The sequence below is a fragment of the Pygocentrus nattereri genome, chromosome 22 (assembly GCF_015220715.1).
Source record: "Pygocentrus nattereri isolate fPygNat1 chromosome 22, fPygNat1.pri, whole genome shotgun sequence".
NCBI lineage: Eukaryota > Metazoa > Chordata > Actinopteri > Characiformes > Serrasalmidae > Pygocentrus > Pygocentrus nattereri.
This window is the reverse complement of record NC_051232.1, coordinates 21,477,618-21,549,706: the sequence shown is the minus strand read 5'-3', so window position 1 is coordinate 21,549,706 and position 72,089 is coordinate 21,477,618.

Here is a 72,089-nt window from a genome sequence, read left to right as displayed (position 1 = left end):
TCTTAGGACTGAGTTGGAAACATCTGCTGTATCAAATCATATAATTGCATGGGAATGATTCAAAATTGGATGGACAAAATATTTTGCAGTGGAGATGAACCAAAGGTGGGATTAGGCAGTAGTGATGCGCTGAAATTAAAATTCTTGACGACAACCAAAAGAAAGGTTTAGAAGTGTTGTTTTTTATATGATTTGCAGTTTTATTTATGCTTTTGAATTAACACAAAACACAAAAAAAGCTAAAAGATGATTAAGATTGTTGATGGATTGTTTTCAATTGGTCAAAACTGAGCTAACCAATTAAAACAGTTTAAATAAAATATTTAAAATAAATATATCATCATCATCATCTTCATTAACCGCTTAGTCCAGATAGGGTCGCGGTAGCAGTTGGGATAGCAGAGAATCCCAGACGACACTGTCCCCCGCAACTTCCTCCAGCTCATTCCCAGAGACCCCAAGCCGCTCCCAGGCCAACTTGAAGATATAATCCTCCAGCGGGTCCTAGGATGACCCTGGGGTACACCCCCACCGGGAGCCGTCCAGGGGGCATCTCGATCAGCTGACCGTACCATCTCAGCTGGCTCCTCTCGATGCGGTGGAGTACTCTACTCCGAGCTCCTCACCCTATCGAATAGAGTGTAGCCCACCCTGCAAAGAAAGCTAATTTCTGCCGCTTGTATTCGCGATCTCATTCTTTCGGTCATTGCCCACAGCTCATGACCATAGGTGAGGGTCAGAATGTAGACCAGCTGGTAAACAGAGAGCTTCGCCTTATGACTCAGCTCCCTCTTCACCACTACAGTCCGGTACAGTGATCGCATTACTGCTGTCGTCTGTCCCAGCCTGCGGCTGATCTCACGATCCCTCCTCCCATCACTTGTCAACAAGACCCCGAGATACTTAAATTCTTCCACCTGGGGCAGGTCCTATCCCCTTGCCTGGAGTGGGCATGCCATCCTTTTCCGGGCTAAGACCATGGACTCAGATTTGGAGGTGCTGATCCGCATACCGACCACTTCACACTCAGCTGCAAACCGCTCCAGTGAGCTCTGGAGGCAACCATGTGATTCAGCCAAAAGAACAACATCGTCTGCAAACAGCAGAGACGCCACCCTCCAGCCCCCACACATAATGCCCTCCTGACTTTGGCTACGCCTTGACACCCTGTCCATGAATATCATGGAGACAGAGCACAAGCCTGCCAGAGTCCAACGCTAACAGTGAAAGGGTCTGACTTAATGCAGAGTATACGAACACAGCTGTCACTCCGGGAGTACAGAGATCGAATGGTCAGGAGTAGTAGCCCCAGTACCCCATAGTCCCGGAGGACCTCCCACAAGATATCTCGGGGAACACGGTTGTAAGCCTTCTCCAAATCCTAAAATCCTAGTTGAGGAACAAAGCGGATTCCGTCCCGACCGTGGAACAATGGACCAGCTTTTCACCCTCTCCGGGATTGTTGAGGGGGCATGGGAGTTTGCCGACCCAGTCTAAAATAAATACAATAATAATAATAACAATAATAATAATATCTGCAGTAGTGTGTGTCACAATATTCACCGTCCCCAACAGTAGAGAACGGTTAGTCATCCAAGGCAATGAATTTTATTATTTATTTTTAGTTATTTTGCATCATATTTATGTTTGGCATCTCACTGGGACTTTTCTTTCTGCTTCTGATGTCACTGTATTGTGTGCATTAAGTGGGTTGTCATGTTTTCAACAGTGGAGAAGTTCTTGGTTGATGTATCTCCTCCGGATACTCAATTAAAAATCTTGTCTTTAAGTCTTTCATAAAAAAAAAAAAATAGTTCCACACAGCTGATATTTTCACTGTTTATCTACTGTCGCTAAATGTTTGAACTTGTCTGCGCTGACCTAACCACAGTTTTTATCAATTTGGTTTCTTTTTATATTGGCATGAAATTTTGGCCTATTTATTCTCCAGCTTTTTGGACAGAATTTTTTGGTGGCTAAAATTTGGTGCTTCCCTATTTGGCAGTATAACAAAGCATTGGTTAAGGGGGTAGGATTAGGGTATATGGGAAATCAAATCAACTGGTTTAATTCTGCCCATGTGGCACACTTTGGGCAGCTATGAGCTGTGTAGCATAGCATTTCAAGCTGGAAACTCAAAGCTATGAAGCAACTCTAAACACTGACACAAACTAGAAAGGGAAAGTGTAAGCAAAGTAATTTGGCTTGATAAATGCATGAAATTCCAGGTAGCTGCTAGGTGTTGCTAGGCCAAGTGGTTTCTAATGTTTTGCTTTGTTATCTCAGGTGGTTGCTAAGGTGTTGCCAGGCTGTTGCTGCGGTATCCAGGGGGTTCTTAAGGTGTTGCTAGGCCATGGCTATGTTATCTCAGGTAGTTGTTACCGTGGTGCTAGGGCGTAGCTGTGGTATCCAGGGGGTTGTTAAGGTGTTGCTAGGCCATGGCTATTGTATCCCACATGGTGGCTAAGGTGTTGGTTGTTCATTGCTCTATTACCCCAGGTGGTTGCTAAGGCATTGTTGCTGTGGTATCCCAGGTAGTTAAAAGCACTAATACGTGCTTTTATATATATGGTGGTTCTAGATTAAAAAGTACAACCCTTGAAACGATGCAATTAAAAGTGCAGAATAACAAAACTCTAATTTATTAGGTTAAGTGAGATTTTCACCAGCATTCTGTAAAGCCATAGTAACATAGTAACAGCTGCTGTGAAAGACCACATTTATATGAGGAACATGGAAAGGTCAGACCTGCCCCAGTTTTAGAGTGTTTAGTCTCTGGCGTGGCTGGTCTCTGGTTTGTGCACTGGCCAGGTTTTACAGAACAGGTTTGAATTTCTCTGAATTTGGGGCTTACTGGACCGCTTGGCCCGCTAAATCATGGTTTAAATCATTGCTTTTCCCTTTGTTGAGGAGATTGGCTCTCTGCCTGTGGGAAGCCTCCAATGGAGGAGAAATGGTCAGCAACAACAGCAAACAAGTAAACCACTCTCAGCAGCCACAGCAAGGCCAGCATGGTTCAGTGCATTGCTTTCATTTCAGGAAGAATGAAATACTCTCAGTCTTTCTTCTTTCTCTTTCAGTCTCTTTCTCAAATATGCCACAATTTGGGTTATGAAGATTCGAATACAAATACAAACAGTGCAGACTGTAAGTGATTAGATGATGACAGAATTTGTGTTGTTTTGGATTTGAAATTAAACAAAGGCAATGAATGCATAAATGTTTCCTTTTGTACTTTACTATACATGGCAAAGCACCGTGTTATTTTATCATGTTTGCTTCAAAATAAAAGTTCTATAAAATTCATACTGTCATACTGATTGAAATACCCCATGAAAGTGAAGGGGTGATATGGCTTCTATTGATCTGCTGCACAATAAAAGATTTCATTTGACAGATGGAGTTTTGAGTGATGGAGGCAGCAAAGAAGGAAAATAATAGTATAGAGGCAAAAGTTTATTAGCTGTAGAAATAATTGCTATTTGCATCCCTACATTATATACGTTTTTATTGGAGCCATAAAAAAAGACCAGCCGTGATGCACAGTGATGCCCTATATCCCCCGTCATGTGACACTAGCATCCACACTTCCTGTTGACATTGTATGCGGGCTCTGATTGAGTCTTTTTAAGTTGGGGAAATGATAAATGGTGAATGGTAAAACCAAAGGGACTCCCTATGGATAAAAAACCTCCACACGTGCTTCTGGACAATGTGTAGCTTGTCACATTTGCATCATGTCGTGCAGTATTGCAGTCAGATGAACCAATCTTAGCTAGCTAGCTGTCAATCATATAGGCAGCTAAATGAAGGAAGCTAACGTTAGCCTAAAAGAAGTTTGCTATCTAAAATAATTTGTAGTTTGTAACATAAGTGAGCAACGTGTGCTCTTGAACATGCTTCATTCAGGCTGTGATGAATTTTCAATCAACAAGTAGATGTGGCTGATATAAATCGCCTTATTTTTCATTACGAGATGATTTTATGAACCTGTAATGTTCAAACTGGTTAAAATGTAGTGCATTTTAAAAAATGTAATTATTATTGGGTGCTCAGTGTAGGCAGTGCCTGAAAAGGGAGGAATTAAGCAAAGAGCTGGGGGAGGCAGCTATGGGGAGTGCAACTTTGCATTCAAGTGACCAGCAGCCCAGCAGGTGAAGCATTATGATAGAAATGCCAAGCAACCATTAGCTGCATAATTGCTTTCATGTGAAGGAGCCCTATTTTCTCAGAAGCATTTTTTAGTTTGAAGTTCACTAATGATTTCCTAAAATGAGAATTTCAGTCAATGATAAGTACACAGTATATCTGTGCGCAGTAGTATTATGAATGAGTTTCATTTTTAACACAATGTTAGGGTGCTAACCCCAAAAGCTCCAGTTCCTGGGCTTCACCAGTCAGCATCATGTCCATTAAATTCAGCTGAATTGTTGCAGTCAGAATTGTTAAACCAGCAAAGTTCATACTAGGCACATGTAATTTTGAATAGCAGTTCTACTGTGACCAATTAAATGAAGTACCATTGAGCCAGTCCTTCAAAATATCTGTGCTTGTCCCCTAAACCTAATGAGAAACTGTAGAACAGACTCAGTTTATATCACAGTATCTACATTTAGAGTGAGATATTCATTCAACCTAATGAGAAACTGTAGAACAGACTCAGTTTATATCACAGTATCTACATTTAGAGTGAGATATTCATTCAACCTAATGAGAAACTGTAGAACAGACTCAGTTTATATCACAGTACCTACATTTAGAGTGAGTTATTCATTCAACCTAATGAGAAACTGTAGAACAGACTCAGTTTATATCTCAGTATCTACATTTAGAGTGAGTTATTCATTCAACCTAATGAGAAACTGTAGAACAGACTCAGTTTATATCACAGTATCTACATTTAGAGTGAGTTATTCATTCAACCTAATGAGAAACTGTAGAACAGACTCAGTTTATATCACAGTACCTACATTTAGAGTGAGTTATTCATTCAACCTAATGAGAAACTGTAGAACAGACTCAGTTTATATCACAGTATCTACATTTAGAGTGAGTTATTCATTCAACCTAATGAGAAACTGTAGAACAGACTCAGTTTATATCACAGTATCTACATTTAGAGTGAGATATTCATTCAACCTAATGAGAAACTGTAGAATAGACTCAGTTTATATCACAGTATCTACATTTAGAGTGAGTTATTCATTCAACCTAATGAGAAACTGTAGAACACACCCTCTCTCCCTAGCTCTTTCCCACTCTCTTTCGCTCGCTATCTTTCTCTAGCTATCTTTCCTATTCTCTCTCTCTCTCTCTCTCTCTCTCTCTCTCTCTCTCTCCCTCTTTTTCTGTCTTTCTATCTCTCAGCAGCCCGACTGTGTCACCCAGGACCATCTCCTCTGTCTCCCTCCATCTCTGTCTTTCTATTCACCCATCCATCCCTTCATCTGTCCCCCTCCATCCCTACGTCTCCCCCCATATTCAGATCCCTAGAGTGACACAACAAGTTAGCAGGGCAATAAATCAAAACTGGGCTGCTCCAGTTTGGGCTGCTAATGTAATTAACAGGTGCTAAGTGCATTTAACAGCCTGTAATTTCCTCATGCCATTTTAAGAAGCCTGTCAAAAAGAAAAAAAAAAGAAGAAGTTGGAGCTACATCAAAGACGGACTGTCACTGAATAATGAGAGGGTGAAAACGCAGTGAAAGCTGCAGGAGGAAGCAGCTTGCAGGAAGTTTTTGAGAATGTTTGCCTGCTGTAATTGTGGGAGAATGTGGAGAGCTGCGCTAATGCGATTAAGACTGTGAAGGTAAATAGAGTGGTGCTACTGCAGCATACTGGAGCACCACTTTATCAGAAACGCAAGCAAACCCCCCTCTCCCTCACTCCCTCCCTCCCTCCATCTCTCCATCCCTCTCTCCATCCCTCCCTTTCTCACGGCGCTCTTCACAGCTATCAAAAGATTGACTCTCGAGGGACGATCAATCAATTAAATCTATATTGCTCAGCAGCCAAACTGCACAAGGTCTAATCCTTCGCACTCTCTCTCTGTCTCTCTGTCTCTCTCTCTGTATGTCTCTCTTCATTCTCTCTTTGTCTCTCTCTCTCTCTTCTCACTCTGTCTCTTTCAATCTCTCTCATGTCTTTTTTTTCTCTTTCTCTTTCTCTCTATTTTCATTCACCCTTTTCTTTTTTCTCCCACTTTCCTTGACTTTCTGTCTCTTGTTTTGCTTTCTCTCTTGTTCTTTCCATTGCTCCTTTCCTCTCTCTTTCACTCCCCTCCCCTCTCTCTCCATTTCTTTGTTTCTCATTCTCTTGCCATCTCTCCCTTTCTTTCATGGACTCTATCTCTTTCACCCTTTTTCCTCTCTCTCCCCCTTTTTGCCTTCCTCCCATTATCTCTTTCTCTTTCTTACCACTTGCCTTCTCTTTCCCTTTATCTCTCGCACTCCCTCATTCATACTCTCTCTGCCTTCTCACACATCTCACACTTTCTTTGTCTCAAGAAGTGACAGAAGAAAGAAGAAATGGAGGTGAGAGAGAGAAAGACGGAGAGAGAGAGAGAGAAAGATCCTCTCTTGTCACTGGAGGATTTATAGGGCTGAAGGCTAAATAATGAGTGACAGGAAATTACCCACACAAACACAGATCACTCCTACTGACCCATAGCGCACAGGATTTACTGAAATAACCTCTCTCTCCCTCCACGTCTGCTCTTCTTTTATGTCTTTCTCCCCTGTCATTTTCCTCTCATGATCACCTTATTATCATTTAATAAATCACTGTGATCAGTTATTAATCTCAGTGTTGCTAAGCTCTGCTAAAGCCTGAGTAGACTGATAAACCAATGTGATGATCAGTTAATAATCTGTATTACAGGTTATCACTCTCTACCAAAACACCACCGTTCTCTTTCAAATACCATCATTCTCCACCAAACACCAACATTCTCCAGCAGACGTTATTCTTCTTCACCAATCATAATTGTTCTTTACCAAACTCCAACATTTACAACACTAACACATTCTTATGATGACATTTGGCTTATCAGTTGTCCAGACAATTAAATAATTTTTAAGGCCCTCAAAAATGATGCAAATTCACTCCACACGGCCTGCCTTGTCTCCACCTTTTATTTCATTGTTCTGTTTTAGAACATTAGGTTAGGCAAAGGTAGAAATACACACCTTTCCTCTCAGGAAAAACCTGTTTCAGTTGCACAGTTGGACCATAAAACTGCTGTTGTACCTCGGAGGGTAAACTTACACTGTTTATATCCTCATGAATGAAGCATGTACCTGCACAGAACATTTTTGGGCTGTATTTTTTTTTTCTTTTTGAAAGACCTTGTAAGTTCCACATACTGGGTCGGAAGCGACCACAAGAAACTTGTTTCCTGAATTGGTAAACATGTGAAAGAAATCGTCAATTGGCTCATGCATAGATGCCTACTTGTGTATAATCACTGAGCAAACTGTGTGCACAGGTCAGCAAATTCTTTGAGTGGTAAATTATGGGAAATTAGCAGTGCAGCTTTAAAGTGGGACATCAGCAGAAACCGAGATTTTGAATGTGTAAAGGAGGTTATTGTGCTCAGCGGGTTGAGATCAGAGTTTCCGCGTGGAGTTTATGGAGCTGGTCAGAGTGTGGAAATGATTCAGTTTGCCGGACAAATTAGTCAAATCCAAACATTACCTACTGCATATTCTCCAACAACCTTCAATAAAGCTTTGTGCTAAAGAAAATATGTATGTTGTAATGGCTGCTAACTGCTTTTTTGTGTCTTCATGGTTGTTGCTGACATAAAGTCAACTTACTGCTCTTTCTCTTGCTCTCTCTCTCTTTCTCCAGCACCTGAAAGTAGCTTTAAACTGGAGCTCCACAGCTTGAACAGCAAACTTGAGAGCATTGATTAATCCACATGTTTACACATCTGTAAATGTGTTATTGATCGCCTGATGAATATGAGCATACACTGACATTGATCAATGAGCTTAGGTAAAAAACCTTTGAGCATAGCTATAGTTTGACAGAGGGAATATGAGGTAACTTACCATGACTCTTAGTAGCCTAACTGACCTGTTGGTAACACTTGAAGCACGTATTCCTACCTTCCCGAAAAAAATACATATATTTTCAATAGAAAAAAATCCTTGTGGACGTTTTTGTGTTAAATAATGAGGAGACGAAGTTAAGCCAAAGAGGAGGGTGATTTGAGCTAAATGGTTTAGTGTGCAGTTGGCTATTGAAGATGAACTACTGATCTTGAAAAATCTTCAGTAAAATAGACTGCTAAGTGCTTAAACTGCAGCCCTTCATACATTATTCCTATGCCGAATAAAAGATGGTGAGGATCAATATTCACTTTGTGTACTTGTTTGTTTAAAACTTAGTATAAACCGTGGGTGAACATTTTTATCTGGGAGCTTTTTCTGGTCAAATATTGTTATTAACAAGCTAACAGAAACCGCAAACTAGATATATTTCATCTGAGATCACTGCTGGAATGGACAACAAGTTTCAGGAGTATTAATCAATTAGTCATTATTGAGTCTGTTTTACATTTTAAAAAGAATTTGGGATATAATTACATTACTTTTTTCATTTTAAAACAATAATCTTGGAATACCTATTCATTAATTAAAATAATTATACAAACTTTGACACTTTTTGCTAAAGCCTGATTAGACTGATAAATCGATGTGATCAGTTATTAATCTCAGTGTTACTGAGCTGTACTAAAGCCTGAGTAGACTGATGAATCAATGTGATGATCGATTATTAATCTCAGTATTACTGAGCTCTACTAAAGCATGAGTAGACTGATAAATCAATGCAATGATCAATTATTGATCTTAGTGTTACTTAGCTCTGCTAAAGCCTGAGTAGACTGATAATGTGATCAGTTATTAATCTCAGTGTTATTGAGCTCTGCTAAAGCCTGATTAGACTGATAAATCAATGTGATGATCAGTTATTACTCTCAGTATTACTGAGCTGTACTAAAGCCTGAGTAGACTGATAAATCAATGTGATGATCAGCTATTAATCTCAGGTTTACTGAGCTCTGCTAAAGCCTGAGTAGACTGATAAATCAATGAGATGATCAGTTATTAATCTCAGTGTTACTGAGCTCTACTAAAGACCGAGTAGACTCATAAATCAATGTAATGGTCAGTTATTAATCTCAGTCTTACTAAGCTCTACTAAAGCCTGAGTAGACTGATAAACCAATGTGATGATCAGTTATTAATCTCAGGTTTACTGAGCTCTGCTAAAGCCTGAGTAGACTGATAAGCCAATGTGATGATCAGTTATTAATCTCAGTGCTTAAAGTAATGCTGAGATTGTTTTTAAGCACATATCGCTGTTGTCGGAAGAAAATCTTGTTTTCCAGTTTTTGAGATAATTTCAAAATGCATGTTGCCCTTTACATTGTGGGTAAATTCATGATGAATGGACCAAAAGAAGTGGCCCAAAATGACTTGGAAAAAAGTCTGGTTACATTGGCTTAGATTCAAAGTAAAAGTAAGTTTTTTTTCTTTTTCCCATAAAGTTACCATTTTGCAGTGGTGGACAGTAACTAAGTAAATGTAATTTGTGTACTTAAGTAGTTTTTTCTGTTTCTGTACTTAAGTTTTTTCATTTTGGGGCGACTTTTAACTTTTAACCTTTAACCACTACATTTCAAAGTCTAATATCTGACTTTTTACTCCACTACATTTTGAGAAATCTGTCGTTCCTTTTGGTTTTTGTGTGTATAAAAACATAACATGTCAAAACAAAAGAAGCACAAAGCAAGAACACCAATCAGGGCACAGCGGTCACTTTGTTCTGAGCTTATTTTGACCTGTTGGTCATACCAACCCAGTGCAGCACACGGTTCAACGTCAGTGCAGCAGCATAAATATTTGGGAGCACATGCGTGATGAACTAACCTAACTTTGTGTAAATAGACCACAATATTGAAATATGTACACACATGCAGTCGTGACTGGCGTTTCTTTTTTTCTGAATTCATACAAACACTTTTATTTTATAGTAAATTAGTTTAGGTTAGTTTATGTTTATGAACAGAGGCCTACAGATCAATACAGTAAAGGAAAACTTATTTGTGATCCTGAGTTTAAAGCCAGTTTTTATTCAACTTGTAACTAAGTTGTAAATAAATCTTAAACTGAAACTTTGCTTGTGTGTAAACGTGATTTCAGAGCCACTCGGTTCTCCCTGATGGAAACTGTTTACCTTCAGTGTTTTGTGCTTATGATCATTTTAATAGACATCAGCGTCACTAATTAATGACGTTCTATTAAAAGACTGGTTTACCAAGAGAGACGCTGGAGGACTTTCACCTAAAATGAGTTCATGAAGCGAGTCTTGTTATAAAAATGATAACAGGACATCAGAGCCATAATTAATCTTTTAGTACTTTTACTTTATACTTAAGTACATTTGAAGGTAAATACTTTAGTACTTTTACTCAAGTTGAGGTCTAGAGTAAGGACCTCTACTTTTACTGGAGTAATATTTTACCTTGGGTATCTCTATTTTAACTCCAGTACATCATTTGTGTACTTCGTCCACCTCTGCCATTTTGGAGGTATGAGGTTTCCTTCCAACAACAATGATGTGTTAATTAATAATTACATATTTTAGTATAGCCAGTTTAGCAAATGTTCAAAATAATGTAAAAGAACAAAAATGACAAAAATATGAAATTGAAACAAAGTAACTAACCGTTCTAGGGTCTATAATATCCAAATACAAACTATATTTAAATACAGTTTTAACACATTTACAATTAGGGGGCTTGTGACAATTTTCCTACTTAAGATTTTATTATTGAATTTTTTTTTTAACAAAAAAAAAAAAAGACAAAAATACCAAACTGAAAGACAGAGAAGCAATGCAAATTATGTGAAAATTACAACAAGAGTACAACAAGGTTGCAACAGAGATTTGCTCCAAGATGTATTCTAAATACTTCCTAAATGTATTCTGAATGTTATTTATTATTTATGTGTTTTTACATGTTGTAATAGAATACATTAGGACAAAACAGCATTCTGCCCAACTCTGTCTGTGATACTATTGGCTTACATGGCTCGATTAAATGAAGAGGCAGCTGGCCAGTGAGAATTCAGTTTCTTGAAGGATGGAAATAGCAAAGCACTGCTGGAGTTGTGGGAGGATTACAGTAGGCATCAGCGTGAGCTAGGCTGTTTTCTTTCATCCTGAGCTTGAATCGCTCTCTCTGCAGACATCTATAAACTATTCCTAAACCTCTTCGATTTTTTTTTCCGATCGTCTTATAAATAGCAAACTTTTTTCACACGGAGACTCTTGCATGCAGAGCTTTAAATGGGTACGAGGTTGTGAGAGACTCAACCGCTCATAAATAAAGGATTTCCCATGATACCTCGGCACTCCGTGCCTTCATATGTCGCTTTAATATTTTAAGCGTTGGAGCACAGGCCGGCCCTCGGCTCCTGAATAAGACACATGGTGGAGAGAACATACCGTTTAGAAAATATTAATGAGATTCATTACAAATAAGGTTGTGGAGTGATATAGGTGTGCGTGTGCCAGAGAGCATGTATGTACGTATGAAATGTAGCTTTGGTCTCTATCATGCCTGTTTTACACTACTTCAATATTGATGAAACTGGAAATGCTCCCTTGAGTCACACTTATGTGCAGAAGATGTTTTTACAGTGTTAGAGAGTTGAGGCCTTTTCATGTTGCAAATATACAACACAGAAATATTCATTAATAGGCTATTATTTGGAATTATTAATGGCTACTTTCCCAGATTGAAGAACCATGATCTCTACACTCCACTAGAGGGCAGTGAAGAGCATGTGTTTTATGTTTTGGTCAAGGTTTCTATTCTGTTTAGTTCAAAGAAGGGAGACTACTGCAACCATCTAAAGGCCAACACACACTGGACAAGAAGCCCCAAATGCAGGCAGTACAAAGTGCAGTTGTAGCATACAAGCTTCAGCTCATTTTACACTCCTCTCATATTGATTTGAAAGATTAAAGTGAAAGTCTGTGTTTGGTGAATACCAGGAGAACATTTCATGCCTGACTCCATTGTTGGAGGAGGGATAATGCTATGGGGTTGTTTTTCAAGGACTGGCCTAGACCCGTTAGTTCCAGTGAAGAGAAATCTTAATGCTGTAGCAGACCAAGACATTTTGGACAATTGTATTCTTCCAACTTTGTGGGAACAGTTTGGGGAAGAACATTTGCTGTTAGTAAAGGCCCCAGTGCACAAAGCAAGGTCCATAAAGGCCTGGCTGGGTGAGTTTGGTGTGGAAGAACTTGACTGGCCCTCACAGAGTCCTGACCTCAACCCTATCAAACACCTTTGGGATGAACTAGAACAGAGATTGCAAGTCAGACCCTCTCGTTCAACATCAGTGTCTGACCACACAAATGTTCTTCAGGTTAAAGGAGCGAATTTCCCAAAGACACACTCTTGTAGAGCGTAAATCTTGTAGAAAGCTTCCCAGAAGAGTGGAAGCTGTTAAAGGTGCAAAAGGGGGACCAACTCCATATTAATGTCTATGGATTTAGAATGGGATGTCATAAAAACTCCTTTAGGTGTAATGTGTATGTGTCCCAGTACTTTTGTCCATATGACGTATGTGTTTGAATAAGTTAAGTGATGTATATGAGGTATAAAGCTCTACACACATATCAGAATAAGTTTATTGGGGCCTGAAGAAGTGGCGTGAATAATGTGCGCTTGGCTGAAGGCATGTAGAGTGTACATGTGTTTGGTTTTCTGACAGTAGCTGAAAGTGGAGGGTAGACAGCTGCGCCGGAGCAGAAGCAGAGTAGCTTGCTTTTGCATGTCAGCGGCGCTCATGTCAGTGGAACACGAGCTGATATTAATGTCCTCTTTTCACGACAACTTACAAATCCCCCTCCAGAAACCCCACCGAGACGCCTCGCTCTGCACAACTTCCTCCAACAGAAACCAAATGTTTGCAGAAAGCCAGAAACATGAGAGGCTGTTTCCAGCTAGTCAGACTTATAAACACTACCAAATGTCTCTCTCTCTCTCTCTCTCTCCCCCACCCCCACCGATCTCTCTCTCTCTCTCAGATACTTTATGGTCACCCATTGCTGGCACAGATGTTTAATTGCACACATAGAGCTTTTATAATCTCGAATAATCTCAGTCTAAGGTCACCATGTCCAGTGCCAAGTGTGGGCTGCAGAGGTTTAAAGCCCTCAGGGAAACTGTGTTTAACTGTGTTAAACTGTGATAGATCTATCTATCTATCTATCTATCTATCTATCTATCTATCTATCTATCTATCTATCTATCTATCTATCTATCTATCTATCTGTTTATCTGGTTATTAGTCAGTAGTGCTATAGTAGAGATATACTGACAGAAAATGCCATCTAGGAAATATTGCACAAATGATGTAAGAATTCAGAAGGAAATATTACAAAAGTGCATTTATTTTTCAGGGAGTGCCAAAAAAAAAAGTCTCAAACTCCAAAATCAGTACAAACACATCTATATGACGGCCTATCAATAAAATGCAGCTGACTCCAGCCTTTTCTTAGCTTGGCTAAATAAATAAACAAACTATAAGGCAGGCCATATTGAGTTTGTTGTGGCTTGCCCCTGAACAAAGAGAACCCATTTATAGGATATAAAATTTATGCATTATTCTGAGCTGCTTGCAGACAGCATGCTCAGTTCTTAGAGCTCAGAAAAAGACAGCCGCCGCATTACGGCTACAACGCAGCAATTAAAATAACCAATATTGATACACTTCGTCCCCTCGTCCTCGTAAAAACGCATTTTCCACACGCCAGCTTTGATAAATGGCTGGAGCCTGGAGGTAGGCAACGCGGTTCTCCAGCAGCGCAAATAGACTCGACCAAATGGACCAGAGGGAAATCTATAGGAAAAGGAAGACGAGAGAGAGAGAGAGAGAGAGAGAGAGAGAGAGAGAGAGAGAGAGAGAGAGAGAGGAGAGAGAGAGAGAGAGAAAGAAAGAAGAGCAAGAATTAAATATAAAAATGGAGAGGGATAGAGAGACGTGAGCGGTTACAGGGAAGGAAGGTGAGGCAGAAGAGCAAGAGAGACACAAAGAAAAAAGACAAAGCGGAAAATAATAGAAATTGAAAGTGAGAAGGGGAGAGGGAAGAGAAAGTGAGAGAAAGAAAGAATTGAGAAAAAGGGAAAGAGGAGAGAGAGAGAAGTGAGGGGAAAGGAGGTTGGGAGAAAGATGAAATGAGATAAAAGGATGAGAGAATGAAGAACAAGGAAAGAGACAAGAGAGTGATAGAGAGAGAAAGTAAAAAAGAAAGGGAAAGAACAAGGATAGAGGAAGGATAGAGAAAAAAGAGAGAAGTGAGCGGAAACAATGAGAGAGGTAGAAGGGAAGAGAAGGAGTGGAAAAAGGAGTGAGAGAGAGAGAGAGAGAAAGAGAGAGAGAGAGAGAGGGAGAGACTCATCATCCACTCCCTGAAGCCCTGAGCCGCTTGCTGGAGTGAGAGTGGAGTGACACCCTGGAGTGTGTGTGATGGTGATCATGTACTAGATATTAATGTGCTGAGGGACAAAGTGCTGAGGGCCATCGCAGTGAAAGATGAAGCTGTGAAGCTGCAGCGATCGTTTGAGTTTTGCTTTGAGCTGGTGGATGAGATGATGGAGAATGGGTAAAAGAGACGTAGTGCATGAGAGAGAGAGAGAGAGAGAGAGAGAGAGAGAGAGAGAGAGAGAGAGAGAGAGAGAGAGAGTACATTTCTTACACATGTAATAAAGACGTTGAGTGTAATGTGACAGGACTAGACTCTGATCCCTACTGAGTCCATATCAACAGCTCTTGATCTGAACCTACTGAACACATGCTGCCACAGAAGTACTGAGAGAAAGAGCAGGCACTGGTCACCAACCCTCCTACTGGATATAGTTTAAACCTGCATCTACCATGTTCACCTGACACAGATGCATCTCATCCAGCCAAAGAAGGACATCTGAAGAAGTCATTTAGCTAAATCAGGCATGACAAATTGTGGTTGGAACTGGACTCTGAAAGAAAGTAGATCTCCAGGATTGATGACCACTGTCATTTGGACTTTGGGACTATCAGTAATGCAGGGTTTCCCAATCCAGGCCTCAGAGCCCCCCCAGATGCAGACCTTCTATGCCAAAGTGCTGCAGAGATTAACAAAACTATTTCATTCATTAGCACATCCTTTAGCCGCACCACTACCCCATTAATATATCCTATAGTCTGTTCCTCAGTTCAATCACTCACTCATCTTCTAGCCTATCCAGTATCCATCAACTAGACCTTTTGTTAGCCCTACCACTATCCCATCCACTATGACATCTCCTAGTCCCAGTATTATTCCATCCATTCAAATAGTTGTTCTGCTAGAATGAGCATGTCAGACTGGGGTCCTTCCAGGCCACAGCTCTGACAACATTAACGTTTCATCCCTTTTAACGCTCTGAGTTTAGCTCACAATAGCCTAATTTGCTAATGAGCTGAATATCAGGCATATATAATGGACTGATGCTAAAGGAACCCAGTATGACTCTTCATTAGACCATCTGCTAATCCACCTAAAGTCCATCCTCTAGTCTAACCCCGTGTCTACCTCCTTGCCCATTTAGAAGGTTATCCACTAATCCATTCCCAAATCCATCTCCTTACCCACTCAGTAGTCTGTCCCATAGTCCATCCCCAAATCCAATCCTATTTGAATCTCCAGGTCCATCGACAAGTTCATCCTTAAATCCATCCTCTAGTCCATTACAAAGGCCATTTTCCTTGTCCATCCTCAAGCCCATCCCCAAATCCATCCCCAACTCAATACCCTAATCCATCCCCAAATCCATCTCTTTACTCATTCAGTAGTCTGTCCCCTAGTTCATTACCTAGTCCATCCTCAAGCCCTTCCCAAAGTCTGCCCTTATTCATCCCCAAATTGCCCATTAATTAGTCTGTCCCCTAATCCGTCCTAAACTTCATACCCTAGTCAATCCCCAAATCCGACCCCAATCCAGTCTTCAGTTCCATCCCCTAGTCTACTCTCAAGTCCATCCTTAAGTCTGTCCTCAAGTACTCCCTATTGTTGCTGTTTTTGTTTACTAGCTTATTTCTCTCTGTTTAAATCTAGCAGTCATCAAAAAGGAGATTGAGAGTGAGAGACAGAATAGTTGAGTGATAGAGAAAGAATATAGAGGGTAGACAGAGGGAAAGAAATAAAAACAAAATTAATTCACTGCATCAAAAAAGAAGCTGACAGCATCTACACTAATAACTGCATTGTGCATGTGTCCAAATTGGCGGCAGGCACAGTTTGGAGGCGAACGGAGAGAATGGAGAGAGAGCCTGCAGCAGATTGATACAATCATTTCTCCATGGCCAATCCACCACTATTGTTTTCATTCTGCTGTGTGTTGATTCACACAAGCCAAGAGCAGTGAATAAGAGCATATAAGCTATGTAAATCCCTGTCAGTCTGAGAAAGAGAGAGAGAGAATGGCAGTGAGAGAAAGAAGGGATGTGGAGAGGGAAGAGAATGGAAGACAGTAACAAGGGGAGAGGATAAAGAGAAATACAGTGAGTAAGAGAGATAGACAAGGATAGTGAGAGAGGGAGACAGAAAGAGAGACAGGAAAAGACAGTTATATACTATCTAAAGAGAGAAAAGAAAAAATAGAGAGAAAGAAAAGAAGTAAAAAGAGAGACGCAGACAGAGAGAGACAAAAAAATGGAGAGAGGCAAGCAAGTCTCAGGTAAAGTCATCGACTGCAGTTTGCATCTTGAACTAGAAGACAAACAAAAGCGCCAGCAATGCAACTTGACACAGTAAGACTCATTATACTCAAAATATTTCATTTACATATAAATTGAGTTAAATCGCGTTTCTCCAGTGGTGCGCTGCTACGATTACCACATCTTATCTGTAAACAAGTTAGCTTGCTTTGTTACCCAGGAGTTGCTTCTGCTGTCAGCAATGAATTTTGGCAAAAGGCAGTAAGAGTTGTTTAATGCCCCACAATTGTGCTGTTGAGGACGCAAGAGCGCTGCTGCTGGCAGCGTGTCTGAGTGTGAGTGCTGTTGACCTGCGGGGGAACCCGAGGCACAGACAGAAACGCGCTCGTTACCCCCGCAGGCCGTTCTGTCTACTCCCATCCTGTGTGATGTCATTCAATGTATGATTGGCCATTTACATAAAACCTGAAAAGCCCTCAAAGGTCCCTCTCATCTCCGGCCTCTCTCTGACCGAGCCGAACGCGACTCAAATCAATAAAAGGGCCGCGGATCAGAAGCGCCAAAAACCATTACAGAGAGCCACTGATAACCCATTAGAGCCGCACACCTCTACGACCTCAAAGAAGTAGCTTCTGACTGCTAAAAAGATGAAAGCCGTCATTAGAGGAACGGTTCGACGAAAAATCTAATTCACACAAATTTCCCCTTAGTCCAAATGTAACACGTTAGCTAAGGCACGTCTGAAGTCTTTAGTTTTGCACTGAAACTATTAGACTAACAATATTAGTCTTGGATGTTAATGCTCTGAAAATCAGTATTGCACTAGACGGCATGTGTTGAAAGTGAAATCGCACTACCACTGAACTAAGCCTGCTTCGTGCAGCGGACCAATCACAGTCAGGGAGTGGTTTCAGGAAAAATTAAACACTGATTAAGACACGGGGAGGTCTCAGAAGAACTGACACAGTGATTTGGACCAATCACAGTCAGGGGGAGATCTCAGAACAAATGACATTGTAATTAGGACCAATCACAGCCAGGGAGAGAGATTAGAATGAACAATGCAGCAATGTGAACCAATCACAGTCAGGGGGAGGGGTCAGGTGAAATGGCACAGTGATTTGGACCAATCACAGTCAGGGAGAGGGGTCAGATGAAGTGACACAGTGATGAGGGCCAATCACAGTCAGGGGGAGGGGTCAGGTGAAATGGCACAGTGATTTGGACCAATCACAGTCAGGGAGAGGGGTCAGACGAAGTGACACAGTGATGAGGGCCAATCACAGACAGGGGGAGGAGTCAGACGAAATTAAGACCAATCACAGTCAGGGGTAGGGCTCAGTACAAGTAACACTGTGAATAGCAATTCTGTTCAGCCAAAAGTCCACTCTCCATGTACAAACTCAAACCACTCTGTTGTTTTGGTCAAAAAGAGATTCTGATTCTGTACAGCCCTATTCAAACAGAATTATGCCACATCTACTGGTGTTTCTCAGTAATTTTAGTCCTGTCAAAATGCACCGTCAGATGAATGAGATTTTTTACTGGTTTAAAAACTAGGAAAATCCCCTTCTGATGATGTATCTTGAGGGTGGGAAGAACTCCTACAAGCATTTTTGAATGAATATATTTTTTTCACACTAGCTGGCTATACTGCCCTACTGTAGACTACACTATATTCCTGTAGAACAGGAGGCAGTTTCCAGACCACAGTTTCAGGACCACAATACCAGGACCATGATTAGCTAACTACTTAAAGTTTTAAAGACACCAACTTTATCTAATTTAGAGTTTTAAAGGCTCATTCCACCCGAATACTACAAATTTATCCAACTTACAGAATTAAACTTTAGTAAGAGTTGCATTTTGTGTAGTTGTGTAAAAATAAAGATATAATCGATTGCACATATTGCTTTTACAGTCACTAAATCTCAACCAGATATTTGAGACACAAGAAAGGCTTTGGTGCTATAATATTTATTTAATATATCAACAATAACAACCAACAAGATTCAATAAGTAACATATTCTATTTACATTTAAAACTGGGATGGTTTCTCAACAACTCCTGCAAGAGAGAGAGAGAGAGATGCACAACCTAATGCTATTTACATTTGATGTTTCAATACTCAAACTCCACTTTGTGAATTAGGTTACAGTACTATCTACCAATGGAATGGTCTCCCTTCTTTCTTCAGTTGTTCATCATCTCTGTTAAATTCCTCCACTTCACTGAAATAGTAAAAAGACAACATAATCACTGCTTGCTTAACAGAAATAACTTTAAAAAATGGTACATTAATTGACGTTACTATTTTTTTATTTAAAGCACTGAGCCATATTTTATGTTATTATGTAAAAACAATTACATTCTCTACTCTTACCTATGGTGATAAACTGGAGCACAGAACTGCTCAGCCTGCAGCAAGGATAAATTCTTCAGCAGAGCTAGGCTGTATATGATGGCCTACCAAAGGAAAAAGGATCATTTTGAAACAGTGTTTTTAAAGCATACTGTTATACCAATACAGAACAGTCTTTGTACATACAGTGGGTTGCAAAAGTATTCATACCCCTTGAACTTTTCCATATTTTGTCACATTACAACCACAAACATAAATATATTTCACTGGAATTTAATGTGAAAGACCAACACAAAGTGGTATACAATTGTGAAGTGGAAAGAAAATTATACATGAATCAAAACATTTTTTACAAATAAAAAACTAATAAGTGCGACGTGCAAAAGTATTCAGCCCCCTTTTCCCTGAGTGCAACCAATTGCATTCAGAAGTTGCCTGATGACTGCTAATGACTCAAAAGGGTCCACCTGTGTGTAATCTAATCTCAGTACAAATACAGCTGCTCCGTGACGGCCTCAGATGTTGGTTAAGAGAATATTGGGGAGCAAACAGCATAATGAAGTCCAAAGAACACACCAGACAGGTTAGGAATGTGGTTTTGGAGAAGTTTAAAGCAGGCTTAGGTTATAAAAAGATTTCCCAAGCTTTGAACATCTCACGGAGCACTGTTCAATCCATCATCCGGAAATGGAAAGAGTATGGCACCACAGTAAACCTGCCAAGACAAGGCCGTCCACCTAAACTTACAGGCCGAACAAGGAGATCACTGATTAGAGAGGCAGCCAAGAGGCCCATGGTGACTCTGGATGAAATGCAGAGAGCCACAGCTCAGGTGGGGGAAACTGTCCACAGGACAACAATTAGTCGTGCACTACACAAATGTGGTCTTTATGGAAGAGTGGCAAGGAGAAAGCCATTGTTAAAAGAAAACCATAAGAAGTCCCGTTTGCAGTTTGCCAGAAGCCATGTTGAGGACACAGCAAACATGTGGAAGAAGGTGCTTTGGTCAGACGAGACCAAAATAGAACTTTTTGGCCACAATGCAAAACGCTATGCGTGGCGGAGAAATAACACTGCACATCACTCTGAAAACACCATCCCCACTGTCAAATATGGTGGTGGCAGCATCATGCTCTGGGGGTGCTTCTCTTCAGCAGGGACCGGGAAGTTGGTCAAAGTTGATGGGAAGATGGATGGAGCCAAATACAGGGCAATCTTGGAAGAAAACCTGTTGGAGTCAGCAAAAGATTTGAGACTGGGGCGGAGGTTCACCTTCCAGCAGGACAACGACCCTAAACATAAAGCCAGAGCTACAATGGAGTGGTTTAAAAAAAAGAATATTCATGTGTTAGAATGGCCCAGTCAGAGTCCAGACCTAAACCCAATTGAGAATTTGTGGCAAGATCTCAAAACTGCTGTTCACAAATGCTCTCCATCCAATCTGACTGAGCTTGAGCTGTTTTGCAAGGAGGAATGGGCAAGAATTTCAGTCACTACATGTGCAACGCTGGTGGAGACATACCCTAAAAGACTTGCAGCTGTAATTGCAGCAAAAGGTGGCTCCACAAAGTATTGACTCAGGGGGGCTGAATACTTTTGCACGTCGCACTTATTAGTTTTTTATTTGTAAAAAATGTTTTGATTCATGTATAATTTTCTTTCCACTTCACAATTGTATACCACTTTGTGTTGGTCTTTCACATTAAATTCCAGTGAAATATATTTATGTTTGTGGTTGTAATGTGACAAAATATGGAAAAGTTCAAGGGGTATGAATACTTTTGCAACCCACTGTACACTATATGGCCAAAAGTATTCACTCACCCATCCAAATAATTTAATTTGGGTGTTCCAATCACTTCCATGGCCACAGGTGTATAAAACAAAGCACCTAGGCCTTCAGACTGCTTCTACAAACATTAGTGAAAGAATGGGTCACGCTCAGGAGCTCAGTGAATTACAGCATGATACTGTGATCAGATGCCACTTGTCCAGTTGTGAAATTTCCTCACTACTAAATATTCCACAGTCAACTGTCAGTGGTGTTATAACAAAGTGGAAGTGATTGGGAATGACAGCAACTCAGCCACGAAGTGGTTGGCCATGTAAAATGACAGAGCTAGGTCAGCGGCTGCTGAGGTAAATAGTGCGCAGAGGTCACCAACTTGCTGCAGACCTCCAAACTTTGTGACCTTCAGATAATCTCAAGAACAGTGTAGAGAGCTTCATGGAATGGGTTTCTATGGCCGAGCAGCTGCATCCAAGCCTTACATCACCAAGTGCAATGCAAAGCATCAAATGCAGTGGTATAAAGCGCCGCCACTGGACTCTAGAGCAGTGGAGACGTGTTCTCTGGAGTGATGAATCACGCTTCTTCGCCTGGCAATCCGATGGATGAGTCTGGGTTTGGCAGTTGCCAGGAGAACGGCACTTGTATGACTGCATTGTGCCAAGTATAAAGTTTGGTGGAGGGGGGATTATGGTGTGGGGTTGTTTTTAGGAGTTGGGCTCGGTCCCTTAGTTCCAGTGAAAGGAACTCTTAGTGTTTCAGCAGACCAAGAGATTTTGGACAATTTCATGCTCCCAATTTTGTGGGAACAGTTTGGGGACAGCCCCTTCCTGTTCCAACATGACTGTGCACCAGTGCGCAAAGCAAAGCAAGGTCCATAAAGACATGGATGAGTGAGTTTGGTGTGGAAGAACTTGACTGGCCTGCACATAATCCTGACCTCAACCCAATAGAAGACCTTTGGGATGATTTAGAGACTGCAAGCCAGGCCTTCTTGTCCAACATCTAACCTCACAAATGCGCTTCTGGAAGAATGGTCAAATATTCCCATAAACACATTCCTAACCCTTGTGGAAAGCCTTCCCAGAAGACTTGAAGCTGTTATAGCTGCAAAGAGTGGGCTGACATCATATTAAACCCTATGGATTAAGAATGGGACATCTTCTCAAGTTCATATATGTGTGTCCTGGGTAGAATTTCTTATCATAACCATTATGCTAATAATTAGTATGTGCTACCTAGCTAGCTAGTTAGGCTTACCAAAACAGCTCTCCGGTAAAAAAAAAAAACATGTATAGTGCCTTGACTATGTAGTTTGCTAATTAACATTAACTTTGCTGTATAATTAAAAACACCAGAATGTTTTAAATATAAAACTTGATTCACATTTTCACACTCTGACTGTCATCATCCATCTTTTCCACGTATTAAATGCAGTCCTTATATCCACTTCGCTAGGGAGCAGTGTCGCAAAAATGTAGGGTCCTGGAATTGTGGTCCTGAAACTGCTGTCCTGGAACTGCTGCAAACATGAAACTTGGGCAAGAACTAATGCAGAAAGAAGCTTGCTAATTTTAGTGCTAAAAAGATTTCTTTATCACAGTTGGGGTGGACAGCATTCCCAGTGTTTATATTACATTTTTGTGTGTTGCATTCTCATCATCATCATTATCATAGTTAACCGCTTAGTCCAGATAGGGTCATGGTAGCAGTTGAGAGAGCAGAGAATCCCAGATGACCCTGTCCCCCACAACTTCCTTTAGCTCATTCCCGGGGGCCCCAAGCCACTCCCAGGCCAACTTAGATAGATATAATCTATCTAATATAATCTTAGATAGATATAATCTCTCCAGCGGGTCCTAGGACGACCCCAGGGTTTTGTCCCGGTAGACCCCCACCGGGAGGTGTCCAGGGGGCATCAGAATTATATGCCCAAACCACCTCAGCTGGCTTCTTCGCCTTATGGCTCAGCTCCCTCTTCACCACTACAGTCCGGTACAGTGACCGCATTATTGCTGCTGCCTGTCCCAACCTGCGGGTGATCTCACGATTCCTCTTTCCATCAATCGTGACCCCAAGATACTTAAACTCCTTCACCTCGGGCAAGTCCTTTCCCCTTACCTGGAGTGAGCATGCCATCCTTTTCCTGGACTTGGAGGTGCTGATCCACATACCAAGTGCTTTATACTCAGCTGCAAACCGCTCCAGTGAGAGCTGGAAGCATCCTTGTGATCCAGCCAAAAGGACATCATCTGCAAATAGCAGTGACACCACCCTCCGGCCTCCACACATAATGCCCTCCTGACCCTGGCTATGCCCTGACACCCTGTCCATGAATATCACAAACAGGACTGGAGACAGGGCACTACCCTGCCGGAGTCCAACGTGAGCAGTGTAATACACCCATAGTTGGCACACACCCTCCGGTTCCCCTTTTTAAAAATAGGGATCACCATCACTGCCAGTCCATGGGTACTGTTCCTGAGGTCCATGCAATATTGCAGAGACATGTTAGCCATGACAGCCCCACAATATCCAGAGCTTTAAGAATCTTCAGATGAATCTCATCCACCCACAGTGCCTTGCCACTGAAGAGCTTGCCAACTACCTCAGTGACCTCCACCAGGGAAATGGAGCTTGACATGCCAGAAGCCTCTGGCCCTGACTCCTGTGAGGGAGGCATGTCTCCCAGATTAAGAAGTTGCCTCAAAGTGCTCCTTCCACCAACTGACAATATCCTCATTTGAAGTCAAAGTTTCTCCACCCTTGCCGAATACAGCTTGGGTGCAGCCACCCTGACTGCTCCTGAGTTGCCGGACAGTTGTCCAGAACCTCCTTGAAGCCAAACGAAAGTCTTTTTCCACTGTAAAGTCACTTTTTCCTCCCATGCCCTGGATTTTGCTTCTGCCACCATTGCAGCTGCCACCTTTTTTGCCTGTCTGTACCTATCTGCTGAGTTGGGAGTCCATCAGGCCACCCAGTCCCTAAAGGCCTCTTTTTTCAGCTTGACAGCCTCCCCTCCCACTAGTGTCCAGCAGGGGGTTCTTGGATTACCGGCGCGACAGGCACCCACAAGCTTTTGGCCACAGCTACGCCTGGCAGCTTACTCAATGGAGGTTTTGAACAAGGTCCATTCAGACTCCATGTCCCCTTCCTTCTCCGGGACATGAGAAAACCTTGCCCACTCGCTCCAAAAAGGCTGAATACTCTGACCTGTTGTTTGGCGCATAAGCACAGAGAGCAGTCAGAGTCTTCCTCTCTGCAATTCTAATTCACATTGTGGCAACCTTCTCATCCACCGGGACAAACTCCAACTGCACGGCTGCCAGCTAGGGTCTTGTCAGTATCCCCACACCCCCCAACCCCTGAGTAGGAGAGGGACCAACCCCTTTCCAGGAGTTTGGTTCCAGAGCCAACACTGTGGGTGGAGGTAAGCCCACCTATATCTAGATGGTACCTCTCAACTTCCTGCACAAGCTCCAGCTCCTTCCTCCCCAGTGAGGTTACATTCCACATACCAAGAGCCAGTATCTGCCGCAGGGGTCTCGGCCACCAGGGGCCTCCCCACAATCTCTGCACTGCACTGCACCACTCCCCCATGCTGGACCTTGTGGGTGGTGGGCCCACATGGTCTCCACATGTTGCCTCTTCGGGCTGAGCCCGGCCGGGTTATGTGGGCTGCCCGGCCACTAGGTGCTTGCTGAGATATGCTAGTCCCAGGCCTGGTTCCAGGGGTAGGTCCCGGTGACCCTCTCCCGGGCAGGATACACTATTGTCTGTGTCCATTTTTCATGGAGCTTTTGGATCAATTTTGTCTGTTCGCCCTGGAGCATATTGCTCAAGATGACTTAGCTCTGAAGATCCCTAGACCACACAAGCCCTTCTGCCATGACAAGGCACCAATCCAGGAAGGATGTTGCATTCTGGCATATATTATTTCACTAATTACTCTAGTTCATTAGTTTACTTCAGCTTCAGTGGCGTAGTAGGCTGGGAGCCGTGCACTGTCAATCCTAGAATATTAGGCCACACCCAGACAGTTCTCAGATGTTTACTCAGAGTATTATACTCTGTCTTGTTTCATTTTTTGTTAAAACTTTTCTGGATGTTTAATTTTATTATCGTGCAACCATTTTTATTGTCTCTGGGACTTTAAGGCCTGCAGTTCTATCCAGTTCTGTTGCTTTTCAAGCCGACCCCCACCACCTCCACCCCTTTTATCCGAGAGAGAGATGATAATGACACTAATGGCCGTGTTTTGCACTCTCAGTGTCCCTCTTGGGTCGATACTGCTGAAGGATCCAATTGCGATTAGCTATAGAAACACACAGTGGGCAAAACTTCATGGCATTAAGAACCCCCCTTAATGGTGGAGAAAAAGCAACAATTGCAAAAAAAAATGGTGCAGACATGATAGGGGGGTAATTATATGGTTATCTCTCTCTTATGCCCTCTCTGTTCCTCTGCATTTCTCCAGGTCTCTCCCTCTCTTCCATTCTTCTGTCTGTCTGTCTCCCTCTCTCCCTCCTCAGCCATGGCCCGGGGACATGCCAGCAACACCCAGGATGACAAATGGCTGCTTAAAGAGCATTTTAAGAGGATTACTGCCCCTCCCAGCAGACAGAGAGAGAGAGAGAGGAGTAGAGGATAAGAGAGAGAGAGGAAGAGAGTCAGTGAGAATGTTTCTGGTGAAAGCAGAAGCGCATTAGCCTGCTGCTGTTGATTTATTGGGTGTAGGAACATGCAGAGGAAACATCTACCTACATGAGCTGCAGCAACAGCAGCAGCAGCTTGAGGGAAAAGGAAAATGTACAGATAAGTTTACCCCATTTACCGAAATCCCACTTGGAAAGTGGAAATGCTACTTGGACATTTGATTATAAAAAAACACTTCCAAACAAAAAGGGCTGTATAATGCTGTTTTTTGTTCATGTGATCCACACAGTCACTCTGACAGATTGTAATACACTACAGTATGTAACTAAATAGCAAACACATTTTGTTCTTTAAGAGATACTGCACTTTAAGATCATCATCGTAATGTGCTGGTTCAGTATTCCTGGCATCATTCTCATTGCACTACAGTTCATGACTCTTTTCTGAACCTGAAAGTCAGTTTTATACCCAGTTCATCCAAAACCACTCTGAGATGATGACACTGCCAATGATGGTGATGAAATCAAGGAACGACTCTTTATATCGATGCCTATGATGAGTTAGTTTTGGGAAATCGGGCGCTGAACGATCTGAACCCACTACTATAATGCCATTTGTGATGGTGCTCCATTACTGTGCGATGTTTTTCAGCCAGTGTAATATGATATTGATTACTGTTGAAGATGTATATACTGTCAGACAAAAGGTCCTTACACAGTGCGCCACATGTCAAACGTGTGAAGGAATGGCTAAAGATGGTTCTGTTGATTCGGCTGCTCATAACAAATCACACTGGGATTTCATTAAGCCTCTGATTCCTGCCACTGTCTCTGTTATGGTGTGAAGAGGAAATCGATCTGCCTATCAGTCTTCCCAACAGACCACAGACTCTAAAGGTGCTTAGAAATATGCCTTATAGATCGATCATCGTGCTAAGCAACATAGGGATAAATAAAGGTCAGTCATGCCTTCTAGGTTTAGGTGGTTCCCAGTCCTGCTCCTTACATACCCCTTTCCTGAACATCAGTTCCCTTTCCTGCTCTTGGCATACGCCTACTGTGGATGTCAGTTCCAGGTCCTGCTCTTCCATGAATATTGGCTCCCAGTCCCACTCCTAGCATACCCTTCCCTGAATGTCAGTTCTCAGTTCTGCTTCTGGAGTACCCCTTCCATGAATGTTGGTTCCCAGTCCTGGTCCTGGCATACCCCTTCCCTTAATGTTGGCTCCCAGTCCTATTCCTTGTATACCCCTTTTGTGAATGTCAGTTCCCAGTTCTACTTCTGGAGTACCCCTTCCACGAATGTTGGTTCCCAGTCCTGGTCCTGGCATACCTCTTCTATGAACGTTGGTTCCCAGTCCTGCTCCTGGAGTACCCTTTCCCTGAATGTCAGTTTCCAGTTCTGCTCCTGGCGGACCCCTGGTTTAAATTTTGGCACCCAGTCTTGCTTCTGGCATACCCCTTTCCTGAATGCTGGTTCTCTGTCCTGCTCCTGGCATACCCCTTACCTGGATGTGTTAGTCTTGGCCTGCTTATAGACATTTCCACTCAGGAGAGACTCGGTAACAAGCTGACTTGTTGGGTTAGGTATGTTATAGCTGGGAAATTATTTAAAATGCAGGACAAGAGTACTCCATAACCAGAACTGGGAGCCACTGAACTACTTGGGCATTAGCCCAAACAGTTCTAGAACACATTTGCCTATCAAGGTCTAGAAAACAAAGACTAAGACATTCTGGAACATATAGCTGAAAAGATCCAGGTCACATTAGCCCAGAATGGTGTAGAACACATTAGTCCAGACACTCAAGAAAATGTTTATTAAAACAGTTCTAGAACATAGTAGCTTAAGACATCCAGAATACATAGCCCAAATAACAGTAATAGTACTAATAGTATAATAACAGATTAGTCCAGTTCTAGAAGACATTAGCCAACACAGTTCAGAACTATTCAAGTCAAGTCAAGTCAACGTTAATTTATATAGCATTTTGGTGTTGTCACAAAGCAGCTTTACAGCTTTTTTTGCAGTTTTTGAACCAAGACTCAAAAGGGGAACCCATCCTCCTTTGGTCGACACCAGATGGCAAAAAGCATTAGTATAAAATATAAGAATAACTACTAGCTGAGAAGATCCAGGATACATTAGCTGAGAAAGTTCTAGAACACATTAGACCAGATGGTTCTTGAACACATTAGCCCAGAAACTTCTAGAACACCTTTAAAGAACCATTTTTGTGAATGAGATGCACAACCAAGCCAATAACTACTGAGGAGCGTTTATTTTAAGCGTCTTTGTTCGTATGTCATCAGAAAGTAACAGTGGAAATGTAACTCTGAAAATGTCAAAGGAATGGTGTTCTCAAACTTTTGATGATCAGTGGAAATTGGGGGGTGTGCGTCTGTTTTCAATCAGTTTGTAGCCGTGCTTAGTCCTTCCTCTACCATTCGATCCTCTGTGCGCACCGACTCCCTCGTTAATCTTGCTCTCCTTTCTGATGGGCAGCCCGGAGGCCCACACTCATGGCCAGTGTGAGTTTAACGTAAACACAGCGGTGCTCGGAAGACGTGGGAAAAAACCGGGATGGATCACAGGAGTGCCGAGTCATCGTGGCAGAGGCGTCTTGCTGTTAGCGTGGTAAGCTAGCTAGCGGTCAGCTAGCGGTTGTTGGAGAGTGTTCTGAGGCCCGTGCCGTCCACGGGTCAGACGGATCCCATGGCCCAGCACACAGCCACAGACTTCTGCACGCTTCTCTCAATAAAAACAATGCCTTTATGGAGGGATTGTGTGTTGAGGTTCAAAAACAAGGGTTTCGAGTTCAACACGGTCAATCTGGGAAATTTCTTCAGGCTGTGTTTACGTTCTGGACGACGTGACCTTTCAGTGGGCTGGTTGTTAGGTTAATTACACATGTTTAAATATTTTGATGTATTTTGGTGATGTTTTGGTCGACACGGTGGAGGAACAGGATCATATTCGTAGGAGACGATGGGAAAATCATGAATGGAAAACATTTACTGTAAATGTCAAAAGATGATGGTGGCATTCAAGACTGAGCCTCAGAGTTAACCTTTAGAACTCCAGATTTATTCCCATCACTATTCAAACAGAACTATTATGGCTGTCAGAAGACTAAAATAATTAATTGCAATTAATCACATTTCTGTCTTATTTGCCCAAATTTGACCCTAAAGAAAGATTTTAAAATATTTTATTGTAGCTTTAAGAGTGGACAAAATAAGCTTAATCTGAATGTATTCATTCCTTTCAATAATTTAGTAACGTTACCTTCATCTCGTGAACATAGAATATAAACATCACAATAATCACAGTGAGCTGAGTTTCCTGTTTTCGTCATTAATGTCCAGTGAGAGCAACAGGGGCTGCACATTCCAACCAACAGGTGTGCTAAAGGTATCGCTTGAAAAGCCATTTAATTGAATGAGTGATTTACTATCATGGATTGTAATGGAGCAACATACAGTGAGCTGTAGCTGGGCTTCAGCCTTAGCTACTACTGATAGGTTGAAGGGTCATTTTAGCATGTTATTAATGTGTTAACTTTGACACCAAATGAATTACATTCACATTTGATTTACATTCTATGTAAACGTGATTGATCCTGCATCAATCAATGCTAGGATTTTTCTTTCTTTCTGCAAAACAAGACTGTATAGTCTTATACAAACTTTGACCCTTCCGACCCCTGGTGAAAATAGGTACTCCCCCAGTCACAAAATACAACCAGTGCTAGGAGGGTGAAGGCTAGCACTGGCTTCCTCTTAGACCCATGAAGTGCCACCACATCTTTTCAAACTGCCACTCATGCAACGTCACTGGACAGCCAAACACACTCGGAGGAAAGCGCTAACTACTACTAACATCAGCTAACAGACGTTATAGAAGTAATGGGGGGGGGTTCCTCTATAGGGAACACATATGAAAACGACATTTTTTAGAGAACATTTTTGTTTGTTTGCGGAGTTTAATTTGTTGGAAATATATATAAAAATGACAAATGTCCCTCGATGTATTAAATTCAGAAGATAAACAGTAATTGTCCATTTAAATGCACAGAAGTAGGTTCTCTATAGAAGATGCGTTCACTTGTTTTCACTTCAACTTATGTTTCAAACCAACATGTCTTTTGATCAGGGGCACCCAAACATTTGCATGCTGTTGTACACACAACAATAACCTTTCAAACTCAAACTCAATCTTCTTTTCTTCTAGACTGAAAATTTAGGGCCTACATAGAAATTTCTCTGCTTGTTTGAGCCAAGCACTAAAAATGATTCATATAAAATTACAGCATGCTTTTCATCACAGGTGATAAGAGCAACTTCTAAGCATTATTTGCGGGTATTCTTGCTCAGTCGTGATGTTCTGTCCAAGCAGAAAAATTGTCTGTCTGTGTGAGTTTGTGGAGATGGGTAATAATTCTGGTTATAAAAATGACTTCTGCAAGAGACAAAAGCTCCAGCATGGCCACCGCAGAATGAATTTAAACAGACTGGAGAGATGTCCATTTTTACCTGACAAATGACTGGAATGGTGAGAAACAGAGAGAGAGAGCACTAAAAACGTTCAAAACAAATGATGGGAAAAGTGGCAGAAAGCATCCGGCCTGATCGGCACACATACACACATACGCTGAGCTTGTTAAATGGAACCTGAAATTCACTGACAGTGTCTGAGCTGTAAGCTGCAGTGAAACATATGAGGTGAAGTATTTGACCTGAGAGCTATAATGGGGTTTGGGGAAGAAATGAAAAAAAAAGAAAAGGAAAGAAAAAGTGGAACGTATTTCACACTAACACTGCAAGTTCGTGTCTGGTGAGAGTTTTGGAGCTGGATTAGTTTAAAATGACCTGTTTCTATAATTCAAGTGAAATTCAAGTGTTTAGTCCACTAGGAATCTATATTACATACAGCTTTTACAGTCTGACAGTAATAATTTAGGAGGGATTTTAATCCAGTATGAATCTGCAAAATGTGTGAATTTCACAATCTGGTAGTAGTAATTGTGCAGATTTGAATCCAGTGTGAATCTATATATTTCTACTCTGACAGAAATAATGGTGAAGATATTTTAATTCAGTTTGAATTGTGTACAGTTGGACTGTAATAATTGTATTTTTAATCCAGTATGAATCTGCATAGTGTGTGGATTTCACAGTCTGACAGTAATAACCGGGGAGTGACTCTTATCTGGTTTGAATTTGCAGTATGTAGTTTTCACAGTCTAGCAATAATAACCGTGAAGCCAGTATGAATTGTGTGCATTTTTTACAGTCTGACAGTAATGCTTTTGAAGTGATTTTAATCCAATATGAATCTGCATTCTAAGTATTTTTTAACAGTAATAATTGAGGAATTATTTTAATCCAGTATGAATTTGCAGTGTGTGGTTTTTTTGCATTCTGACAGTAATAATATTGGAATCATTGGAGTGTGTGGATTCACAGTCTGAGTAATTTTAATCCAGTATGGATCTGCAGTGTATAGTTTTTAGTCTGACAGTAATGACTGTGGAGTGATTTTAATCCAGTATGAATCTGCAGTGTGTGGAGTTTTACAGTCTGACAGTAATAATTTTGGCATGATTTTAATCCAGTATGAATCTGCAGTGTGAGTAGTTTTTCTGTCTGGCCAAGATATTTGTAGTGTTTTAACACAGTTTGAATCTGCAGTTGTGTAAAACACTGGAATTGAGCATTTGAGGAATACTGTAGATAATAAAACAACTTTTTAACTTAAATTTTATGTTTGGATTTATGTGTACAAACCTTTTTGAACATTATTATGGTCAGCACATTCAGATCCAATTCACTGCTGCATTTTTACATCTCCTGCATGTCTTGCAGTCAGCATTCAGCACTTTAGGTGTTTTTACAGGGTTTTTTTTGGCATGGCTTGGCTCTAATTAGCTTTTCTTACTCCCAGACACGCATCCTGAAAGAAAATACACGATGTGAGGAGTTTAACGAAGCAGATCTTTGGAAATCTATGTTGAACGTTTTAATTTGCCTTGTACTGCTCCATCGCCCGGGAGGGATTCAACCGAGCATATTCTATTAACACCAAACATGCAAGAGAAACCCACACAGTCATACATGCAGCTCCCCCTCTGTGGGCGCTGGCATCTCTGATCGTTTGCTCTTGCCTGGCGAGAATGATGGGGTGCCACAGGCGATAGTGAACAGTGGCATGGTGAACAGGTTGTGATGCATGGCCCTTGACCTTTTTTCTTCCCATCAGCCAATGTTGTCAGGAGCCAGTTTTTTTTCCCCGGGAGCCTCAAATACAGTGAGCATTTGGGCTGAAGGCTGTGATGATGCTAGTAACTGGAGATTGTTCCTGCCTTTTTTAGCTGTTCTCCTGTTCTGTGGCTATTGCTTATCATCAGGGCTCCAGAACAGTTTGAGGAACCAAACGTTCCTATGAAATCTCAGTTGACGGCTAATAACATTATTTTTTACTACATTTTGTGTTTTCATTCTGACTCATTTTACAGATTTATACAACATTCATGAGGAATTTTCATATATTTGTTCAGTGGTCACCACTTATAAGTAGCTCTGAATGTCCTTTCACTCTGCATTTGGACGTATTTTGATCTGTCTCTTAAATTTGGTCTGTAGACTAAAACCTTCTTGCTTTGAGTGACCCTTAACCTTGACCCTGTTTACTTCACTAATACAGTCATTCAATATTCCATTTTATCACTTACAAAACAGTTATTACGCTGCAGAAACCTTACCAAATATTTCTGTAGTGACTATTTTAGCTCATTTTGAGCAGAACTCAGAAACATAAGCCAGAACATGACCAGCAGACACAGCTTTAAACAGTTATACGCCCATAAACTTCTTAACACACAGAAGTGTACTGTGGGCAATGTGTGTTTCAGCAGTGACAGTTCTTAAAGTTACACAATGATTTTCAGACTTTGGGAGGCATTTACTTCAAAACAGTGGGACCTAACTGCTCAACATGTAGTCATGAGGGACAGGGATGCAGCCTCACTTTCTGCTCGAAAAAATGCAGGGGTGTGGCTAAAATAAGCCTTTGCCAATAGACTGAAAATGTGGGCTAGCAAACGTAAAATTTAAAAACTACACTAATGACAAATCAAACTCTTTCATCTTAATCTAAAATAAATGTTTTAAAAACTTTAAAAATATTTCTCAAACTGAAGTATAGAGATTAGGCTGTAGGATAGGCACCTCCAACAGAAAGTGCTCTATAAAAGATGATTTGGTGTGTATTTAGTCTGTGTGTGCCTCTCAGTCAGTCAGTCCGTCAGCCTCTCTCTCTCTCTCTCTCTCTCTCCCTCCCACTCTCCCTCTCTCTCTCTTACTCCCCCCCCCCCTCTCCCCCCCTCACCCCCCCCCCCCCTCTCTCTCTCTCTCTCCCTCCCACTCTCCCTCTCTCTCTCCCCTCTCTCTCTCTTACTCCCCCCCCTCTCCCCCCCCCCTCACCCCCCCCCCCTCTCTCTCTCTCTCCCTTCCACTCTCCCTCTCTCTCTCACTCTCTCTCTCCCCTCTCTCTCTTACTCTCCCCCCCTCACCCCCCCCCCCTCTCTCTCTCTCTCCCTCCCACTCTCCCTCTCTCTCTCACTCCCCCCCCCCCCCCCCCTCTCTCTCTCACTCTCTCTCGTCATACTTGTCATGCATGTGCTAACCTACAAGATTTGTTGCTGGTCATTCCAAACACTCAGATGTGGAAATGTGGAAAAACTCCTCTCAGGATGTCGAGTGAATGATCCCTAATCATATTATACAGGCTGAGCAGAGGGCACACAGACACTGTCCACACGGTTCACTCTGATACTGACCTTTTGACCTCTCACTCTGCAGCTTCCCTCCTCAAACAGAGCTGCTGTACTGAAGAGAGCCTGCTGGTCCTGCGCACTCACTCCTTGCTCTCTCTCTCTCTCTCTCTCTCTCTCTCTCTCTCTCTCTCTCTCACTCTCTCTCTCTCTCTCTCCCTCACTCACCTTTACTGGCATGAAAGTGAGAATACATGAACACAACACATCCTTGACAGAATAAACACAACTGCACATTTTACTGCACAATTACTGTTTATTTACTGAATTTGACATATTGAAGAAAAAAAAAACAGAATACATGGCCGGTCCAAAAGTTTTTTATTTTGTTTTGTTTTCCTCAAAATATGTTAAACACAACAAGTGCATGGAAATTTGCAGAAACATTTTAACATATTATATTAGATTTTTATTGTTATTATATTACATTAAAGTCACCTGTAGAGGGTGCATTTAATTATTTTCACTTAGGAAATCAGCAAAGCATGTCATTTGTTCCAACTTTGGCATCCAACTGTGCATATCGCGACAGTGCAAAAGTCAGAGCCCAAGCTTCGTGTATTTCATTTCCACTCAAAATGGTTATTCGTTTTTCAGCAGATATTTCTGAGGAGATTAGATCTGAGATCATCCAAAAAAAACGAGAGAAAACAGGAGATACCAAGACTGGAGTTCAAAAACTGAAAACATCCACAGGTGGTGCTGTCCATCCTTCCACTGTGAGAAGACCCTCAACACTGTGAGTCTAAAAGGATGTGTGGCTCTCTAGAAGCTCTTACTGAGAAAAGGAAACAGACAAACCAAAGAAGCTGCTGCTGTTCTCAGAACAATTGACTGACCAGCACAGAGTCCAGACTGAGGATCCGGAGAAGCAGGAAGTGTGACCAACTTCTAAGACTGAACTTTGGAAGTATGAAAAGTATCCCTGCAGATTTCTTTGAGAAACTCAATATAGACACCCTAAATATAAACACATGACTTTATATTTATATTACATTTAAATTCTATGTAAATATTATTTATATTCATGTTATATTTATGCTTTTTTCACAGTGAAAAATGAATTACTGGTGCTTAAAGGTTGCTTGGATTGCAATTTAAATAATGAAGGGTCTGATGACTTTTTCATACTGTCTGTCAATATTCTCTTTCTGTAAGTCCCTTATCTCTCTCTTTCTCTCTCTCTCTCTTTCTCTCTCTCTTTCTCTCTCTCTTTCTCATCTCTCTCGCTCTCCTTTCCTCTCTCTCTTTCTCGTCTCTCTCGCTCTACTTCCCTCTCTCTCTCTCTTTCTCTCTCTCTCGCTCTCTTTCCCTATCTCTCTCTCTATCTCTGTCTCTCTCTCTCTCTCTTTCTCATCTCTCTCGCTCTCCTTTCCTCTCTCTTTCTCATCTCTCTCGCTCTACTTCCCTCTCTCTCTCTCTCTTTCTCTCTCTCTCGCTCTCCTTCCCTATCTCTCTCTCTATCTCTGTCTCTCTCTCTCTTTCTCTCTCTCTCTCGCTCTCCTTCCCTATCTCTCTCTCTATCTCTGTCTCTCTCTCTCTTTCTCTCTCTCTCTCGCTCTCTCTCTTTCTCGTCTCTCTTGCTCTCCTTCCCTCTCCCTCTCTCTCTCTGTCTCTCTCTCTCTTTCTCTCTCTTTCTCGTCTCTCTCGCTCTCCATCCCTCTCTCTCTTTCTCTCTTTCTCGTCTCTCTTGCTCTCCTTCCACCTCTCTCTCTCTCTCTCTCTCTCTCTTTCTCTCTCTCTCTTTCTCTCTCTCTCTCTCTCTCTCTCTCTCTCTCACTCCCTCTCTCCCTCTCTTTTTCGTTTCTCCATCTCTTTTTCCTTATCATTTCCATCAGTTCTTTTCTGGTTCCGCTCCTTTTCATTCTATGATTTTTTCTTCACGTTCACTTTCTTTCTTTCATTTCCCTTTTTTCTTTTTTCCTGTTGCGATCACCCCCCTCTCCCTCCCTCCATTCTCGAAGTATTCGTCTGAGTCTGGCTGTTATCCCTCTTTAGCGGAAGGGCAAAAATCTAATCAAGTCGCATTTGAATATCACATGGGGCTAAACGAGAAAAAGAGAGAGAGGGAAAGAAAGAGAGTGAGCGAGCAAGCAATAGAGCATGCATAAAGAAGGACAACACTGCCCCCTAGCTGTGGAGAAGTAAATATTGTATGGATAACGCACAAAGTTAGGATCCTGAAAGTGAATTCTGCTATAACATCTGAGCAAATGTTAAGGTAATGTTTACTTACTTAGGGCGTATTGATCAATCTAGACGTCAGACATGTTTATATTTAAGGAATCGAGTTAGTATTTAAACCCAGACCTCGTAATACTTATCATATCATCAGTAATGTTACTGAATAATAAACAAAATGATGTAGACATTCAAGTAGCTGTAGTAGTAATACTGTAATATATAAACTCACTGGCCATTATATTGGCTGTAACACTCATTGTCTTTCTTATCAGATCCATTTACCATATATGTGCACTTCATTTCAGCATGTAGTCCATCTGTTTCTCTGCATACTTTGTTAATCCCATTTCATCCTGTTCTTCAGTGGTCAGGACCCCCACAGGACCACCACAGAGCAGGTATTATTTGGGTGGTGGATCATTCTCAGTGTCAAATAAAGTGGACCAACAAGGTGGAGTGTCTAATAGAGTGGAAGCAGTGTTTAAAAACTCCAGCAGCACTGCTGTGTCTGATCCACTCAGACCAGCACAACACACACTAACACACAACCACCACGACAGTGTCACTGCAGCGCTGAGAATGACCTACCATCCAAATTATACATGCTCTGCAGTGGTCCTGTGGGGTCTTGACCACAAGTAATGAAACATTTGGCCAGGGGCACCAATTCTTTGCACAAGACCGTATATAACAAAATGTTTGATATTACTTTGGTTTTTGTTTTAACATCATTTGAAAACACCATCTGCCTGGTACAGTGTGTACTGTTCAGTGTGATTTACTGTTCATTCTCCTGTATTCTTACCATTGTGTACATATGAGGTTTGTGGTGTTGCTTTGATGGCAGCAGAGTATCTAAATAATATCTAATATTATCTGTAACAGCTTGTGGATCCAGAGTCAGACCAGCGCTGGATGCAGGAGTCTCGCTCAGGCCTGTGAGTGAGCTGTGGAACACACATGAGTGCACATCTAGAGCGGTTCTCTGGACCTCTTTGTCCTCCAGCCTCACAGACACTTCAAGGTGTCCTCCAAGAGCAACAGGGACTGAGGGACTGGACCTGATCTGACCCATCTTTCACAGCAGGCCAGGTCAGTGCTCTGTGTGGTTATACATTGTGATGTGCTGTGAGGAAACAGTGTGTATACAGGAGTGTGTGTCCTTAACTGTGGCAGGAACAGCTGGATCTTATTTAACAGCACTGCTGCAACGCTGTAAATTCACCTTTGAGAAAACAGAAGCCCCTATCATGAGTTATTTACAGTGGCGTAACCAGGATCTCATGGACCCCACTCCAAACATGACTTTCAGTGAACAAAAAATGAAAATGTGTCTTGATTGTTTGTTCAAAATTGCATTTACATTTCCAAGCTGATACTCTCAAAGCACAAAGCTAAACCCCCTAATTATCTTAACATAAACATAAATATATATATATACAAAATGTGACTGTCCAAAACTAGTGGTGTTCTAACTTTTGCATATGACTATATTTTTTTATTATATATAATAAATATATATAAATATATATATTTTTGTAGTAATGAAGACATTTGATTAAGCTTATAGACAGGTGGATGGGAGGGAGAAGTGGAAAGAGAAAAATGAGAGAGAAGGGGTTAGAAAAACTGATCAAGAGAAAGAAGTGTAGGGAAAAGGAGGGAACAGTGGGAGAGATGCAGTAATAGTGTGAGGTAATATTAGTGTAGGTGGACAGCAGTGGGGGCTGCTAGGGAAACTGCAGGGAGACGTGTTTGATTGACAGCTTTAATCAGCATACACATATGCGCATACAGGCAGGAAACGGTATACCTGTTCATCAACATTGCTCATGCAGCAGTGTAGCACTGTATCACAAACACCACACATTGTAACACTAATATGGTAATACTAACATTTTGATACTTCTCAAACTATCCCCATAACACTACACTGTGACACTCAACACTGTAACACTGTATGTTATGACACTGTATATTGTAACAGCAACACTCCATACACTGCCCTGTAATACTGTAAATTATAACACTGTATATTGTAACATTAACACTTTAACACTCCTTACACTGCCCTGTAATACTGTAAATTATAACACTGTATATTGTAGCATTAACACTTTAACACTCCTTACACTGCCCTGTAATACTGTAAATTATAACACTGTATATTGTAACATTAACACTTTAACACTCCTTACACTGCCCTGTAATACTGTAAATTATAACACTGTATATTGTAGCATTAACACTTTAACACTCCTTACACAAGTTAAAACCTTCCTCTCTTAATCTGTTCTACACTCTACACCCTCTCAACTGCCACCCCCTACCACCAACACCCACCCCCCCCCCCCCCCCCCTGCTCTAATCTGTCCCGCTTTACTATACGGTTTAATTATATTCATTATCGAGGCCTACAGCTTGAGGATCAGTGTGGGCAGGACTCATTCACTTATCTCCTGTTTACTGCTGAAAAAAGGGAGAATAATAACTGGACAGAGATAATGAGTAATGGAAAAGTATTTCAGAAATAAATAAAGCCAAACAGTGGCTTTTCCCTCACATCATCTTCTGTGAAGACCTTTTCACCCCTTAATGGAAGATTCGGCTTCCGCCAAACTTTATATAAAAAAACTGGGTGGTGTAGAGGGAGAATGGATGGCTTGAGTTTATGGCAGTAATTTACTGTTATTAATTTATTTATATCATATAGATTTGCAAAAAAACATTGCTAATATATATATATATATATATATATATATATATATATATATATATATATATATATATATATTGTGTGTGTGTGTGCGTGTGTGTGTAAATGTATACTAAAAGTTGTAAAAGATGGCTGGCATTTTCAAATGTTTTTTTCTTTTAACAATAAATCAAAAAAGTGAATTATTAACAGACACACCAGACAAAGAAGCTGCTGGTGTTCTCAGGACAATGGGCTGACCACCTCAGGGTCCAGATTGAGACATCACCGAGTGTTGCTTGGATTGTGAGAAGCAGGAAGTGTGACCAATTTCCTTGTTCAGTCCATCTGTAGAAGTGCAGACTGACGCCTGAATCTGTGACTGTAGCCCTCTCATTCAAATACAGCTTTTAAATGGACCGATCCTTCAGCCCCTTTCACAGACACTGAACAGTGCAGTATCTTAGTATATTAGCAGTGTGTGTAGAAATAACACTGCTCAGCTGAAGCCTCTAATTATTTGGATGACTAGTTCATGGATGACCAGTGTCCATGTTAACGCCATGGGAATGGGACATAACTCCCACCGTCCAATCTGGAGAGAGTTCCTGGCATAAGACATGATCCCAGTCAGGTCCTGGACACTGAAAGCATGGACACAGTGAGGATGGGTGTAGTACAGAAATAGCCGGGAGAGAGGGAGGGAGGGAGGAAGGGGGAGAGAGAGAGACAGACAGACAGATAGACAGACATAAAGGGGGAGAGAAAGGACAGTGAAGTAATAAAGGGGGTAGAGAGAGAGAGAGAGAGAGAGAGAGAGGGATGTGGGTATGACAGTATGAGGTGGTCCTGGTCATATGGAGAACCACATCTACCATTCACAGAGAAACATGCAGACAGACTGTACTACTGGATTGTTTCCCAGAGATTGTTCTCTTTCTGCCTTTTACTGCTTCTGTGCCCCCCCCCCCCCCACACACACACACACACACACACACACACACACACACACCATCCACACAGACATGTGCACATGACTCCGGAAAAATGCCCGGAATATCCTGTCCAACCACCTGCTCTCCACAGAGGCAGCTGAGAGAGTGAATCGGAAGCACGATCACACATATATTACATATTTACACTTACTATTCAGTACCTAGTTGCGTAGTAACACAGCTTTACATAATCATCATACAAAAAAGGAAACTGTACCTCCATCAGGCATAACATTGACCACCTTCTTGTTTCTTCTGTCATTGTCCATTTTATCAGCTCCACTTACTATATAGGGCACTTTGTAGTTCTGCAGTTACAGACTGTAGTCCATCTGTTTCTCTGATACTTTGTTAGCCCCCTTTTACCCTGTTCTTTAGTGGTCAGGTGTTATTCAGGTGGTGGATCATTGTCAGCACTGCAGTAACACTGACATGGTAGTGGTGTGTATGTGTGTTGCACTGGTAAGAATGGATCAGACACAGCAGTGCTGTTGGAGTTTTTAAACACTGTGTCCACTCACTGTCCACCTTGTAGATGTAAAGTCAGAGACAGTACCTCATCTGTCCCTCCACAGTTTGTGTTGGTCATCCTTCAGTCCATCGTCAGTGGTCACAGGATGCTGCCCACAAGACAATGCTGGCTGGATGTTTTTGGTTGGTGGACTATTCTCAGTCCCACAGTGACACTGAGGTCTTCAAAAACTCCAGCAGCACTGCTGTGTCTGATCCACTCAGATCAGTGCAACACACACTAACACATCACCACCAGAGTCAGTGTTACTGCAGTGCTGAGAATGATCCACCACCCAAATAATACCTGCTCTGTGGTGGTCCTGTTGGGGTCCTGAACACTGAAGAACAGGGTAAAAAGGGGCTAACAAAGTATGCAGAGAAACAGATGGAGTACACCATCAGAAGTCACCAAAAAGCACCCATTAAAGTCTAAACTGAAAACGATAGGGCAAGAGAGGTAGAAAGGTAACAGGAGTGAAAGAGTGATGACACCTAATGTAATAAATTCCCGAGTGTGTGCACATGCCTGCAGCTCCATCTTCAGTCCAGACAGAACTCAGGTGAAGTTCTAGATCCTTGGGCTCAGGTTCCGTTTACCGCAGCGTTCCGTCCCAAACGGCTCCCCTGGGGGTGCTGTAATGAGCTCCAGGCCTGCAGGCTCAGGCCATTCCAAACTGTGTTTCCAGTAAAACGGCCAAAACCCTCCAGGGCTTTTGAGTTTTTGACACTTGCTGAGGCGTTTCAGTTCAAATCACCATAGCCAAACGCTGGGAGGAGACAGATGGTCAGCATTTGTCAATTATCTTTAGAAAGAAGGCTAATAAAGATGCTATTATGTTATGCCTGGTTTAGCTGCTTTCACCCAGGCTGTAAAATCAGCAGTTATTTTGGCCACGCAATCATCAAATTTAATTTATTTTTAGAATGGTGAGAGAAGCTTTGAAGAGTTTTGTCTCTTCCTTCACTTATATTGGATCTGATTAGGGCTTTAGCTCGGTATGTAAGGAGAGTCTGCTTCCCCTGTCAGGATGATGGAGCTACCTGTCCGGTTCAGGGTAAAACTGCTTAAATAAAAAACAACAAAAAAAACAGGATATGAAAATATAGCTTTGCAAATATTTGTTGTTTTAGGTTGAAAAACGTTCACTTAGCTACAGCAACACAGTGCAACTCAGTAGAGAAGCATTTTACACTGGAAACTCAACATTATGTCATGAGTCTAGGTTAGCATATGATGTTTTCCCAAAAAGAATGACGGCCAAATGTTCCCCAGATTTGTTCTTGAATAGAGGAGCGGCTCAGTTAAACACTTTTATTCCCTTAAAAATATTATAGAGAAGTGTTTCAAACTTCAACATTGGTATTTATGGTGTAGATTTAAAAGGCAAATACTATCAGAGGGGATGGAGGGAAGAAAGAAGGAAAAACGGAGTGTGATAGAGGGAAAAGAGAGAGAATGCTGATGTTTGTCAGAGACAGAGAAGATGACAGTTCCATTACCTTGCCTGGACTGGATTCCAATGACTGTAAGCTGTTTACCCATCATTCTTTTCACCAGAGGTTTATCAGCACTGACTGTCACTTCTGTAAATCACAGGTTAAAAACACACTCACATCCACACACAGCTAACCTTAATAAGAACTAACTAGAAGACAGGATTTCCTGAGGAAAGCACACAGAGATTGCACAGCTTAAGCAGTTCCCCGGAAGTGGGATGTTGCCAAATGGTTACAGTTGTATTTTAGGTGGTTGCTAAGTTGTTGCTAGGTGGTTGTTCTGATATTCCACATGGTTGCTAAGGTGTTGCTAGGTGGTGATGATAGATAGATAGATAGATAGATAGATAGATAGATAGATAGATAGATAGATAGATAGATAGATAGATAGATAGATAGATAGATAGATAGATAAGGCTGTATTGTCATTTGCATCACATGTGGTACATGAGGTGGAAAGAAACGTTGTACTCATGGTCCAGTTAACTCCTAAAAGTAACAAACAATAAATAGAAGGTGCAAATAAAGGGTGCAAATAACAACAGCATGAACCACAGCAGCATGAATACGAGGTAGAAGGTGTACATCTTAATACTAATACTACTTAATAAATAAGTGGACATGAAGTGCCATTGCAGTGATGTCTAATTGGAATTTAAGAGTCTTCCTGCTTCAGGGCAGCTTCCATGCCACACGGTGATGCTGGAGCACAAAACCACACATCTGTAAAATGAGGTGAGGACTGAGCTCCCGAGTCCAGCATGCCTCAACCATCTGAGGAAGTAGAGGCGCTGATGTGCCTTCCTGATCAGGCTGGAAGTGTTATTACTCCAGGTGAGATTGTTACTTAGGTGCACATTCAAGTACCTATAACTGGAGACAATTTCCACTGCCTCCGAAGTGTAGGGGGAGGGGAGGGATGGTGTTGCCCTTTCTGAAATCCACAATCATCTCCTTTGTTTTCTTCACATTGATGCAGAGATTGTTCTCACTGCACCAACTCTCCAGGTGTTCTCCTGCCTATAGCCAGACTCATCACTATTTGTGATGCATCCAACCACTGCCATATCGTCCACAAACTTTACAATATGACAGCCTGGATGAATAGCTGAGCAGTCATATGTGAGCAGTGTAAACAGGAGGGGGCTCAGCACACAGCCCTGAGGGGAGCCAGTGCTGAGGATGATGGTGGAGGAGGAGATGTTGTGGATCCTCACAGACTGCGGCCTGTTAGTCAGGAAGTCCAGGACCCAATTGCAGAGAGAGGTGCTCAGTCCAAGTGTATAGAGTTTGTAAGCCAGGGTCTGGGGAATCATGGTGTTAAAGGCAGATGTGAAATCCACAAAGAGCATACGGACGTAAGAATCCTTACTCTCCAGGTGGGTGAGGGCAGTGTGGACCACAGAGGAGATGACATCCTCTGTGGATCGGTTTTTACGGTACGCGTACTGGTGTGGATCCCCAGTGACGTCAATGTTGGCTTTGATGTGGGTTATAACCAGTCTTTCAAAGCACTTTGTGACTATCGGGGTGAGGGCCACTTGCCGATAGTCATTCAGTCCTGTCTCTGTGGAGCTCTTAGGGACTGCGATGACAGTGGCAGTCTTCAGGCAGGTGGGGACAACTGGATTAAAGAGGACTTGAAGATGTCTGTCAGCACCTCGGAGAGTTGGTCTGCACAGCACTTCAGCACACGCCCCGGAATGTTATCCAGGCCAGAAGCTTTGCGGGGATTAATCTTCTTCAGGATCCTCCTCACCTCAGTTTGGGTCACACTTGAGGGGCTGTTCTCCAGGTGGTGGAGTGAGTCTGGTGCTGGGGGTGTGTTTGGGTTCTCAAAGCAGGCATAGAACTTATTGAGAGCATCAGGCAGTGAGGGGTCCCTAGTGCATTTTGCATCTCTGGTGTTGTAGTATGTGATGCACTTAATGCCCTTCCACATGCTCCGTGGATCCTGCGAAGAAAAACGAGTGCAATGGTGTTCTGTGTGGTTCCTAGGTTGTTACCAAGTATGGCATCTACATCAAGGTAAGGGGTTAAGGGGTTGCTGTGATGTTCCAGGTAGTTGCTATGGTTTTGCTAGGTGATTGCAAATATATTCCAGGTGGTTGCAAGGGTGTTGCTAGGTAAATGCAATGGTGTTCTATGTGGTTGCTACATTGTTAATAAGGATGGTGTGCTACATTATTGCTAAGATAAAGGGTTAATGGATTGCTATGAGGTTCCAGGTAGTTGCTAGGGTTTTCTAGTTGATTGCTAGTTGCAAGGGTATTGCTAGCTAGTTGCTATTTTCCAATTATTATATGAAATTTGAGCACACCATCTCAGAGTTGAAAAGATGTTGGTGTCTCACTGTGGGACAATTTTTTTTTTTCACCACAGGGTACAATTACAGTAAATTGCATAACATACATAAAACCCTTTTATTTCCAAAATTGGCCACATCTCTGCTATTCATCATTGAACAAGCTTATATAATGTGAGTGAAGTGACCCCTCTCTGAGAAGTCAAATAAACAAAATCAAACAACTTTTATAAAAAATAAAATAGAAATACAGAGAGCAGGACAGGGTGAGTTTGACAGGGTTCCTCAGTGAGGGTAATGATCAGTGTGGCTCAGCGTGACTCGCACAGTCAGACAGGGCTACAATTAAAACCTTTCACAGAGTGGTGGTGATCACCGCAACACTGTTATTATATTCCCCCCCACCATAAACAGGGGGTGGACGGAGGGGCGGCTTCCTCCTGTGATTTTCCGAAGTAAAAGCGATTAAACTGCCCCCAGCTAGAATACTGGACTGTTTGTATGTGTTTCTGTATGATTGGACCAGTTTTCCATGGCCAGTAGGCTAACTGCGGCCTAAATGTCACACCAGAGGTTATGTGTGATGTCACATACTTGCATCAACAATCAGCAATTAACAGTTTCAGAAAGTGAGAGGTGATGATTTATTACAGAGATAGTTTAACAGAAAATCTGATTTGCACTGTACTTAAGCCTAAGGAGCTTAAGGTTAATTTTGCTAAGAAGCTGACGGAAGATTTTACTCTTTGCAAAAATGATTTATAACCATAGCAGAACATTTTTTATGCTATATAGAATAATTTTCAACCATAATGCCATTCCATCATTGACAAAAACAAGAGCCATTTATACATTCATGTGGAGTATTCACAGTCTTTATGGAACCACTGCCTTTACTAAAGAAACCTGGATGAACCATTTTAAAGGGTAATTTTTAACCCTTTTGGGTCATTGACATGTGTTTTTTTTGGTCCAATAAATAACACTGTTAAATAACACTTTACTTGATACCCAATACGAAACCATATTCATCCCCTTGTCATAGGCGGTCTCATATCCTGTCATTTGCTTGTCATAATAGACTTTGTCCAGTAGTATAGCTGTCATAAGCTGTCAAGACATAAAAATGATGGCATCTGTCATTACAATTACTAATAATGGTAAAACTACACTGCACTATTGTACCATTGAACAAAATCTCTCATGATAATTCATAAAAGCAAATGACATCTGCCATAACATGTTTATAGCATGCCTATGTCAATGTCGCAGAGCTCAGGTATTACTGGTATTATCAAGCATTACTGAGATTATTTAAATATTTTTTTTAAAAACTGCATAGCTAAACTACAAAGATGTACACAAACTCATTCAGAGTGGTTTGGTGTGAAATGTTCTGTTCTAAAGAAACTTACCGAATCAGAACTGTTCACAGTGGTGGTGATAGGAACCAGACGTCCACCTCTAAAAGCTCCCTCACAGATATGTTAAGACATTGTTATGAATAGACTGCCCAATTTCAGAGACATTGTTTTAAGATATACATATTAAGTCTTTTATACATCTTTTTGAAATGCATTCTCATGGTGGAGGAGTACTTGCTGTGTTTTGTGAGGCAATGTTGTTCCAAAATAACTTATTTTCTGTGTACTATTTTGTCATCAATCAAAAAAATAAAAAAGGTTGTTTGGAAAGTGAATGAAATGTCTATATTTGTGTTAGAGTCATGGTGACCCCTGGTTCCTATTAGCACTACTGTAAAGAAATCTGAGTCTCCACAATGAACCACTTCACACCAAACTACTCTGAATAACTTTGTTTCAAAACATCAGTGGAATTTCCCTATAAATCTCGACATGGTGTGCGATAATTAGGGCATGCAGTTAGCATCATGCTAATCTTATATTACTTGTTGGCTGTGTTAGTCTATCATCTCCAGTGCTAAAACTAAAGAAGCAGACTTCAGACACCAAACATGTCTCGGCTGATCGACTACATTTGGGGTAGGTGGAGGGGGGCGACTGTGTAAATTATTGTATTGTATTGTATTGTGTAAATTGTTTAACCAAGCTATTCCACAACTAATTCAGTTGTTTTGATAGTGCAGCAGGGTAAATAGTGCTTGTAGCGTCCTCTAGACCTTCGGTGACCTGAAGGGATGTGACATTTTTCCATAAATAATCAATATTTTCTCAAAATGCCAACAGCTGCAAGAAACAAGGCTCTCTGAAGAACATTCTGAATGCATCTTCTTCATCAATGTCTTATTGATGCACATGGAGTGGTCGAGATCAGAACACAGACAGTGATATCGGTAATATCATAAATAACCCAGCCAGCAGACAAAAAAGTACTGACCAGCCTGCACCTAATCAATTTAGACTAATAGATTTACCTCAGGCCATTTTAATCAGCCGCTTATATTGTCCAAATGGCTTCAATAACATTGTCTATGGCAGAAAGCCATACTCACCCCACGTTTGCTCAGGCCAGCAGTCAAGCACGGTATTATTCACTCTTCTAGAGGCTATGGGATTCACTAAAACATTAATGCTCGTGAATAATTAACGTTTGGGAATTAAAGGGGGGGAGGGGGTTCTCCATGTTAATATAAACCATTTAACAGACCATTATTATAATGGACATCCTGTCTGGATTAAGTGGAGACATTAACAACTTAATACTGCGTCCCTAGGAAAGGCACATTTTGAAAAGAACAAGTTTAAAATGGTAGTAATTTATTTTCAACCTAATTGGTCTTGTAGCATTGGCTACGCTAGTGGGAGGAATTACCAAAGGCAGCTTCACATCACTGCAGAAAATGGTTGGTTGGTTTGGTGTAAAATTTTCTGTTCCAGAGAGTTACAGAGTCAGAATTGTTCACAGTGGTGGTGATAGGAACCAGACGTCCACCTCTACAAGCCCCCATGTTACTACATGAAAAGGGTGTGAGTGTGCTAAGTGAAGTTTAAGGCATTGTTTTAGGACAGTTTTGAGACATTTTTGGCCTCAAATACTGTCATGGTAGAGGGATACATGCAGGGTGTTGTGAGACAAAATAGTCCCCAAAGAAAACATTTTTTATTTTATTTTATTTTATTTTATTTCAGATTTATCACAATTTTACCATCATTAACATCCATCCATCCATCCATCCATCCATCCATCCATCATCTTCCGCTTCTCCGGGGCAGCATCTTAAGCAATGAGGCCCAGACCTCCCTTTCCCCAGCCACTTCCACTAGCTCTCTCTAGGGGATTCCAAGGCGCTCCCAGGCCAGCTGGGCAATATAGTCATGCCAGCGTGTCCTGGTTCTTCCCCGGGATCTCTTCCCCTGGTGGACTTGCCTGTGACACCTCACGAGGGAGGCGTCCAGGAGGCATCCTAACCAGATGCCCGAACCACCTCAACTGGCTCCTCTCGACGTAAGTGGCTCTACTCCGAGTCCCTCACGGATGACCGAACTTCTCACCCTATCTCTAAGGGAGAGTCCAGACACCATGCGGAGGAAACTCATTTCGACCACTTGTATTCGCGATCTTATTCTTTCGGTCATTTCCCAAAGCTCATGACCATAGGTGAGGGTGGGAACGTAGATCGACCGGTAAATCGAGAGCTTTGCCTTGTGGCTCACCTCTTTCTTTACCACAACAGAGCGGTAAAGAGCCCGCATCACTGCTGACCCAGCACCAATCCGCCTGTCAATCTCCCGCTCCCTTGTACCATCACTCGTGAACAAGACCCCGAGATACTTAAACTCCTCCACTTGAGGCAAGAGTTTATCCCCGACCCAGAGAGGGCTCTCCACCCTTTTCCGCCTGAGAACCATGGTCTCGGATTTAGAAGTACTGATTCTCATCCCGGCCGCTTCACACTTGGCTGCAAACTGATCCAGCGAAAGCTGAAGTTCACGGCCTGATGTCCCCAATAGGAACACATCATCTGCAAACAGCAGTGAGGTCCGGTTTGGTGACCTCAGGGTCACATCATCTGCAAACAGCAGTGATGTGACCCTGAGGTCACCAAACCGGACACCCTCCATCCCCTGACTGTGCCTAGAAATTCTATCCATAAAAATTATGAATAGAACGGTGACAAAGGGCAGCCCTGACGGAGTCCAACTCTCACTGGGAATGAGTCTGACTTACTGCCGGCCATGCGCACCAAGCTCCTGCTTTGTTTGTACAGGGCCTGAATGGCTCGTAGCAAAGAGCCATGTACCTCATACTCCCAAAGCACCTCCCACAGAATACCCCGGGGAACACAGTCGAATGCCTTCTCCAGATCCACAAAGCACATGTGGACTGGTTGGGCAAACTCCCATGAGCCCTCTAGGATCCTGGAGAGGGTGAAGAGTTGGTCCAGTGTTCCACGACCCGGGCAGAAACCGCACTGCTCCTCCTGAATCCGAGAATCGACTATAAGCCGGACTCTCTTCTCCAGTACCCCTGCATAGACCTTACCAGGGAGGCTGAGGAGTGTGATTCCCCTTTTTTAAAAAGAGGCACCACCACCCCAGTCTGCCAATCCAGTGGCATCGCCCCCGATGTCCACACAATATTGAAAAGGCGTGTCAGCCAAGACCGCCCCACAACATCCAGAGCCTTGAGGGACTCAGGACGGATCTCATCCACCCCTGGAGCCTTGCCACCAAGGAGCTTTTTATCTCCTTAATGACTTTGGCTTCAGTAATGGTCGAGCCTATTCCCGTGTCTCCAGACTCTGCCTCCTCACTGGAGAACGTGTCGGTGGGATTGAGAAGGTCCTCAAAGTATTCCTTCCACCGCCCAATTACGTCTTCAGTCGAAGTCAGCAGCACACCATCTCCACTATATACAGTGCTAGTGGCACACTGCTTTCCCCTTCTGAGTCGCCTGACGGTTTGCCAGAATCTTTTCGGAGCCGACTTAAAGTCACTTTCCAAGACCTCACCAAATTCCTCCCACACCCAGGTTTGTGCCTTGGTGACGACTGAAGTCGCAGATTGCTTGGCCTGTTGATACCTGTCAGCTGCCTCTGGTGTCCCAAAGGCCAACCATGCCCGGTAGGACTCCTTCTTCAGTTTGACGGCGTCTCTCACCTGGAGTGTCCACCACCGGGTTCGAGGATTACCGGCCCGACAGGCATCAACTACCTTGCGGCCACAGCTACACAGTCAGCCACTTCAACAATGGAGGAGCAGAACCTGGCCCATTCTGAGTCGATGTCCCCCACCTCCCCCGATATCTGGTCAGAGTTCTGAGGTGTGAGTTGAAGATCAATCTGACAGGTTCTTCTGCCAGACGTTCCCAGCAAATCCTCACTATACGTTTGGGTTTGCCCGGTCTGACCGGCATCTTCCCCCACCACCTGATCCAACTAACCACCACGTGGTGATCAGTTGACAGCTCAGCTCCTCTCTTTACCCGAGTGTCCAAAACACATGGCCACAAGTCTGATGACACGTTTACAAAGTCAATCATTGAACTGCAGCCTACGGTGTCCTGGTGACATGTGCACTTATGTTCAAACATGGAGTTCGTGATGGACAAACTGTGGTTTGCACAGAAGTCCAAAAACTGAACACCACTCAGGTTCAGATCAGAGAGGCCATTCCTCCGAATCACACCCCTCCAGGTCACACTGTCATTGCCCACTAGAGCGTTGAAGTCCCCCAATAGGACAATAGAGTCTCCAGGAGAAGCACTTTCAAGCGTCCTTCCCAAGGACTCTAAGAAGGCTGGGTACTCTGAACTGCTGTTCGGTGCATAAGCACGGACAGCAGTCAGGACCTGTTCCCCAACCCGAAGGCATAGGGAAGCTAGCCTCTCGTCCACCGGAGAAAACCCCAACATACAGGTGCCAAGTCGGGGGGCTATGAGAAAGCCCACACCTGCCTGTCGCCTCTCACTATGGGCAACCACAGAAAAGAATAAAGTCCAGCCCCTCTCAAGGAGATTGGACCCAGAGCCCAAGCTGTGTGTTGAGGTGAGCCAGACTATATCTAGCCGGTCCATCATTAACATCACATATAAAATCTCAGAAGACATGAGTAGGTTCACTGGTGGTTTGGGATAGTAAATAAAATGGCTACATAGACATTGTTGTAGACATTGTGACATGTGGTTCTTGCACATGTCTTCTGAGTTATATATATATTGTTGAGCAGTATAAAAAATAAGCTTCCTTTAGAGACTATTTTGCTTTACAATGCCCTGCATGTACCTCTTTGGCATAAATGTATTTAGAAAAAATACATTTTCAGCCAAAATCTTCTCAAGTCTGCTAATGTCTCAAACATCAGTCAATGTGTTAGTAACCATTTCCTGTAATAACTTAATGACTTTCTGTCAGTAAGTTTCTCCAGAACAGAGCCTTTCACATCAAACAACTAACTTGTTTTATATCTTAACAGTTTAATTATGCAGAACTTTTTAAAAAGATGGTGGAAGTCCCCTGTAATGGATGAGCACATTTCCTGACACTGTATGAAAACAAACCCGGAATATCTCATTTCCATCTTCCAAAGCTAGACTGGAGATTGAAGGACGACACCTGATTTTGGATTTCCAGGTGAAGAGTTCATCTAATAAACAAAACCATCTCTTCCTTGAAAGTCTAGATCCATACAACCCCCCCCCCCAAACTCTCCAGGCATCCCCTTCCCCAGGGATTTACACTAAACTACAGCCTCATGGGAAATAGAATAACTCGGTAAGTCAATGGCTAGAAGAGCTTAGCCTGCCTCAAGATGTCACCATGCGCAGTCCAATCAGGAGGGTGTAGAGTGATGACCTTATAATGCAGTGTAAATACTTCCTCCCCAGCCACTTTATCAGAAACCTCTGCATAGTTCCTTGCTGGTGTACAATTAAAGGTTGTAGCTTATCTATTGCTGCAAAGTTTGCGTAAACCATCCTTTTGATTTTCCTCAATGGTCAGTTTCTGACCACAGAGCTTGGATATTTTTGAGTGGTGGTCCACTGTCAATCTAGCAGTGCAAGGGAGATGTTTACACTAAAGTGGCCAGTGAGTGGAAGTACAATGTATGTGTTTCTAATAAAGTGGCCAGTGAGTGGAAGTACAAGGAAGATGTTTCCAATAAAGTGGCCAGTGATTAGAAGTACAAGCAAGTACCAGTTACTCAACTCTCAATTCACTGGAAGTGAAAGCATCCAAGATTAACAGTCTCTGTCACAGAGACTCTAAGGGACACGACATAAAAATGCAAAAGCAATGCAGACACAGTCGTAACTGTGACAAGAGGCCAATAAAACAGATAAGTGATCGAACGAGGTGGGAGAGCAGGACAGGTTTCTGTTTCGGGGCATTCGGGGAAAATAATGATATATTGGGCTGCTCTAAATCACAGCAGAACACATAACTCACAATTTTTATTATAGAAGCTGAACCCAAAAAGACTTCTTGCTAAAGTAAGAGGAAAATTAAAATCACAATGTAGCTGTTTTTTACTCAGTAGATTGTAGTCTGTCAAAGTGTTATAAGTGACAGTTATTACTGAAGTTATTGCATTATTTGCCACTTATAACTCATTTAAATGCAAAAATTGAACAATTCTTTATAGTTTTTCATATTTTTTGTAATTTTTTGATGAAGAATCATTCTAAATAGAATATAAATTACATTATACATTATATACACACACACTCACACATCTTCTAAGCCGCTTCTCCTTCTGGGTCTCGGGGGTGCTGGAGCCTATCCCGCCTGTCATCGAGCAGAAGGCAGGATACTCTCTGGACAGGTACATTATATACAGCACCATGCAAAGCTGGAGATCATCCAGGTCATTAAGCAGCCTGCAAATTATTGAGAAAATACACAGAACAACAAATAAATAATATTACACATTTCACTGTGTACACTTTTTTTGTACCTTCTTAACAGCTACACATCCTTTCAGACTCATAGTGTTGAGTGTCTTCTCACAGCGGAAGGATGGACAGAAACTCCTGTGGATGTTTTCAGATCTGAATCAAGAGTGGAGCTTGATTTTCTCCTCTCTCTCAGAGATGAAAGCTTTAAGCTCTGATTATCTGATGGGGACAGTGTTGGTGGTCTAGCAGGTCTTCCAGGTGGTCAATAGGAGTCCTGTTCTCTCTATAGGTCTTAATCAGTTTTGAACTCCAGTTTTAGAAACTCGCGTTTTTCTTTTTTTCTACATGCAAGTAAATGACCTAATATCTAATGTGCTGTTTGCACAGTACCGAGTCTATAGCAAAATGACAATAACTTATAAGGGTGAATATTTAAACCTGACTGGCTCTGTCCTTTGTTCTGCAGTGAAAACAGGTGATTGCTTCCAGAACATTCTGTTCCTAGGAATATAAATGAGTCCGCCTCCATTAGGCTGTGCAGGAATTTCAGCGTTTTTAGTGAACCAGCTAATACAAGTGTTAGATTTGACAGCAAATTGGAACTGGCTTGCAAAACGCTTACACAGTGCTTGGTCAGAATGTTTTTTGTATGTGAGCGAGAGAGAGGGAAGGAGAGGCAGAGAGAGAAGGAGAGCGGGAGAGACTGGGAGGGAGTGCGAGAGGAGAAAATGTAGTGTATATAAATTGCAGCCTTACAAACTATCAGTGGGTACTTAAGTGAAAATTGACTATTTACACCGATCCTTTCTGCAGAACAACATTACAGAAAAGCATGCAGCAGCGTAGTGGCAGAAAAACCTGTGAGGTAATGGACAGCAGGCTGGGGGTTAAACTGTTGATTCGACCTGTACATGCCAACTGCATTTACAGCGTCCAGACAGCAGAGTCCATTAATAAATCTGAAAAACATACTGGTGAAAAGTAGGGGAAGTGTTTGCTAGGATAGACTGATTGAAGCGGAGGGGGGTGGGGTGGGTGGATGGATGGATGGATGGATGGATGGATGGATGGATGAGGGTATGGACGGATAGATGGATGGTTGGAAGAATGAATGGATGGATAGATGATGTTGACAGATGGATGGATGGATGGATGGATGGATGGACAGACGGACAGGAGAACGGAGGGAGGGATCAACGGGTGGATAGACGGATGAATGGATGGATGGATGGAGTGGACAGATGGATGGATGCATGGATGATGGATGGACAGATGAATGGATGGATAGATAGAGGACGAATGGATGGATGGATAGATGGACGAATGGATGGATGGATGCAGTGTGCAGTCTAATCTGAAATGAACTATTACTAGCTGATACAGACTAGCCTCAGAAGTGTATCTAGAACACTACTAGCTACACAGCTGTAATAAACTAATTTTGCTTTAAGTATAATCCTGAATATTTTATACACAATAATCAACATAGAACATGCACATGCCAATATTCACTAAATGCAAATTAATAGCTTATATTAACATTAATGTATCAGATCTAAATATTTCATTCAGATTCTAAAAGCTCAAGATTCTCATTGGACTGTCAACCTTTCCCTGCCCCACGCAACAAATCTGGCAAATGCATGACTAGTTAATTATGTACTCATAAATTGAGTTGTAAAATCTGATTGGCTGAGACATGAAATGAAACCGTCAATGTTGTTTCACACATCAACAGTCTCTGATAATTATTCATAATACATTTAATTACATTTATAGAACGGAGCGTTCCGGCCCCAAAATCTGAGTCACTTTTGAAGCCATTGTAAAATACTGTGTATAATCGCACCTTTACCACCTCACAGCAACTGAACTCTGTATTACTGCCACGGAACAAAAACTAGGACTAGAACTAGGCTGGTCAGCTAGCTAAAAGGCTAAAATACAACCAACAGTCTTAACAGCTCCACCATTAATATTACAGGCTAGAATTAAAGTAACTGTGATTAACTGTAAAACAGCAGTGGACAAATCTAAAAAATGTCACTTGAATAATTTCAAATGTCCGTGTTTTAGCCAGAAGTAGTGTCCAACCCAAGCTGAATCTCAAACAGCCCTGTGGTCCCTAAATAATGTGCTAACTATGAAATTTTTGAAATTCTAGCCTCTACAACCAAATAGTGCCTCATTTATCAAGTGTGGATGTGGTTGAGTTCCAAATGACTGTTTCTTAGCTATATTTTGTACGGTTTGGCTGCAGGATCCAGTATTTAAACTCCTGTGTAGTGCACTACACGAGAAGAGGGGAGCTACTTACGGTGCTAATTTAGTGACTTAAAGTACTTATAAAGTGAAAATGTTTGCATTAAACAGTGTTATGTTATCATATTCTCATTATACAACAAAAGTAAAAAAAAAAGTAATGAAATGACCGCAGTATGCAGCGATGGGCGACCAACGTTCTCCTCATTCAGCAGTCCATGGTTGCTTGGCAACAATACTGTACTCTAAAGGTAGTGAATTTCTTGGCAGAATACTTATGTCAATTTTTATTTATAATAAATTATTTTCTGAAAAATTGTGTATTTTATGACATTTTATGTTGGCCAGCATAATATTATTGTACGGCTAAGCCCATTTTTATTTGGCAGATTGATTGATTAATCATCAAAATAACTGTTAGGCTGCTCATTTACTAATAAAATCCATAGAGACAGGGCTGGTTTCACATTTCACAACAGTGCAGGAAGAACAGAGAAGCTGGAAAAGGAGACAAGGTTTTTCCAGGATGGAGGATGTACAGTATTCCTGGCCAAAAGCTCCTCAGCTCTTTGTCAAATGTCAGGCGAGCTGCTCCAGGCGTGTCACTCTGTTTAGGTCTCAGGTGTGTGTGTTATGGTGTAATTGGTTATCATACACTCTGTGTGTGTGACACACCTGTGTGTAGCCATCTAGCGCAGACACGCTAATGTATCTGACAAAATCACACAAATTGGTCGGATGGGTGCGGGTCACGGTGTAGATGGGCTTTGTCATGTGTTAGCTTTAGACTGTTTTCACATTGTCAGTGGAGGTCACTTCAGTTCAGCTGGTGGTTTCAGTGTTGTGGACTCATTACAGTCACAAATCAGAGCCAAACTGTGACAATGAATGCGTTTACAAGCTCATCAATACAATCTGATTTCTGTTACCCAGTTATTAAACGTTCATGTTAACGGCTCACTGTGGTGTCTTAAATCAGATTACAGCTGTTATTAGACTTCATGAAATCTGATAAAGAGACCTGCAGTTTAGTTCAATATGTAGCATCTGTATATACACACTTTCATTTTTTTACATCTGCACAGAAACAGAACTGGTAAAAAAGAAATTTCATGTAGCTGTTAGGAGCTTGCAATTCTATCAAAGATTGTTGTTGGGGCATTTCTTGTTGGATTGTTACACTCTCACAAATAAAGGTGTGAAACTGTCACTGGGGTGGGACCCTCAAGGGTACATCTCAGTACCTTTAGTCAGGGAAGATAATCGTTCCATAATTCACTGAAATGATATTGTCTACATTGTACTGACTCCTCACACCCTGTCTCGTCTCCAGGCTTTTTATTGTATTGTACTGTTTTAGAACATTAGATTATGAAAGGATGCACATACCTTTCACCTGGAAAAACCTGTTTAAGGTACACAGTTGGACCTTAAAACCACTGTTGTACCTTTGAGGGAACATTTACATTGTTTGTACCTTGATGAACTAAACATGTCCCTGCAAAGAACCTTTATTTGTAACAGTGTAGGTGGTTGCTAATATGTTACTAGGTTGTTGCTTTGGTATCCCAGGTGGTTGTTAAGGTATTGTTAGGCCATTGCTGTGGTATACCAGGTGGTTGTTTAGGTGTTGATAGTCCATTGCTGTAGTATCCCAGCTGGTTGTTAAGGTGCACAAGGAACCTATTCAAGTATAGGCCCTGCAAAATTTTGTGTTTCTAACTTGAAACCTGCAGAAGGAGTTGCAAATTTATGATTGTAGGATAACAATGTTAATAAGATAACAACGAACATTAAGTTGGCATTTTTCAAGCCAACTCAATAAGTAATAGCTAAAATATGTAGATTAATGTTATAGCTTTTCAAGATATGAAAGCTGAAGGAAGTGTTTACTGAGTGACTCGTGTAGACTGTAGATTACTGAATGCATTCAGTTCCATTGCCAAATGTGAAAAGTTGCATTTTGCCTTTATTCTGTGCTTTTCATTCACTCAGCTCAACCTGTACAAGTTAGCATTTTAGTTTGTCACCTGCAAACTTTTGTTAATATTGTTGCACTGCTACCAGAAACACAATCGAACAGTGTGCCATGAAATCTGTATGTTGAAGCCTACAATGTAAATGTATTACAACTTGTTAATATGAAGGTATAAAGGCAGATTTGAGCTTTACACATAGTCTGTGTGTTGCATTCGCTTAGAGTAGCTCACTTGAGTTTGTGTCTCATTTCCTCACATGTAAACTTTTGACAGTGCTGTTGCACTTCTCGTAGAGTTGTAATCATACGGCCAGACCAGTGTGTGAAGCTGGCTACTGTGGTCACTCCTGGGTTGTGATTGCTTGACACGCTACACAAAAAAGGCTTTCAGAGTATTTCTGTTGAGGAGAACTGCTGCTTGACTATGCCTATTGGGTTGGTCAGATGCTAGAGGGTGCTCACCAGGTGAGTCCAAAATGAATGGGTACAATTGAAGCTTTTGTGCAATATTGTCATTTGCAAGTGATTATTAATGTTTTGTCATTTTACCCCATTCACCTCCATTCAAAAAAGATTTGCTCAGGCATTTATAATTTAATGGGAGCAATAGGAAGTGGTTGGGCTTCTGGCTCTTGTTCTGTCTAGTTACTAGCAAGACAGTGAAGACAGAGACTTTTATTGTGAAGTGTGTTAAGTAATCATGACCCGGAAGTGACCATAGTTGGCAGGTAAAGTGACCAAGTTCTTATTACTACAACACTGAGGATTTAAAAAAGTCCATCCATCCATCCATCCATTATCTTCCGCTTGTCTGGGGTTCGGGTCGCGGGGGCAGCATCCTAAGCAATGAAGCCCAGACCTCCCTTTCCCTAGCCACTTCCACCAGCTCTCCAAGGGGGATTCCGAGGCGCTCCCAGGCCAGCTGGGCGATATAGTCGCGCCAGCGTGTCCTGGGTCTTCCCCGGGGTCTCCTCCCAGGTGGACTCGCCTGTGACACCTCCCAAGGGAGGCGTCCAGGAGGCATCCTAACCAGATGCCCGAACCACCTCAGCTGGCTCCTCTCGACGTGAAGAAGCAGCGGCTCTACTCCGAGTCCCTCCCGGATGACTGAACTTCTCACCCTATCTCTAAGGGAGAGTCCAGACACCCTGCGGAGGAAACTCATTTCGGCCGCTTGTATTCGCGATCTTATTCTTTCGGTCATTACCCAAAGCTCATGACCATAGGTGAGGGTGGGAACATAGATCGACCGGTAAATCGAGAGCCTTGCCTTATGGCTCAGCTCTTTCTTTACCACAACAGACCGGTAAAGAGCCCGCATCACTGCTGACCCAGCACCAATCCGCCTGTCAATCTCCCGCTCCCTTGTACCATCACTCGTGAACAAGACCCCGAGATACTTGAACTCCTCCACTTGAGGCAAGAGCCTATCCCCGACCCAGAGAGGGCTCTCCACCCTTTTCCGCCTGAGAACCATGGTCTCGGATTTAGAGGTACTGATTCTCATCCCAGCCGCTTCACACTCGGCTGCAAACCGATCCAGCGAAAGCTGAAGTTCGCGGCCTGATGTCCCCAATAGGACCACATCATCTGCAAACAGCAGTGATGTGACCCTGAGGTCACCAAACCGGACACCCTCCATCCCTTGACTGCGCCTAGAAATTCTATCCATAAAAATTATGAATAGAATCGGTGACAAAGGGCAGCCCTGACGGAGTCCAACTCTCACTGGGAACGAGTCTGACTTACTGCCGGCTATGCGAACCAAACTCCAGCTTTGTTTGTACAGGGCCTGAATGGCTTGTAGCAAAGAGCCATGTACCCCGTACTCCCGAAGCACCTCCCACAGAATACCCCGGGGAACACAGTCGAATGCCTTCTCCAGATCCACAAAGCACATGTGGACTGGTTGGGCAAACTCCCATGAACCCTCCAGAATCCTGGAGAGGGTGAAGAGTTGGTCCAGTGTTCCACGACCCGGGCGGAACCCGCACTGTTCCTCCTGGATCCGAGGTTCGACTATAAGCCGGACTCTCTTCTCCAGTACCCCTGCATAGACCTTGCCAGGGAGGCTGAGGAGTGTGATTCCCCTGTAGTTGGAACACACCCTCCGGTCCCCTTTTTTAAAAAGAGGCACCACCACCCCAGTCTGCCAATCCAGTGGCACCGCCCCTGATGTCCACGCAATGTTGAAAAGGCGTGTCAGCCAAGACAGCCCCACAACATCCAGAGCCTTGAGGAACTCAGGGCGGATCTCATCCACCCCTGGAGCCTTGCCACCAAGGAGCTTCTTAACTACCTTAGCGACTTCGGCCTCAGTAATGGACAAGCCTATTCCCATGTCCCCAGGCTCAGTCTCCTCACTGGAGAACGTGTCGGTGGGATTGAGAAGGTCCTCAAAGTATTCCTTCCACCGCCCAATGACGTCTTCAGTCGAAGTCAGCAGCACACCATCTCCACTATATACAGTGCTAGTGGCACACTGCTTTCCCCTTCTGAGTCGCCTGACGGTTTGCCAGAATCTTTTCGGAGCCGACTTAAAGTCAATTTCCAAGGCCTCACCAAACTCCTCCCATACACGGGTTTGTGCCTTGGCAACAACTGAAGCCGCAGATCGCTTGGCCTGTCGATACCTGCCAGCTGCCTCTGGTGTCCCACAGGCCAACCATGTCCGGTAGGACTCCTTCTTCAGCTTGACGGCATCTCTCACCTGGGGTGTCCACCACCGGGTTCGAGGATTACCGCCCCGACAGGCACCAACTACCTTACGGCCACAGCTACAGTCAGCCGCTTCAGCAATGGAGGAACGGAACATGGCCCATTCTGAGTCAATGTCCCCCACCTCCCCCGATATCTGGTCAAAGTTCTGACGGAGGTGTGAGTTGAAGATCAATCTGACAGGTTCTTCTGCTAGACGTTCCCAGCAAACCCTCACTATGCGTTTGGGCTTGCCTGGTCTGACCGGCATCTTCCCCCACCACCTGATCCAACTCACCACCAGGTGGTGATCAGTTGATAGCTCAGCTCCTCTCTTTACCCGAGTGTCCAAAACACATGGCCGCAAGTCCGATGACACGACTACAAAGTCAATCATTGAACTGCGGCCTAGGGTGTCCTGGTGCCATGTGCACTTATGGACATCCTTGTGTTCAAACATGGTGTTCGTGATGGACAAACTGTGGTTTGCGCAGAAGTCCAAAAACTGAACACCACTCGGGTTCAGATCAGAGAGGCCATTCCTCCCAATCACACCCCTCCAGGTCTCACTGTCATTGCCCATGTGAGCGTTGAAGTCCCCCAGTAGGACAATAGAGTCTCCAGGAGGAGCACTTTCAAGCACCCTTCCCAAGGACTCTAAGAAGGCTGGGTACTCTGAACTGCTGTTCGGTGCATAAGCACAGACAACAGTCAGGACCCGTTCCCCAACCCGAAGGCGTAGGGAAGCTACCCTCTCGTCCACCGGAGAAAACCCCAACATACAGGCACCGAGTCGAGGGGCTATGAGAAAGCCCACACCTGCCCGCCGCCTCTCACCATGGGCAACTCCAGAAAAGAATAAAGTCCAGCCCCTCTCAAGGAGATTGGACCCAGAGCCCAAGCTGTGTGTTGAGGTGAGCCCGACTATATCTAGCCGGTATCTCTCAACCTCGCGCACCAACTCAGGCTCCTTCCCCGCCAGTGAGGTAACGTTCCAAGTTCCAAAAGCCAGTTTCAGCAACCGAGGATCAGAACGCCAAGGCCCATGCCTTCGGACACTGCCCGATCCACAACGCACCGAACCCCTACTACTGCCCCTCCCATTGGTGGTGGGTCGATGGGAGGGGGGACTCATGTAACTCCTTCGGGCTGGGCCCGGCCGGGCACCATGAGTAAATGCCCGGCCACCAGACGCTCACTGGCGAGCCCCTCCCCCAGGCCTGGCTCCAGGGTGGGGCCCCGGTAACCCTGTTCCGGGCAGGGTACACAAGTCCTGTTTTTGTGTCTTCATAGGGGTTATTATGGATCACACTTTGTCTGACCTGTCACCTAGGACCAGTTTGCCATGGGAGACCCTACCAGGAGCTTTTGCTCCAGACAACATAGCTCCTAAGATCATTCAAGCACGCAAACCCCTCCACCACGATAAGGTGGTGATCCAATCATAAAAAAGTCTTTTTTTCCAACTTTTTTTCATAATCTGTGAAGTGTTGGCAAACTAAATAAGCTAATTATTAAAAGATATATATGAATAGTTTTTAAAAATTGGTAATGTTTTTAGGGAAAACATTACAATAAAAAGATTCAACAGTTGAAAATAATACAAACTCTGATTAAAAGAGCAAGAAAACGACAGATATCAATAATGCGAAACAGACATGTGGATACGTTGCGGAAATGAGGATCAGAGTGAAAATAAATGCCAAAAAAACATTTAAAAAAGTAACTTGACTTCTTCACCTAGTTTTGCATTTGGACTGCTGTATTTAGGGTCTCGTATCCCGATGTTGGTCTTCCCAGCCTATCAGACCAAATTTGCACCCCCGGATTAAAAGTTCACAATGTGCACTTTCCAATTGTTTTATTGAGAAGTCAAAAATTATTAATATAAAATCATACATCTTTTTTTTAATGCTGGTGATGACTTCAGCTGAGTGCATCAGTAGAGGTTTGTTTTACCCTGTAGTGGCCACTAACCCCCTCCTCCACCCCCCAACATACGCACACACTTTGATGGGCTAGTCTATAAAGTTCATAAAAGTCCTCGCAGCTCCTTCACTCAGCTCTGACCTCCAGCTGGGTGGGTGGGTCAGTAAATTATGACGTACTGGCTGAAAAACAGCAGTAGGTGTAAAATAAATAGACCCACTCACACAGCGGGCAGTGCAGTGTGGATGGACACTACAGGGCACTCTATCCATCTTTCTGAAGGAGGAGGTAAAGAGGAAAGACTCAGGCTCTCTCTCTCTATTTCTCTCTCTCTCATCTATCTGTCTTTATTCTCTATCTCTCCCTCTTCACTTTCTATTTTTTTTCTCTTTTCCTTCTTTCTCTTTCTTGTTCTCTCTGTCCTTTTTTCTCTCTCCTTCCTTTCTCTCTCTTCATCTCACTCTCTCTCTCTCTCTCTCTCTCTCTCTCTCTCTCTCTCTCTCTCTCTCTCTAACTTTCACACTCTCTCTCTCTCTCTGTTGTGAAATAAGGGTGTTCCATCATTCTTCTCTGTTCCTGACACAGAACAGCAGTGCAGAGACAAAGAGCAGTATATACAGTGCTGCTTGAAAGTTTGTGCACCCTTTAGCTTCATGTGCATTTCAGCATGAATTTGACCTTAAATGAGTTCAGATCTTCAGTTAAGCCATAACAGCAGATGATGAGAACCCAACGAAACACAGTTGTATTGCTTTTCATTTATTTGGTTGGCAAAAATATGTGAACCTCTAGAATGATCAGTTTGGTTATTCGACATAATTAGGGTCAGGAAGGTTAATCCTCTGGATGACAATCGGGTGTGACCGTAGCTGACCTTACTCAACCATCAAAGTCTGGTCTTTAGCACGCACATCTGTTATTCCATAAGCTGAAGAGGTTCTATAGTATTTTTGAGGAGTTTGGACTGTCAGGCACATAAAGGAAATTCAGTACCACTGTTATCCTTCCTAGGAGTGGTCATCCAAGATGTAGGTGCATAATACTCTGGGAGATCACAAAGAACCCCAGGGGAACATCTAAGGATCTGCAGACCTCTCTTAAGCTAAGGTCAGCGGTCATGGGTTCACCATTAGGCAAACCCTGAACAAGAACAGTACGTATAGAATGATGGCATGGAGAAAGCCACTACTCTTCAGGAGGACCCTTGCTGCCTGTTTAAAGTTTCCTAAAGACCACCTGGATGAGCCAGAAGACTACTGAGTTAATGATATGTGGATGAACGAGGTAAAAATATATCGAGTTAAATGGCTTAAATTAAACCTGAACACTGCATCCCAAATGTGAAAAATGGTGGTGGCAGTACCATGCTTACTGGATGTTTTGGTGGACAGCCTGTAATCAGTTGATAGAGCTATGAATTTTGGATTGCAAACAGAGGATGTGTTAACTTTTCACTTAGAAAATCAACAAAACGTCATCTGACAGGAGGCATTCAAACTTTTGCATACCCACTGTGTGTGTATACATAATACACACACACACTTTTACATTTATGGCATTTGGCAGATTCTCTTATCCAGAGTGACTTACAGTTTGATCGTTTTTACACAGGTAGGCAAAGGTAGTGTTAGGAGTCTTGCCCATGGACTCTTATAGCCCAGGCCATCTTTGTGGAGAGCAACAATTCTATTTCTCACATCCTCAGAGAGTTCTTTGATATGAGGTGCTATGTTGAATATCCAGTGGCCAGTATGAGAGAATGGTACCCAAAACACCAAATTTAACAGCCCTAAGTGTGTTTATATGTTTGTGTGTGTGTGTGTGTGTGTGTAGGTTTGCATCCAAAATGTGTTCACACTGGAATACTTTAGATAATTAAATTATTATTCAATATTAGGTATGTATGATTTTTTTGTGATTGTCACTCTTTTTAGGTCACTGGTGTTTTATCCTGTGAATGTTCTATCCTTTCACTTTTAGAAGACAACGGTGTCATTTCTTGCTGTTTTGCAGCAAATTCATTTTAATTAGAGTCCGAGGACGTCACTTTCAGACAACATGCATTTTAATTTAATCTAATTATTTCAGGCACCAGACCCTATCCATAACTGTCAGTCTGCTAATCACTGGGTCGGCAGGCAAAGCCCACTTTCTGGCAGAACCACAGGAAAAACAGCATTTTCCTGGATCCTAGAGTGTCTTATCAGTACAGTGTAGTTGTGTAGATACAGTGCAAGCCAATGCTGAAAGCATAAAGTAGTCACTTTGAGACAACTACCATGTAATCAGCTCAGGATTTCTACATATAGAATGTGATAAACACAAAAAAATACAAAGAAACAAAGTACTTTCCACAGTTGCTCACCAAAGGCCTGTTTGATGACTGAAGTTTGCTTTTTTTTTTTTTAAAGTTTAGCACTGGACCTATGAGGCTAAGTGGATGCTTAAACCCGCCAAAAGGCATGGTGCTAACTGCATGCCTAAATCATCACACACTTGCCTTAAACTGTGTGGAGTTGTTTAGCAATATGTAATAGGCTTGCTATGTTGTTTCTAAAACTGTATGACAATTTTTCTGTATACATGGACGTAAATACATTAGCATAGCTAAAAACAGTAGCAGCAGCCATCATGAAGTAGCATACATGTAAAAATAAACCTGATGAAAGCAAACATTAGCTAACTCTGCTAACATTCCCACTGTGTAAAGCTGTCGTAGGTGAATGGCTAGACTTCTACTTTTCCATCTAGAGAGTAAAAGGCATACAGTGCCATTACTTAATTACTTACTCTAGTAGACCACTGAAATCATATTGTTTTGCAGCAGTCAGCATCATGTCCACATTAGAAACTCCAGCTCTAAGATGGATTTCTCTATAGTGAAAAAATTGGGATTATTTGTAATCGTCACAATTGTGCCATGTGGTTAACAAAATTGCTTGACATGTTTCATCAAATGCTTCTATCATTGGGTTCTCTAAATTACAAGGTCAGTAAGGAGCCAAAATATTGATTTGCTACATGTGAGCTAACACTACTGTGCACTATACTGACCTGATCCGACAAGCACAAGTACAGAAAATACCCCAAACAAGCCAGCAAACCATGCCCAGTGTGCTAGTTAAGTTGCTTTGGCAGGAATAGGGTGCATTAGGAGTAGCTTGTGTTGGTATACAATAGTATTGAAGTTTAACAGTAGACGTTTGAAGTTTAAAAGTAGTTACTTTCAGGCAGCATCATTTCAATGTGCTGTGGTGGTAGCTTCCTATTAGCACAAATGTAGCTAATGTTCATATTTTGACATTTTAATGCTCTCATAGTTCGGAGGATCCAGTGACATTTAAGGGTTAAATTTACATAGGATTAAACGTATCAAGTTAAGAACCTTTTTATTTACCACAAGGCACAGTACAGACAATGGATGTTCCTAATATGAGACACACGGATTTTGGAGGCCTATTCTAGTTTGGATTTTGCTTACAGTGATGACAGTGTTGCCTAGCAATATTAAAAAAAGGTTTATTTTGCTAATTACCATTATTGATTTATTGCTTAGACCTCCGAACTCTGGAGTGGAGTCCTCTGAGCCTGCAGTGCAGAGGGAGTTTGTAACAGTGTAAAATCACCCTGTGTGGATTTCCAGGATTTTGGTTTGACAAGTTTTTCCATCTCATGCGTGTTTTATTAGTGTAAGTACAGGGACAGTCTGAACGTGTAGTGAGGGAGGTACAGGGCTTTACGGAGTGGAGAAACAAGCAGCCCCTTCACTTCTCTCGCCCACACTGCCGGCCTCAAAAGCTGAAGGCAAATTTTCATTTTACGGCCCGTCGCCTTTCTGATCCACGCCAAATGAATGCAGCCGCAAACAAATCTATCAAATCCAACATCAAAACAAGGCACGCTCCCAATCACCATGACTGGATAGACAGAAAGAGAGAGGAGGGAATGAAAGAGGAGAATGAGAAGGAGAGAGAGAGAGAGAGAGAGAGAGAGAGAGAGAGAGAGAGAGAGAGAGAGAGAGAGAGAGAGAGAGAGAGACGGAGATGGGAGAGATAAGAAAGGGCAGAGTGAGAAGAAAGAGGTAGGGATAAGAAGAGAGAGAGACAGAGAAAAAGGGAGGGCGGGACAGAATGAAAGAGAGTGAGGGAATGAGAGAAAAGAAAAAAATGAGAGAAAGTGAGGGAAGAAAAGAAAGTCTTTTGTAAAAACAGATAGTTTTTTATGTTGAAATAGACAGAAAATGTCAGAACAAGTCAAAATGTAAACTGAATGTAAAAGTCATGTAACTAACTGTGTAGATCATTATGTAATTAGGTAAGTACATTTTTAATATTACTTACTGTAAATAGTACACAGTTCACCGTTAGTTTGAATCAATTACTTGTTTACTCAATTACAATTTATGTTCCCAATGCATCGGCTGAGTAATTAACTTGCAGTGTGAATGATAAACGGGGTATCCACAGGTGAGTGGAAAGCTGTATTTCACAGTATGAAGAACTCCCCAAAAGAGGAGCTATTAGCTCTCAAGTCACTTTTGTGAGCATCACTGAATGAGAATAAACCCACACAAGGTAATTTCACAAGGTAAAATGAACCATATGAACACAACAAACCCACTAGTGGACCCAAATAATGGAAAAGCACTTGTTTAAATACATCAGTCAAACACTATTTGGCAGCAGTAAAGCTATTTTAGAAGAGTAAATGTTGGAATGCTACCTACTTAGACAGCTGCCTATGTAGAAAGTGGCTACTAAGAAAGCTGACAAGGTACTGGAACATACCCTTAGAGTCCGTGCCTCAGCAGGCTGGGGCTGCTTTGGCAGCATGAAGAGGACCAACAGCATATTAGGCCGGCGGCGTGATGTTTTGGCCCATCGCTGTGCTTTCCTACTCATGTTTTTTCTTTTTTTTTCAAAATGGCAGTTTCTAACAGAAATTCAGTAAAAATCTCAGGACTTTAAGCTTTGTTTAATCACAGTCTTGACATATCCAAAGGCAGATTAAACAAAACAGAAATTTTTTATGTATTATTTTGCATTTTGAAAATGTCTAAAGGCTCCGCTTAGCACATGAGTGTTGAGTTAAGCCTTTTTTCACTGATGGAAAAAGATGTATTGATTCATTTTTGATAGACTACTCAATTTCTCGTATAAACAGTATTGGCAGCACTAAATAACAATAACAATGACAATAACAACTCTAGACTTAGGGGATAAATTGGAGCTTCATGTTGGATGATTGAGAACTCAGTCAGATTTTCCACAGTGTGGCCTAATTGAGCATCCCTTTCTCTTTTTCTGTTACGGAAAATCATTATTGTTCTTTCAGGGTCTTTAACTGTCTCTCCCCGTCACAGCGTCTTTAAAGGGCTGCTCCTGCTGAGATGTCAACATATGAGTCCTCCCTTCGCCTGCATCTCTGTGGGGAATAGATTAGGGGCGGCTGGTGGAATAGATAGTCATTTGGATGCATTGTGGCAGAAATAGCTTTCAATAAAGTCCATGCAATCGCTCCACGGCCCCTACTGGGGGCCATCTTTTAAGACGGCCGAAAAAGAATGTCGATTTCATGCCGTAAGGATTTTAATGAAAAGCCTCAGAGATACCTAGGATGGACGTGACGGGTTGATTTGTCTTTTGTCCTTCTCTGCAGGCATCCTCCAATCAAGCGAAGCGGACGAACAAACGCAGGTATGAATGCCGGAACGCGATTGGACGGTTTCGACAGTGGAAAACACCTGAAGCGTGAAGCAGCGAGTGCATTGATTGGATAAATGGCAAGTGCTCAGTGACAGAGTGTGTATTGATGTTTTTTTTGTCTGGTATGGTAGTAATGACAGTGACACTAATGACCTATTGTGTGCTGCCGAAATGATAAAAAGCCAGAAGATGTCAGTTCTGATAACGGGCTCAAGTCACATTTGTGCTGTATTATTATTCCACTCTCAGTGTTCTCCTCGCCTTGTTCTCGAGATTAAATCATGTGCACCACATGTTTATTTATTTTGGTTATTAGAAGCTTTCTCTCTCTCTCTCTCTCTCTCTCTTTCATTTCTTCTCCTTTTGCTGTTGTGAGTGTGATTTATAATTTGGAATGCTGTAGCTTAAAGGAAAGTTCCATCAACATTTCCGCATAATTAAGCAGAGGTGGATGAAGTACACAAATCATGTACTGGAGTTAAAGTAGAGATACCCAAGGTAAAATATTACTCCAGTAAAAGTAGAAGTCCTTACTCTAGACCTCAACTTGAGTAAAAGTACAAAAGTATTTGCCTTCAAATGTACTTAAGTATCAAAAGTAAAAGTACTAAAAGAGTCATTATGGCTCTGATGTCCTGTTATCATTTTTATAACAAGACTCACTTCATGAACTCATTTTAGGTGAAAATCCTCCAGTGTCTCTCTTGGTAAACCAGTCTTTTAATAGAACGTCATTAATTAGTGACGCTGACGTCTATTAAAATGATCATAAGCACAAAACACTGAAGGTAAACAGTTTCCATCAGGGAGAACCGAGTGGCTCTGAAATCACTTTTACACACAAACAAAGTTTCAGTTTAAGATTACTTTATAACTTAGTTACAAGTTGAATAAAAACTGGCTTTAAACTCAGGATCACAAATTAATTATCCTTTACTGTATTGATCTGTAGGCCTCTGTTCATAAACATAAACTAACCCAAACTAATTTACTATAAAATAAAAGTGTTTGTATGAATTCAGAAAAAAAGTAACGTGCCAGTCAAACTGCATAGGTGGACATATTTCTATACTGTGGTCTATTTACAGGTTAGGTTAGTTCCATCACTGGTGTTCTTGTGCAAGTAAAAAGTTGCCCAAAATGGAGAAACTTCAGTACAGATACAGAAAAAAACTACTTAAGTACAGAAACTAATTACATTTATTTAATTACTGTCCACCACTGTAATTAAGTGGTTGTAGACAGAGTCATTCAGAGCAGTTTGGTGTGAAATGCTTCATTCTGGAGAAACTTGCAGAGTCACAGTGTTAGTGATGGGAACCAGATGCCTTTCTCTAAAAGCTCCCCTCACAGAGAGTTATTACAGGAAATGGTTATGAATACACTGGCACTGTTTTACTGTAGCTTTGAGGTCATTATAAGGCATGAACTTAAACATGCAATTGTGTTGCATTATTTGTGCAAAATACTAGGAGTGCAATTACATAAACTATATTGCCAATAACACAAATGAGTCAAAACATTATGACCATCGTTCCTCTGCGTTTCATCAAAACAGCTCTGGCCTACTGAGTCATAGACTCTACAAGAGCTGTTTAAGCTGTCCTGTGGCATCTGGCACCAAGACGTTAGCAGCAGATACTCCTGTAAGTCCTGTAAGCTGTGAGGTAGCACTGCCAAGCAATGGACTTCTTGCTCCAGCACACCTAGGAATTTGGAGGCCAGGGCCAAGCCTTGCACTCTCTGTCATGTTCTATAAACCATTCAGTGTAGCAGGGTGCATTATCCTGCTAAAATAGGTTCTGCAATGATGTTTAGGTAAGTGGCCTGTCTCAAGTTGATGTCCACATGGATGCCTGGATGCAGTGCAGTGCATCGTATGTTTTCAAGATTCAAGATTCAGATTCAAGATTCAAGATTCAAGAGTTTTATTGTCATATGCACAGCAGAAACAGGCAGTTATACTACACAATGAAATACTTACTTTGCTGTTCCTCCATTCACCAAATATAATCTTAGAATTAAAAAAATAGAAAAGAAATAGAAAATATAAGAATAACACTAAAAAGAATAGTGAAATAATAGTAAAAATACAGTTATATGTTCAAAAGTGAAAGAAAATGAAAGTTACATGTGCGTATGTGCAAGTATGTAGAGCAGCAGTTTTGGCACCTCCTGGAACCCTCATTAAAAATGTCTGTGCCGCAGTAGCCCTTCGGTTGGTTCAAACCAGACAGTAGAGTCATCTTTACCCTCCCACTTTGATGAGCCTTGTGTGCCCAACACCCTGACACTGGTTTGAGGTTTATCCCTCATTAGACCATTGCTCGTAGGTGCTCACCACTGCTGACTGAGGCACCTCACAAGCCTTGCCATTTCAGAGATGGTCCAACCACAACATCTGGCCTTAATGATTTGGCCCTTGTCACTGAGATCTTCACGACTGCCCCACATCCAAGGCATTGATTATGAGAAACAAATGTTCTCGTACCATCTAATACATCTCAGATCTTGACATGTGCTGCTGTTATGAGATAATCCATGTAATTTGCTTCAGCTGTTAGTAGTCTGTGGAGCGCTGTTGAGACCCAGAGCAACATAAGCCATGGCTGACATGTAGATGATGGAAACCCTGACAGGGATTTGAATTTACAAAGCTCAAGCCAATAGCTTTACGCGAAGTGCTTCTGAGGCAAGTGTCAGGGCCAGAGGAGAAGCCAGCAGGAGTTTCTGTTGATTGCTGGTGGGTTCTGCACATAGCCTGCATGTGGGAGATCTCAGTCTGCTAGAGACAGGTATAGCGAGAGAGACAGAGAGAGAGAGAACCCAGCACATTAACATACACCCTGCTTGGAGTTGTACCACTCACCCAATTAAGCTGAGAGTGCTGTTTTTACAGCAACTGTATGCAGCTGTGTAGGTGGCACAATCATGCGCTGCCAGCAGTGTAGTTTTCTGGCTCCACCTGTGAGCCATGCTGCTCTGCTGTCCAAAACAGGTGCTGAACATAGCCCGCCCTCATTTACCAAACTAGGACAGCACTTTGCTGGCTTGAATGCTCTAATGTTTTGTGGTTTAGCTGGCGAGGGTCCCACCCTCCTCTATAGGTCATAATGTTTTTGACACAGACAGAAGCCCAATGGCAGCATGTGCTGTATGTTGCTTTAACAGAATCTACAATTGTAGCTCTCTCATTCAAATACAGCTGGCAAATGGCAAGAAGTTTGAACTACAGACTGTGAATGTATTTACATCAAGCCTGAAGTATCGTTTACAAGTAAAACACACCACTGATGCAGCATCAGTAATTCAGCAAAGTACAGTGGACAGTGTTTACAAGAGAGAAATAAAAGTAAGAGCAAAGTGGAGCTCCAGTTTCCCTCGAGAGCCTCCACTGTAATAGGAATCCATGAGCTGTTTAAATGAGAGCGAAAGGCTACAGTCATGGAGGAACTCACCAGTTTACTGCATATATGATAAAGAAGTAATGCAATATGGTTTATACTGTTTTTGAGTTATACGAAAACCTAGTTGCAGTAAAACTCCCGTGCAAACCCATCTGGGATGGGGTCAGGTGACCTCAGCCCACAGTAAAAACCATTGCGATTGGTTAAGGGCTAATTTGCATATTGCAGTGTTCTGGTATATCAGTACTGCAAAGGCCAACGTCCCGATTATTATTTAAAACAGCATACTATACAGACATATCGGTGACTTACAAAGAGCTAAACATGCGCAAATGTGTCATTTCCAGCTCAGATGATTGACACTAAATGAAATTCTTTTCCTTTTTATTAATTTCCCGGCAGTTCTAAGCACTTAAAGATGAGCTCAGAGAAATCAAACTGCTGGATTGGATTCAGTGTGTACAGGGGAAAGCAATCAATCACAAATGCTGATAAATCTAAATGGAGTTTATCATTACAGTGTGAGCCAGAGGATTCTGCTGATACAGCGATACACACTTAGCCAAGAGCTGCACTTTTATAGTTATTTTTACATGATGAGCTTTTCCATTAGCCTTGTGTGCAGGCCCGGCGCCAGAGCTAAATTATGAGTGGGGCTTCCAAAAACCTTGTATTGGGGAGAAGGAGGGGCAGTAAATACAGGAAAATACAGGGCAAAATATATGGTACATTAGTCCAAAGCAGCCATGCATTGAGTAGAGCCACATTTACAACAAATGACCAAATATTGACCCATTTAGTAAAATCTGCTAATATACCTTCCCACAAAATACAGCACTCAGCAACCTCTGTCACTGTACTGAACGATTAAACCCAGACTATGTGACCTGTGGCTTAGAATTTAGACCAAGAAAAACAGCCAATTGCTAAGTGTATGTTACCTCACATAACCATACTAGCAAACTGCCCTCTTATCTGTGACCTGGAAAGTTTGTGATTATTAATGTGATAAATTCACCAAATGATGAAAGTTTCATTCCATTAAATCTACAGTACTGCACAAAAGAGACCACATTATTTCATAATTTCCAGTCAAAATGGTCATTAAGTTGTTCTTTTTTCAGCTTCAGGAGAAAAGTAAAAAAAAAAAGGAAATTACAGCAAAACCTCAATAATTGAATATGACATATCTCCTATTATTTTTAATGTGTCCACTCTTAGCCTTCAGTACAGCTTCCTTTTGTTTCAGGAGAGTCAAACCCATTTCACACCAAACGCATGAACACGCCACATGACACAGCACAACACACTCTATATTAATCAGTGTAGCCTTTCACACCGGCGTGAAGCTCAAAAATAAGGTTTGGGTCTAATTCTGTTGCATGGCACTCGTGGCCTGCCATTGGTTGCACTTCCTGCTTCTCACCATCCATTCAGTGATGTTTCAGTCTGGACTCTGAGGTGGTCACTCTGTTGTTTTGAGAACAGCAGCAGATTCTTTGTTTGGCTTGTCTGTTTCCTTTTCTCAGTAAGAGCTTCTTAACCTCTACTCATCATTCAGACTCACAGTGTTGAGGGTCTTCTCACAGGGGAAGGATGAACAGAAACACCTGTGGATGTTTTCAGGGCTGAATCAAGAGTGGAGCTTGATTTTCTCCTCTCTCTCAGAGATGAGCTCTTTAAGTGTTTATCTGAGGGGGGACATTGTTGGTGGTCTACCAGGTTTTGCATGGTTATTAAGAGTTCCTGTCTCCGCAGCTTTTAAACATTTATTGAATTCTAGGTTTGGAAACTCCTGTTTTTTCATATATTTTAGTTCAATTAAATAAATGAAGGGTGGTCTCTGACTTTTACACAGCACTGTAATATATTACAATAACGATAAAATGCACCCACCTCTAATGTGTGGTATAGTCATTAGTCTATGGCAATAAAGCTCTGTGCTGGGTTTGACTGTGGCCTTTCCCCTTCACATATAAGAGCCATTAAAGACATTTAATCTTACACTCCATAACTCATACTGTCGGAACCGCTTTAAACACACAAACCTTCACTTGCGGGATGTGCAACATATTAAAGCCAAGGGGGAAATATTAAACATTCACAGTAATGGCTGTAGGCTGTAAATCTTCTGTCTGGTTGTCAAGACAAACTGTAAGTAATCTACAGTATACAGAGAAAATACTGCAAAGCAAATTGCTTCTATATAAAAAGTTAAATCTGTACCACTGTTCAAATGTGTGGTACAAACAATATGTGGCAAAATGTTACTATATACACACAATAAGTGAATGAAGAAATGAGAAAAAAACGATAAAATCCAGAAACTGAAGCAAACATTAGAAGTTAGTATTCATGCAAAGGTAAGCACATTGCATATTTTACAAACAGGCTAAACTACAGATGGAGCACTTTGAGCTTCAAAGCTCCATAACAAACAGATTTACCGAGAATATAAGCCAAAAAATGGCTGATTTGCTAGCACTTTAAAGGAAGAAAAGATAAAGGCTTCTGAAGTTTGTATGATACAGTCACAAAGATATTAGTTACAGTCCCCATTAGATATTAAATATTCCATATCTAGGTAATATTTTTTTAAAGCTAAGCTTTTTGCATTGTAAACAGCCAAGCTGCATTTTGCTGTTGTTGGAAGAAAACGTTGTATCTCTAAAATGGTAACTTTCTTATACTTTTAA